Source organism: Miscanthus floridulus, chromosome 1, assembly GCF_019320115.1.
Source record: "Miscanthus floridulus cultivar M001 chromosome 1, ASM1932011v1, whole genome shotgun sequence".
Lineage (NCBI taxonomy): Eukaryota > Viridiplantae > Streptophyta > Magnoliopsida > Poales > Poaceae > Miscanthus > Miscanthus floridulus.
This window is the reverse complement of record NC_089580.1, coordinates 147,967,022-148,039,110: the sequence shown is the minus strand read 5'-3', so window position 1 is coordinate 148,039,110 and position 72,089 is coordinate 147,967,022. Positions and strand designations below refer to the sequence as shown.

General features: G+C 44.7%; 2 protein-coding genes and 3 pseudogenes across 3 annotated transcripts; 1 reads left to right on the top strand and 4 right to left on the bottom strand.

Annotated features, from left to right (window-relative positions):
• Positions 1-15,735: 15,735 nt before the first annotated feature.
• LOC136497423 (dimethylnonatriene synthase-like) lies at positions 15,736-18,333 on the bottom strand. Of its 2 annotated transcripts, XM_066493226.1 has the most exons (3): positions 17,614-18,333; positions 17,328-17,544; positions 15,736-16,584 (listed from the first exon to the last, which is right to left on the bottom strand). In XM_066493226.1, the coding sequence occupies exons 1-3, from the start codon at positions 18,276-18,278 to the stop codon at positions 15,952-15,954; spliced, it is 1,515 nt and encodes a 504-aa protein (XP_066349323.1). In that variant the 5' UTR covers positions 18,279-18,333; the 3' UTR covers positions 15,736-15,951. The 2 variants fall into 2 exon arrangements, with proteins under 2 accessions (XP_066349323.1, XP_066349314.1); XM_066493217.1 differs by having other exon boundaries at positions 17,328-18,333.
• Positions 18,334-24,170: 5,837 nt separating this feature from the next.
• LOC136543597 (protein SEEDLING LETHAL 1, chloroplastic-like) lies at positions 24,171-30,213 on the bottom strand (annotated as a pseudogene).
• LOC136465037 (ATP-dependent Clp protease proteolytic subunit-related protein 2, chloroplastic-like) lies at positions 24,415-25,192 on the bottom strand. The gene is made up of 4 exons (XM_066463939.1): positions 25,088-25,192; positions 24,920-24,988; positions 24,749-24,844; positions 24,415-24,564 (listed from the first exon to the last, which is right to left on the bottom strand). Exons 1-4 carry the CDS (start codon positions 25,190-25,192, stop codon positions 24,415-24,417), a joined length of 420 nt encoding a protein of 139 aa, XP_066320036.1.
• A 15,865-nt stretch (positions 30,214-46,078) lies between the features above and the next one.
• Positions 46,079-47,783, top strand: LOC136497415 (uncharacterized; annotated as a pseudogene).
• A 1,857-nt stretch (positions 47,784-49,640) lies between these two features.
• Positions 49,641-59,602, bottom strand: LOC136497405 (trimethyltridecatetraene synthase-like; annotated as a pseudogene).
• Positions 59,603-72,089: the final 12,487 nt, after the last annotated feature.

The following is a 72,089-nucleotide window of genomic DNA, read 5'->3' as shown; positions in this document are numbered from 1 at the left end:
GGCAAGCTTCTTGATTGCTTTGTGTGTAGCTTCTTCATTACCTACAATCTCAACATTGACTTGCTCCTTTTGAGAGCCGTCGGTTTCATCAAAAGTCACGTCTACCGCGATTTCAATCAAACCGGTGGTTTTATTGAAAATACGATATCCATGTTCATTAGTACCATAACCAAGCATAAAACCTTCATCAACATTTGGTGCAAACTTCGAGCTTTTGGATTTCTTATTAAGTACTAAACACTTAGATCCAAAAACTCTAAAGTAGTGCACCTTAGGCTTTTTACCGGTTAGAAGTTCGTAGGCGGTCTTTTCTCTTTTCTTGTGAAGATATAAGCAGTTGATGGCATGGCATGCCGTGTTGACCGCTTCCGCCCAATAGTTGGTTGGAGTCTTGTACTCATCCAACATTGCTCTTATGACTTCTATGAGCGTTCGGTTCTTCCTCTCCACAACACCATTTTGTTGTGGAGTGTATGGAACCAAAAACCCATGCTTGATTCCTTCTTCATTAAGAAAGTATTCAATGTTGGTGTTGCTGAACTCCGTCCCATTGTCACTTCTAACTCTCTTGATTTTAACATCAAACTCATTTTGGGATCTTCTTGCAAACTTCTTGAAGATACCTTAGACTTCACTCTTTTCACGTAAAAAGAATACCCAAGTGAAACGAGAATAATCATCAACAATTATAAAACCATATTTGTTACCACCAATGCTTATATAAGCGACGGGTCCAAATATGTCCATGTGAAGCAACTCTAATGGCCTTTCAGTTGTCACAACATTCTTGATGGGATGTTTAGCTCCAACTTGTTTTCCTGCTTGGCATGCGCTACAAATCCTATCTTTCTCAAAAGAAACATTTCTTAGTCCAAGGATGTGTTCGCCTTTTTAAAGTTTGGCCAAGTTCCTCATCCCAACATGGACAAGTCGGCGATGCCATAACTAACCTATGCTAGATTTTGCCATTAAACAAGTCTCAAAATTTACTCTATTTGATGTGAAATCAACTAGATAGAGTTTCCCTTTTAAATGACCCGTAAATGCAATAGAGGAATCCTCCCTTCTATAGACTTCCACACCCTTATCCGTAAAGAGACAATTGTAACCCATCTCACAAAGTAAAACATTTGAAATAGAATTATCATTTGATATAGCAATTTTACCTAAACCGAGGCCTTCTCCTTTTCCATTGTCACCAAACATAATATTTCCACTTTGATCGTGACTTGGTTGGAATGATGTGAACATGTCCTTCTCTCCGGTCATATGATTGGTGCATCCACTATCCAACACCCAACTTATTCCACCGGAGGAATATTCCTACAAAGATAAATCAAGCTTTCGTTTTAGGTACCCAAAAATATTTGGGTCCTAGGGGGTTAGTCACATAAAACTTAGGCACCCAAACACTCCTCATAATTTTCTTTCTCTTTTGGGCACCAACATACTTGACCACAATCTTGCCATCCTTGCCCCAACAACACATATAGTCACTAGCATATCACTATGGAAGTGGTGCTTGTGGCTTGGGGGCTCAGATTGCTTCGTCTTGATTGTCTTATCACTTGTAGGTTGGATCTTTGGAATGTAGACCTTGTTGTTGGCCTTGCATATAAGCTCATCAAGAGCAACGCCCTTGTTGAACTTCACACAAGGCACACCATTGACCATGTTTCTTCCATTGGCCTTTCCATCATACCTATTGTAGCTAATGCCTTCCTTGATTGATGGGTGCCTTGATGACTTGTATATAGTCTTGTTGGATTGCTCTTGACACTTGCACCCATTCTTCAAGATCATCTTCAACCTATGAATCTCCTTGTCTTTCTTCTCTAACTCAACAAGGTTAGTTGTATATGCATTCACATTAATTTTATAGCATCTTTTACAACCATTACTAGTGGAGACATTAGAGTCTTTGGTTGCCTTAGGAGAAGTTGGAGTGCTAGCCCAAAGAGTACTATAGTTTAGCTCAAGATTTTGGTATTTTTCTTCCAAGCTTGTGAGGCTTTCTTGAGCTATACTCTTCTCATTCTTGAGGCTAGCTACTTGATCATTAACCGATGAATGTTCCTTAGTCAATTTCCCAATTGAGTCATTGGCTAAAGGTAATTCAATGGTTAACTTCTCAACCTTCATCTTTTCCTCGGCGATAGATGCTTCAAGACCAAGGTTTCTCTCTCTCTCTCTCTCTTGAGTGATTATATCTCCTTGCATCTCTAAGCATCTATCCCTCTTCTCTAATTTTTCATTAGTGTTTTTATTTTAGTGAAGGCCTTTTAACCAAATTTCTTTATCATGGTTGCTTCAATTTCTTCTATGTTATCATCACAACTATCATACTCATCACTAGAGGGATTGGGTGTAGTATGTACCTTCTCTCCTTTTGCCATGAGACAAGTTGGGGTGTAGTAGTTGTTGTCGATGAGGTTAGAGAAGAGCTTCGGTGGTGAAGATAGGTTGGAAAAGAGTTTTGGTGGTAAAGTTGAGTCGGGAAAGATCATGGTCGATGAAGAAAAGTGGTGGATGGAGATGTTTGCGGCTCCCTTCTTCTTCGTCTCATCATCACTTGAGTCACTATCACTTGATTCCCATTCTTCCCCAAGATGAGCTTCACCTCTCTTCTTGCCTTTGTTCTTCTTGTCTTTATCCTTGTCATGCTTGTGTTTCTTCTTCTCATTAGGACAATCGGCTATGAAGTGACCGGTTTGACCACATCCATAGCAAAACCTCTTTTTGAATCTTCTTTTTCATCACCATAGGTCTTGCGGTTGATTTTCTTCTTCATAAACTTTCTAAGATTTCTAATCACAAATGCAACCTCCGCATCAGAATCTTCTTCTCCACTTGAGGATTCATCCTTCACTTTCTTCTTCTTCTCTTGACTTAAACCTTGACCTTCATGTTGTTGAGTTGCTTTAAGGGCTGCACTCTTGTTGTATCCCATTGCATTAGGATTTTGATTGTGAGCATTGATTGTATCTTCATCTAGACACTCATGATGCTTGAGTTTTGAAAGACCTTCTTGGGGTGTCATCTCATCATAACCGGGCCTTTCCATGATCATGGACGCTAGCATGTTGTTCTTGGCTCTATAGGTTCTCAACATCTTTATAGCAACCTTGTTGTCATCCCATTCAGTGCTTCCAAGAGCTCTTATGTGGTTGATCAATGCCATGAGCCTATCAAACATGGATTGTGTTGTTTCATTTTGCAAGAACACAAATCTTTCCAATTCACCATGAAGTAACTCAATGTTGCCTTTTCTCACACTTCTATCTCCTTCAAATGACACTTTCAAAGTATCCCAAATTTGTTTTGCACTTTCCATTTCATTCATTTTTCTAAACTCATCCGAAGCTAGGCTTGACACAAGCAATGCTATGGCTTGTGCATTTTGATAGAGGTTGTGCACTTCTTCTGGAGTTATCTCTCTATCTTCATCGGTAGGAATCATCACACCAACATCCACAACTTCCCAAAGTCTTGTGGCAATGAGATGCATCTTCATCTTGTAAGACCAATCGGTGTATCTTATTCCATCAAAGTGAGGTGGCTTGCCAATGTTGATGGACGGAGTATGTAGTGTTGAACCTTTTATGAGTTGTCCATAGTCAAAACTCATGTTTGAATATATTCCCTTTCCATGAGCATGCTCACCGGCTCCAATATCACTAGCGGCTTCTTTGTCTGCTTCATTCTTGTCACTTGTATCATTCTTGCCACTTATTGCATCATCAACCTTCTTGCTCAATTCTTCCTTCATCTTGCTCATCTCATCTTGCATCTTTTTTATTTCATCTTGAAAGATCTTGACTTGAGCACTCATCAACTCTTTAGCTATTTTCTTAGCCATTTCGGCGGCAACGACTTGCATCTTGTCGGACTTCGACATTGTTTCTTCTTACGCGGTAAAGTGCTAAAAGAAGACCTTGCTCTAATACCAATTGAAAGGATCTAACAATGTCTAGAGGGGGTGAATAGGCGTATCTAAAAATTAACTGCAAATGTTAAGTTTAAATTTATCAGTCAATGTTGAAAGTCCTGACGTTTGGGTCAGAACTCCCGACGTCGTCAGAAGTTCTGGCACAAACGTTAGCAGTTCCAATGCCTATGTGAACTACAAAAGCAGTGCCAAATTTAACTTTGCGGATAAATAATCTTACAACCCCACTTCCTAGTAGTTTGGTGAAGATGTTGGGTCACTCCCTTGATGCCGTAATGCCTTCAAACCATAGATCGAGTCCAAACCCTAAAATGAAGTTCAAGAGAGAGAGACAAACAAATCCAAGTAGTTTCTAGCAATCACAACAACAAGCACATGGGACACAAAGATTTATCCCGAGGTTCAGCAACCCCACAAAGGAGCTTCTACGTCCTTGTTGTTGAGGTGACCACAAAGGTCGGAGTCTATTCCACCTCCTTGCCTCTATCAAAGCGACCACAAAGGTCACTTGAGCTTTCCACTAAGAAATCAAAGGGTAATACAAACTTTCCAAGGCTCTTCCACAAGATGGAAGCTCTTGGGCAATGCCTACCCAGCTAGGGGCAAAGCCCCAAGAGTAATAGAAGCAAAATCAACTGGCTTGATGAAGAAATCAAGTGCTCAAGCTTGCCAAAGTGATTCTCTCACTTAATCCACTCTCCTTTCACTCAAAAACCCTAAGGGAATCGAAGATTGGAGCAAAGGAGGGAGGAGAGGGGTGCCTTTCTTGCTTAGGAGTTGTTGGGACGAAGTTAGGTCAGCTGTGAATGAGTCCTTAACGGTTAGAAGTGAAGAGATGGGTATTTATACTCTTAGTAGAAATCTAACAATTCAGATCTACGTTGAAGTTCTGACGCAGATCTCAAGACTTCTGACATTAACAGAAACCACTATTCACACAGGGTTAGAAGTCCACGCGTGCAAGTCAATGTCGAAACTCCTAGCAAACGTTGGGACTTCCGATGGTCGGAACTTCCAATGTGCATAGTTAGACAACTAGCCAGCACCGCTTCAGGTGTCGGGACTCCCGACATGGGTCAGGACTTCCTATGGTCGGAAGTTCTGACGAACATCGAGACTTCCGACGGGCGCAGACAACCGGCCAGCAGAACCACAAGTGTCGGGAGTTCCGACTTGGGTCGGGACTTCTGACTATCAGGAATTCTGACTCACATCGGGACTTCCGACGCCCACAGTCACCATGTAGGCTAAGTGACTTGGCACCAGGACTTCCGGCATGAGTCATGACTTTCGACGGTCGGGAGTTTTGACTTACGTTGGGACTTCCGACACCGACAGTAACAGAAAATAATCTACGTGCTCGTGGAGTGCTAGAGTGTCTCTCTTTTGATTTTATTTTTATGCTTGAGCACTCTATCTTCCTCAGACCAACTAAGTTTGCATCCCTCTTTATAGTGCGGCAGATCCTAAACTCAAAAACAAAAATAAAACATTTAGAGAGTGTTTTGAGTTCGTCCGTCTTTACAACTTCAAGAACTGAGGGATACCATTTCTTCTTTATCAACTCTTTGAATCTTTCATGGGAGTAATAACTGCGACATATCTCATTAAAATCACATTAGTCCCTAATTTGGATGTCATCAATACACCAAAACCCACATAAGGGCAAATGCACTTTCACCATGCCTCTGTGCGGCACTAATCGTGGTGTGTTTATAACCTCTATCGATTGCGCTGGTGATGAAGAGTGTCACGGTGGTGATGTTTGCCGCTGAGGAGGTCCGTGCTCGTCGGCGCTTGGCCGGAGATGCCGCGGCCTCTAATAAGTTCCGGCCAGGGACTTTGAAACGGGAATTCAAAGTAAGTCGGGGGGGGGGGGGGGTTAGTGAGAGCGTTAGAGAGAGAGGGAAATAGTAGAAAGGACTGTGGGTCCATTTGGTTGAGAGCCGAGGGCTCTTTTGCATAAGCGTCGGCCTGCGCGCGGGTCTCCCCTCCATGGGCCACTGTCACGCTTGGGGCGAGCTACGTGGGCCACACCGATGTGCTGTGCGTGCGCACGCACAATGCGCGGGAGTGGGCCACGCCACTCGCTCACAGGCCACGCGGTGGATTTCGGTTTTTCATTTTCCAGTGAATTAGTAAATGTTTATTCAATTTAGTTTTGAGCTGAACTTTGAAAAATTATAGTAAATTCTGTAGATGTCTAAAAATAGTGAAACAAAATTTGTTAGGTTCACAAAAATATTATCTAGCTATTGGTGTAGTTAGTTTACAGTTATCTATGATAATGATAAATTCATTAATTCATTTAGGAGAGCTTAGTATTATTTATCTTAATATTTTTAGGAATTTTTGTGGCAAATTGGTGATAGCTTTAGTCATGAAATTTTTACAGTAGGTTCATTAGATTATTATGTGCTCACTGTAATTTTTGTAGCCCTTAAGTAGGTTGATAAATAGAGTAGCTAGTACTCCTTGTTTTAGTAAACATATAATAAATCGGTATTAAGAGTAAGAATGCCTTTAGTTGCTAAGATAGTACATGCCATGTTTCATACTTGTTAGTGATAGCAATAGGTAACTTAGCACCTTAGTCGGTAGAACTAGCTAGTAGCTTGATAGGTGTGTTCATATTTTAAGAGTTGTTGTTGACATATTACTAAGTGTTGAATCATCATTTCATGCATGTAGATAACGAGTTGGTAGAGTTCGTGCCTGCGGACGAACAGGAGTTTGAGGAGATCATTAAAGAGTACGAGGAGGAGATTCTCATTCAAGAGACAGCCCTGGAGGCATCAGTTGCTGACTTTATTGACACACCGCCTGCCCAAGGCAAGCCTTGGTGCATAACCCTTATTTTGATTGATCACTAAACATATATGATGTGCATTTACGTTATAGGCATTTTATGGAAACTACATGCATAAATATATCTACCTATGAGTCCTACTAGTATAGGTTGAGTAGCTGCTATGCTCAAGATGTCGGTAGCGTGAGTAACTTGTTACTCACAATAGGTGATTATTATCACTCATGAGAAAATGGTGGAAAGGAAAATGGAGACCAGGTAGGGATATGGTTTGGGTATTGGTGGGTGTAAGAGGTTGTGTCCTATGGCCAACAGGGCATAGCTTGGTTACACTTTCTCCCAATCTATGTCGGTTAAGGACCGACCGTTGCAATGGACGCTAGGCAAGTCACAGATTTATAATCCCGAGCACATACTTGGGTATGGGCGCAGAGAAAGCTTATTACTCTCTTGTCATGGGTTCCGGCTCTTTTCGGACCGACTGATTGGAGGCAGGGATGGTGGAGGTCTAAGCACCGCACTGAGTCCGGGACTTAGGAGCGAGGGCTTGGAGTCTAAGTTTGGACGAGGACCTAGACCCCTTGACAGGAGAGTGGTGGGTTGGTCCTGCTTGTGCCTAGGGTACAAGCGAGGCGTGTGTTTCGGGGTACCTAGCTGGGCACATTAATTTGCGATTCACCATCATGTCGGTATGACTTGTCTAAACTCTAGCACCATAGTAAGAATTGAAAGATGAAAGGTAAAGAAATAGAATTGTTGTTCAACTCTTGCTTGAAAGTAGAACAGGTGCTTACATATAATGGCTAGATAATGAATTAGTCATGATTGCTAATAATAACATAAATATCACTATTAGTATTGCTTTCTACAAAAAGGAAACTAGCAAACCATAAAGCTTTTCATATCCCTTGGAGTCGGGAAATTATTCCCACTAGTCAGATAAGTCTTGTGAGTACATTGTGTACTGAGGGTTTATTTACCCCTGTTGTAGGTACTGCTTGAGATGTAGCCGTTGTGTGAAGGGTTCTTCTAGTGGGCATAGATGGATCCTTGCTTATTATCGATAGATGTTTACTTGATGTTTATTTTTATTCCACTATTTAATATTCTGCACTCTTACTTTGGTAATGTAATAATATAATTTTTTAGAACTCTGAATATATGAAATGGACTAAGTTTGTAACTCGTTCTCATTATTGGATCCTTGGGAAAAAATATGGATCTTTTGGGCTCTCTCTTGGGGTGTGCCTGATGGAACCCGCCTGATGTAGCTCGCTCTCGGGGTGCTTAGTGTCAGTGGAAGACAAGCGCCTCTGTAAGTGCGTTATTTCGGGCAGTGAAAGCTCTAGTTTGGTTTTGATGAATTGATAAAACCCTAAGTGCTAACCTAGTTTATCAAAATGATTATGAGATAGGTGGCACTACTCCAAGTGATGAAGCAATTGTAAGATCATGATGATGGTGATGCCATGGTGATGATCAAGCGCTTGGACTTGAAAAGAAGAAAGAGAAAAATAAAAGGCTCAAGGCAAAGGTATAAATTATAGAAGCCATTTTGTTTTGGTGATCGAGACACTTAGTGAGCGTGATCACATTTAGGATCGATAGCTGTACTATTAAGAGGGGTGAAACTCGTATTAAAATGCGATTATCAAAGTGCCACTAGATGCTCTAACTCATTGCATATGCATTTAGGATCTAGTGGAGTGCTAACACCCTTGAAAATGTTTACGAAAATATGCTAACACATATGCACAATGTGATACGCTTGGTGGTTGGCACATTTGAGCAATGGTTAGGAACTTCACCGACGGAGTGTCCGCCCATAGAGTGCGGACAGTCCGACGGTGCCACCAGCGCCCTATACAGAAAAGACGGAGGTCACTGTAAGTGACCAGACGCTGGTCTCGGAAGGACCGGCGCATCCGGTCAGTAGAAGCACTAAAGACGCTAGCGTCGGTCTCTAACCAGACGCTGGGTCACTTAGTGACCGGACACTGGAGGGTTGTGTCCGGTCTCACTGATGTGGTAGTGCACAGAGGAGACGCCGAGTGATCGGATGCTTGGTGAGTCCGGTCGAGCATGACCAGATGCGTCTGGTCGTGATTTCTTGTTTCTGGATGCTTACTGGAAACGACCAGACGCTGGGGTTCAGCGTCCGGTCACTTTGAGCTGCTACGTCCAGTCATCACTTGACTATTGAGATCGGGCGATCAACATCTGAAGAGAAGGGACACGTGGCACGCATCGCATGACCGGACACTGAGGTCCAGCGTCCGGTCGATATGACCGGAGCATCTAGTCACCCCATGTTGTGCCTAGTGAAGGGGTACAACGGCTCTATCTCGTGAGGGCTTCTATTTAAGCCTCATAGCTAGCTCAAGCTCACTTTCTTGGCCATTTGCATTGACATAGCAACCTTATGAGCTTAGCCAAAGCCCTCCCACTCATCTCCATCATTGATTCATCATCTTTGTGAGATTAGGAGAGAATCTAAGTGCATTGCTTGAGTGTTTGCATCTAGAGGCACTTGGTGTTCGTGTTTCGTTGTGGGATTCGCTTGTTACTCTTGATGGTTGCCACCACCTAGATGGCTTGGAGTAGTGAGGATCGTCGAGCGAAGGGTGGTGATTATCTCTGGCTCCGATTGTGGTGATTATGAGGGGTTCTTGACCTTTCCCCGGTAGAGAGCCAAAAGGTACTCTAGTGAATTACTCATGGCTTGTGTGATCCTTATCTTGTGTTGGTTGTGCAGCACCCTATTGAGGGTTTGGCGTGTGATGCCAATTAGTGCGTGAACCTCCAAGTGAGTGAATCGCCACAACGAGGAGTAGCTTGTCGGCAAGCAAGTGAACCTCGGTAAAAAATCATTGTGTTCATCATTTGATTCCGAGGTGATTGGTCTTCATTGTTATTCATTCTTGTGATTGATTGGCTCCTTCCTTGATACGGTGGTATAACCTTCTTGCTCACTCTCTTTACTTTACTGTAAACTAGTTGTCAAGCTCTTTAGTGTAGCTAGTTGTGAGAGCTTGTTAGTTTAGTTAGTATGGCTCTTTAGTTAGCTTTTGAGACCACACTAACTTAGTGTAGTGTCATAGCTATTGTGTGGATAACAACTATATAAACTAGAATTGTGATAGGTGGCTTGCTTTTTAGTAGGCTAGCGTAACACTTGCTTCGTCTCTTAATTGTCTAACCGATTTGTTAAGTGTTGTTGTAGAAATTTTTAATAGGCTATTCACCCCCCTCTAGCCATTAGGACCTTTCACGCGGTTCTGCCACATTCCACAAGAAAAGAAGAAACATTGAAGAACCCCAGGGTGCCTGAGCATTCAAGATCCATCAACACTAGAACTCTGCCATCTCATAGGTTTGTATAGACATATATATATATTCTCTAACTAGGTGTATATTGGAGAAAAAGGTCGTCGTCATAAGAATTCAAATCACATCTCAAGTGACGAATACAGATGCTGCACTACTCACAAATTCCATCATGTGAGTCATGGTAAGTATGATCAAGAAAGGTGAGGTAGTCTTGCTCATGGACTTGAAATTTAATGAGTAGTTATCTTTTAAACCTTTTGTGTTCCATTGTATGTTTACTTTGAATAATCCATGCATCCACTCTGATTAGTTTAAATTTTCCCATATCAAATCCATAATATGTTTAGTTTCATTCATATATTCATCACACTTGCATATTTATTAAATAAAGAGAAAAAAATATATGGACACATGAAGGTCTAAGTATAAAAAAAGAAAAAAAATGAGCACATGAGGGCTCATGCTTGGTAAAAAAATCTCTCACCATGATCATGCACTTTTATCTCTATTCGAATAAATCTCTATAATGCTTCCATGCTACCTTTGTTTGCTATAGTATGCTTAAGGTTTTGAAGTATCCTCATACACCTTTTAAATTAGGCATGGTGCTTAGTTTAAACTATTTTCTTAAATCAAATTAGACAAGGTGTTTAGTTTGATTTTCGAACCAAGAGGTGTGTTGATCTTACTTTCAAAGGCTTTTAAAATTAAGCATGGTGCTTAGATTAAAATACCTTCCTAAATCAAATTAGACGTGGTGTCTATATTCATTTTTTAGCCGATAGTATGCTTTAGTAGATACTAGATATTTTGTTGGACTGACCCCTACAGGGAACTTTCAAATTCAATCTGGGTAAGTCAAGAGATGAATTCACATTGAAGATGAATCAAGGCAAGCGATGAACTCCAATAACTTTGCACAAAGAAGACCCAGCTCATTCTTCATGGAAGGAAGAACTGTGAGTATCAAGGTTTATTCACTTATCTTTTGTTGCAAGTTATCTTTGCCTTGAACCATGCTAGAATGCAGCAAACACATAAAACATGATAAACAAAATCCATACTAAACAATCCTAAAACCATCCTTCCATTAGCATAGAGAAAAAATGGACAGCAAAACCCGTGTTTTAAATTTGTTATATTCCCTCGAGTATATGTCCAATAACAATTTGCAGGAGGAATCAATAGAAGTAATTAATATTCATGGTTTGGTATGAACCTGCAAACCCAAACCAAACCGCCACTTCAGTAATGGCACAAAAAGAAAGAAGACGAGTGCCATAAAAACACTCACACATAGGAAGTGGACTAGAAAAATCGACGGACTATGAGTAACATCGAAGACAATTTAGCTTTGAGCCTTCCCAAGACTCAAGCTAGGATGCTGATGAGAAGTAAGGATGCAACTCACCTTTTATTAGCCGAAATATGCCTGCTTCCATCATCTTCAAAGACACCAATTTGCACGTCGACAATGAGGACTATGACGAATGCCACTACCTCATGACATGCATCCTCATATCAATAGACGTCAGTAATCAAGGGTGGTCTACCGATGGTGTTTCATGGAATCATGAACAACCATGGGCACAAGAAGACATCCCTAAGCCATTGAAGATGAAGCTTCTATGCGAGTACCAATGAGATTCCTTCCTTGACCATCAAGACAACTGGCGTATCACTAGCAAACAAAGAAGGACAACTCTCTACCACGTCGTTAGAAGACAAAGACAATCAAGGAGGAACTTAAGGTTGCATCTCCAATGAACCCTAGCTTGTCAACCAAGAATCAATGAAAATCAATAAGGGTTGACAAGAGCTGAATAAGCAACAGTCCGAATGGTACAAAGAAAAGGAAAGATCCTGCTCAATAGACTACAAGCCCTTACTGATAGGTAAATTAGATAAGCTTCCTTGAGGAATACAACAATAAGAGGAGCAGAAGGTCCAAACAGATTGCTGAGATTCACAAAAGGAAAGGACAAAAGGATGGCATAATAAAAGGATGAGAAAGGAGTGAGATATAGGAGACAAGATGCTCATAAACAACTCAAGCAAGAAAAGCTTCAAGTAGGAAGAAAATACCACTACAAGTCATCTACCCTCCATCACATGGTGTCATCATGCTCTAATGATGAAGGTAACTTCTTAAGGTAAGTAGTCATTATTTAAAAAGCTTTCCTTTGATCTTGCTATTTACACAAATAAAGAAAGAAACATGTTTCAGTTACAATTTTGCTTGATCCAACCTGATTAAGTCAACATGTCTTCTTCTTTAAGTTTGTGCACCACTTTCTTGGTCTCAATCTTAACCGAATGAGCTAAAATGCTGCATATCTTATCCTTGGAAGATAGTCATAGTCATGTAAAGTTTGTTTCATTATGTAAAGATGGATAGTTCTTCCATAGGTTAAGCAATTCAACTCTTTTTGACAAATATATTCAAAATGTCACATTCATACTCAGCCTTTTAATCTTATCACCCATGTTGTAAGAATGAACAATGCACATAACATCAACCTTATCATAATTCAGTATGCCTAAGGTTAGAGAAGAATAAATAAAGTTTTAGTTCTATTGGTGTTTTTCCACCAACAGAGCCCATGCACTTGATCTCTACCTTGTCTTTATGAGCAGAACACACTTTGAACAAAGTGTGGGGGAGTCGACCCCCTAAACGGCAATAATGGTACACATAAGATGTCGCCAATTTCTACTACTGATGATTGATTTTGAAATGCTGACCAGAGAGGATGAACAAGTCAAGAAGGATGGACCTGTCAAACCAAAATCAAATTCAAAACCAAGACGGGTTTGGCAGAAGAAGGTGGCACCACCATTGAAAGCGCCACTATTGGAGGCACCACCACAAGAATCCCCATTCATTTTGGTGCCACCTTCTAATTCTATTGGATTTTTCTTTCTATTCTTTGCAGGTCTCCCTACCTTCTTGTCATATATAGGTGGCTGGACATCAACCCCATTCATTTTCTCCCAGTGTATTTTGTCTCTCACAGGCCATATGTTATAACTATATGACTGCATATATGTTTCAATCGAATAGCATTCATGCACCATTGTTTCTGGACTGATTTCATCATGACTGAAACATGCAATGGCATGGCAGCATGGTGTCCCCATTAGCTGCCACCACCTACAATCACATGACCTCACATTTATGTCCACTATGTTGGACCCATATTTGTCATTGACCGAAAAGAATCCCTCCTCCTATAGGATATATCATACAAGATGCTGCAACATCTATATGTCTATCAAGCTTCGTCTTCACCTTAGGATATATAGTGCCTGTCCACTTATCTCTAGCTTCCTGCTGCTTTGTATAGATCATATTCATGATTTGGCACCTTATTTTCTCAAGCATTGAGAGTACAGGCATCTCCCTAGCATCTAATATATACCTAATGGGATATGGAAAAGATGTCACTGCAAGTTATGAGGGAAAAAAGACACAGCACGTAATGACATATGATTTAGAGGTAACTTACTTGTTAAAAACCTCACAATTGTTGTTCAATCGCAAGTCACATTTTGAAAATTTACTGAAGAACGCCCTTACCCATGTATTGGGTGCTAGTTGTTCAACCCAAGCAAAGGCTTCTGGACAGTGGCGGATGCACGATGCGGGATAAGGGGGGGCTAAAACAATGGAGATGTTGATTTGCATGAAGATTTAATGGTGAAATTAAGCTTTGCTACAGTGATTAGGCTTGAAATCAAGACATTAGGGGGGGCTGGAGCCCCCCCAGCCCCCCCTTTGGATCCGCCACTGCTTCTGGACTATCCTTCTTCATTTGCTCCATGTTCTTCTCCAAGGGACATTGCTAGATGTAGCTATGCCCATAGATCATTCTTCAATGTTTCCCCCTTGTGAACTGAGTGGAAGTTTTGATACAAGTGCCTTACACAAAACCTATGCTCGGCATCTGGGAAAATTGACTTCACAGCATTTATCAGTCCCTGTTTATGCACACAAAAAATAAATGAGACAACCATCAAATAAACATAGAGGAGTTGTGAGAAAGTCTTGTGATGTACCTTCCGTTTGTCACTCATAATGGTATAAGGACCTGTATTGATGATGATATTTAGGTCATTCTATAGAGTTGCCAAGAACCACTTCCACGTCCTAGTTGATTCCACCTCAACTACACCCATTGCAATAGGATATATGCATTCGTTTGGATCAATCCCCACTGCAGCTAATAGTTGGCCGCCATGCTTTGTTTTAATATGCATCCATCAGGCCTGCATCCTTTGAGAAAACCTCTCTTACATGCATCTAGTGAGTAGTATAGTGTACTAAAATGCTCCATGACCATTCCTGTCTTAGGATGCTGTAGTGCCTTCAATGTGAGGAAGAATGTACTACCGGGATTTGTTTTTCTTAGCTCTTGACCATAGTCCCAAAGTTGATTATATTGCTTTTCTTCATCACCATGAATAATCTGCAAAGCTTCCTTCCTTGCCCTCCCTAACTTGTGCCTAGATGAGATCATGTTGTACTCTTTTGTACTGTAGCTGCAACAGCCTTTAGGCTCATTTTCTCATCATCCCTAAACATTTTAATGTATTTCCTTGACCGAAAAACATCGGTTAAAGCCTTGATTTTCCAAAATTTGTTGCAAGTGTGGGTGTCAACATACTCTTTGATGAGCATGCTCTTGCTCCTGTTGTCAACAACAGCCTTAAGCTTCCATTGACAATCACCATTGCAGTATACTTCTAGTATGTCTTTCTCATTTCTCTTTTTCCAGATTTGTCTCCTTTCCCTAATGCTGTATGCATCAATTGCCTTCCTTAACTCCTCCACATTTGCAAACACCGTGCCCAACTTAAAAATAGGTGTTGTCATGTCAACATCTGCCCTGAAAGTTCTAAATTAAAATTCACTGTTTCTGCATTAGTATCTGTTGTAGGCAAATTGAGATGTGTACTCCCCACAACATATTCGCCATTGTCTTCCTCTAACTCTTCTTGAATGCACAAGTCCTTCCCTTTAGTGTTAGCCTCTTCATTAATTAACATGCCATCCACATTTTGAGCAAATAAGTCATCGTCATCAATATCAAACTCGTAGTCATTGTCAACAAAATCAGAATCGACATCAGAATCTACACCCAATTCCCTCTCACCACCATCTTCTATCTCAATGCCTTCTTGGTAACTTGTGCTTGTCCCCTCAACAAAAGTAGACTACCTCTCTTGGCTACTAGTGGCTACATGAGCAACTTGTGCAATATCCCTATTCTACCTATCAAGAAAAAAATTCTATCTTTCAAGAAAATTTGAATGGTCGACGTACATCAAGATGTTCTTGCAAGTAGCACTCTCATTTTATCATTGCAATGATATCAGCATCACACCTCAAAGTTCTCAGTCCATCAACCACTGTCTTTTTCTGGCTCACACCAATAACTCTTACAAATGCAACATTCCTGCATTTCAGATTCTCCAAAAATTCCTAGACATACAAGAGGGACCAAGTATCACTGTTGCAAAAATCAAACCAATCTATCTTGTTGTCCATATATGTCCTTTTTGTTGCCAAGTCTTGTGTTAAAAGGCATATGACGAAATCAGTGATTTTGCTGTGGTATAGGGAGAGAATTGCCCATTTCTGGATTAAGCAAAAAGTTCATGGAGAGTTCCTTTAGGATACATAAATTTGAGTCACTATAAGTGAAACTAAACACAAACAACCACAGAAAAATATGAGCGTATGATCACGTCTCTTCTTTATTATTGTGGGCACAATATAGAGCACATGCATGCATGTCGACATCGTATCCGGAGCTATGTATATGTAGGCAGCAATAGCAAGATAGGCTTGCTGCATGGATCACGGGCCTGCATATAGGCGAGCTTGGAGCTTGGGCTCAGCGAGGGCCTCGAGCGGGACCAAGCGCGGCACGGTGAGCCCGAACGTTTCCTCCATGCTCAGCTCCTCGGCCGCCACACCGTCGGGGAGCCTCCACGCGAAGGCGTGCAGCAGGTTGGCCAAGATCATAGGCACCATCCTGAGGGCGAGGCCCATGCCAGGGCACATCCGGCGGCCGGACCCGAACGGCAGCAGCTCGAAGTGCTGCCCCTTCACGTCCACTCTGTTCCCGACGAAGCGCTCCGGCCGGAACTCCATGGGAGCTTCCCACACCGCCGGGTCGCGGCCGATGGCCCAGGCGTTGATGAAGACGCGCGTGCCTGCCGGGATGTCGTAGCTGCCCACGGACACGTCCTCCCGAGCCAGCCGCGGCGTAAGGAGTGGCGCGACTGGGTGCAGGCGCAGGGTCTCCTTCACGATGGCCTCCATGTATGGGAGGTTTGGAATGTCCCCCTCTGCCACAAGACGGTCCCGGCCAATGACACGGTCTAGCTCCTCAGTGGCCTTGGCAAGGACCTCTGGATTCCTTAGGAGCTCTGACATGGCCCACTCTACAGTGACCGACGTGGTATCGGTGCCGCCGCCCATCAGGTCCTGGGTGCAGAACCACTCATTAGTCTAGTTTTGTGCTCAGCCAAAGTTAATTTTAACCAAATATGTTAACATTTACTCATTGGAAATGCTGTCCAAATTATAAGATATTTTGCTTTTAGTAGGTGTAGTATACCTAAATACATAAAAAAGAGTTATGTATCTAGAAAAATCAAAATGTCATATACTTTTGAATAGACGAAGAGTTACATAATTTACTACCACATCAAAATATACTTCATCATTTCATGGTGTATTAATAATCGATGCCATAGATATTTACATTTTTAATAAACTTGACCAAACCTAAATAAGTTTAACTTACAATAAAACTAAAACAACCTACAATTTAGAATGGGTGGACTTGGGTGCATTTGGTAGAGCCGTGGCTCTAGCAAAACTGTTCTGGCTCCAGTTCGTCTAGCGGAACTGCTTTCTTTTGCTCTGGACAGCTCATGTAAAAGAATTGTTCATAGTATTCTTATCTCTTTTTTTTCTTTCTCTTTTCTTCCATTATTTTTCCTCTCTCCTATTTCTCCCTTCTTCCCCTTCTCTCCCTTAACAGCTCACATTGCCTCCCTCCGACTTGCCTCGCCCGCCCTACATCCATTCCACCTCGGCGCCTCTGTCTGCCCCGCGCCTCGCCCGCGTGAAGGTGGCTATTTTGGGTAGGGTCGCACGTCCAGATAACAAATCATCCGATGCCTAAAAAACAATTATGCATGATGTGGATTAGTAACGCTTACTAGAGTGAACGCCTTCACATTATCCTGCTTGATTGGAACCTCGAGGTTGGGGTCGTCAGCGAGCTCCAAAAGAACGTCCATCATGTCCATGGCAACGCAATCCTTGCCTTCTCGCCGCCGTCGCTGGTTGTGCTCATCCAGCACGTGCTCCAGGAACCGGTCCAACATCTTGGCCAACCTCTTCATCCTCTTGATGTACCCCTGCGGGTCCAGGCAGCTGAGCCACGGGATCATGTCAGCGATGTTGAGCACGCCGTTGAGAAAGAAATGCTCGTCGATCAACCACCTGAACTCCTCAGGTGTCGCCGGCGAGCCAGACCCGTCGACGATGTACTTCTTGCCTAGCAACATGCGCGAGATGACGTTGAGGTTCACCATGTAGAGGTGCTCCTTGAGCGCCACCACGTGGCCACCAGAAGAACCGGCCACCGCCGACGGCGACGCCGCCGCGGCGTGCAGATCTCTCAGCATGGCGCGCACCTCCTCGCTGCGGACGTGCTCGAGCGACATGAGCCGCCTCGCATTGAAGAGCTCGGTCTGGCAGAGCCTGCGCCCCTGACGCCAGTACGCGCCGTAGGGCTGGTAGAACAGGCCACCACAGTTGTAGGTAGTGTACTTGCCGGCCGCCGTCTGAGGACGGTCGATGAACGCCAGGTCGTGGGTCTTGAGGAAGAACCTAGCCATGTCTACCGACGACCCGACGACGACGGGGAAGGAGCCGAGCCGCAGGGACATCAGCGGGCCATACCTCTTGGAGAGCTCGTGGATGGAGTGGTGAGGCAGCGAGCCGATCAGGTTCAGGTTGCCGATCACCGGCCATGGCCGGGGGCCCGGTGGGAGCCTGTACTTGCGCGTGGAGCGCGGGCGGAGCCGGAGAATGGTTACGACAAAGAGAGCGGCGCCAGCCACTACGACGGCGAGGAAGGACGCCCACGACGGTGCTAGCTCCATGAGGACTTAGGACGTAGGGGTCAGCCTTTTTTTTTTCTTCACCCGGCCCTCTGGACACTGGAGCCAACAGCCGAGTGATTATTGGCGATGGGCATGTGTGAGCTGTATACGGATCTATCAGAGATTCAGAGCAGTGCTATCGCTGTTAATCCTGGTAGGTATCTGTGCACGTCCATCTTAAATCTACAGCTATCGAGGTGGATTGGAGAAATACAGATAGATAGAGGTGTTAAGACCATGGTTTCCTTTTTCGGTCGAAGTCTCCGATATTTTTGATATATCTTTCTTATCCGTAGGTGCCGATAAGAGAAATATCTATCTTTTTCGTACAAATTTTATTTAAATTTACTTAAATTCAAATTAAATTTTATTTGAATTTGGTCCGATATATCCTGTTTATCCTCTTTATCTGTGACCCCCGATAAATTTTAATTTTCGAAAATGAAAACCTTGGTTAAGACTATCTCCAGTAACAACATCCAAAATATAAAACCCATTTGATCTTTGGGTAACTCTACGTTCAAAGGGTTCAATAACTTTTTGGCATTTTCTCCAACAACATAACTCCAAAGAGAATATTTTCTACAAATGGGTTTCCAGAAGAGGGGATGTTCATATTTGAGTTGTGTCTATCAAACAACCCAAAATAGGTCTCTCGTATAGATAATCTGTTGGAGGCTGATTTTAGATCTCTTACCCAGTTTAGGTTCGGGTGTCTATATAAATCTCTTTTTGAGACCGTCTTAGTGATACAGACTACAGCCAAACAAGATCTACCGTGAAGCAACTGCAGCTGGCCGACAAGATGGTATATTAGTCAAGGACTACACACAATCATTCAAGGACAAATTATCAGGAAGGAACATGAAACACGAGCACATGCATGCATCGCGCATGCCTTGTGTGCAGAGATGGAGACAGGCAGACAGCAAAACAGAGACGGATGCATCATCAGGGACCCTCGCGTAGAGGTGTGCTTTCTGAAACCTCTAGATGGAGACAGGCAGACAGCAAAACAGAGACGGATGCATCATCAGGGACCCTCGCGTAGAGGTGTGCTTTCTGAAACCTCTCATCTAAGTATAGTTGTAGTATTTGTTCATACACATACACACACCCACGCTACGCACGCACACCACACACCACACGCACTACTAGACCTACAACTACACGCAGATAACAACCGCGTTCTTCTTAAGATCACGGGACCACCAGGACCATCCATGGCTCCATAGACGACGGATACGTCGCAATTCCTTTGTGGCTCTACGCGAGAGAGGCTGTAGAGTGCAGACACATATTATAGGGGAAAACCCGCTTCGAGCAGGGTTCAAACGCGTGTCGGTGGCCTCTGCACCGGGAGCCCTCGCCAACCAAGCTACGGCTCGATCCCCATCTTCAGCACGTTTCGTAGGCACGAGAATGCATCGGGTTGACCTTAGAGCCGTACCAAAAAAAAACAAGAAAGCTATCGTTTGGCCGTGTGATTTGTTCCTCTCCGTCACAGGTTTTTTGGCCGTCGAATCTGACCCAGGAGCTATCTGCGCCGTTCTTCACGTGCAGCATCCATGCGTCCCGTGTTATGTTTCGACGCCTGCCGTTCATTGGACTTTTTTTTTCTTCTGGGCTAGCTCTAGTCTAGTCTACGTTGTTTGTTCTCCTGCAGTGGTGTTTGGTTGATGGGATAGAGTGGGTGGGAAAGGGATATCATAACCCATGTTTGGTTTTCTGGATAGGGATATTCAGTAGGTTTGGGTTTGGACAACTAGAGCCTCTTGTCCCACCAAAGCTATCCCAATGGGGAGGGTGGGTTAGCAACGGGAAACATCACACGTGTCGTCTTCCTTCGTTGGCAGTCGGAGAAGGAGGCCCCGTCGCCGCGTCGGCACCACCGCCTGCGGCATCCGACTCCACCCGCCACTGAGGAGTGTGTGGTGCCAGTTAGGCGCAAGGCTGGAGGCTGAGGAGTGCCCCTTTTGTGGCCGCTGCGAGGGGGCCCAAGCACGAGAGCCTCGCCGCCTGACGCGCAGAGCAGGAGCCGCTGCCGCCACCACGGAGAGGGACGCCGTGGCACTGTCGATCTGCTCGCCGGAGGTCGATTGGGGGTGCTGGTGGCTGGTTCGCAGCTGCCTGGATGTGCGCCGTCGACCCCGACCCGGCCGCCCGCGAGAAGCTGTGGCCGGAGAGGCACTGCAGGCTGCCGCCGTGGGTCGAAGCCTCCTGGGTCCTGTCATGGCAAACATCTCATTTCCTCAACCCAAACCCAGCAGCTATCCAAATGCCACCTGCAGGAATACTACTACTCTACCAGCATCTGAACTAATAACAACCTGCAACGCACTTTTCTCCTGCAGGTGAGTGGCCTCGCCGGACGGCGGACGATCCTCCCGGTGCTACCACCTCGGCCGGCGGACCATCCTCAAATTGCTTGTTACATTAGAGTTCAATTGCACTTACAGTTTTTTATCAGGTGTAATCCATAGATATAATTGTTGTAACTAGTTTTTTTTGTAAAAAAAATTAGCTAGCCTTGGCAAGCATTTTTATTGTACTGTCTTTGCTATGTTGTAATTTTTTGTTTTTTTGGTATGTTTTTCTGCATCAACCCCCTCAAAAATATTTGTGATTTTGCAATTCATAGAAATTTTATGCTTTTTTTATTTTGTAGTTTGCTTCTATTTGATTTGTTTGGTCATCTAATGGCCTCAGAAAGTTTTTGGTTTTTGCATTCCATAGATTTTTTTTTTGTTTTCTGTAATTTGTTCATTTTCTTTGCTTTCCTTGGTTCTTGCAAATGCCTGATAATTTTGTTTTTAGTTATCTGTGATACTGCTGTACTCCTAAATATTGGCTTCCTGGTTGTAAGTAACTTTGGTTTTAATATCTTGTTGCTATGGATTAATTTTATAGTTACAGTAGAGTTCAATTGCACTTACAGTTGTTGATCAGGTGTAACTCATTGGTATCATTTATGTTACTAGCTTTGTTTAAAAACAAGCTAGATTTGGCAAGTATTTTTAAATGAACTATCTTTGCTATGCTCTTTTTTAATGTTATTCTGCAACAATGGCCTAAAAAATATTTGTTTTTTTTTGCAATTCATAGGAATTTTTAGCTTTTAGTTATTGTTTTTTTTTGCTTCTATTTGATTTGTTTGGTTTATCTAATGGCCTCAGAAAGTTTTTGGTTTTTGCATTCCATAGACAATTTTTTATTTCTGTATTTTTTTCATTATATTTGTTTTTCTTGGTTCTTACAATGGCCTGAGAATTTTGTTTTTTAGTTATTTTTGTTTGTTTTGTTTTTTATGATTGTTTTGGTGACCATTAGGCTCCAATTAATGGTGGTGCTTTGATGGTACACGGTGGTGTTGGATAATCAGAGTGAAATTATAGTTAGTTTCACTCATTTTTTCACAGTTTTATTCGTGTGTTCTGTGATGTTTGATTACTCGTGTGACCATTATGCTTGAATCACACGAATTTTGTTATTTGTCTCCATTGTGTAATTTGTCCCCTCAAATTGCTTGAGTGTTTAAATGGGTCAGATCACTCAAGTTCCAAATAGACAGATAAAAAAAAGGCACAAAATGAGGCTCTACTTTAGGAAAACGCAAATAACCAAAGTATAGAACGGCATGTTTCTTTTGTAATATCAAGAAATGCAACAAGCCGTCATATAAAAGGAGCCTCCAAAGAAGGACTTTTGACAAGATCATCATATATTTCCTGTGGAATATTTGAAAAGAGAGGAGCCGAAGGACCTTCCACAAGAAAAGTTTGCAGCCAAGACAAATAGCGCTCTTATGCGAAGAAGATATTCATCAATTTCAATTAGCGATGGTTTTTGCGGCTGATAAGCCGGCTGATGATGTTTTGTTGTGACAAAAAAACATTGTACCATGGTTGATAAGTTCAAACGAACATGACGAAGTTAGTGGTTTTCTAGCCGGTGTATTTCCTTTATTTGCTTTTTAGTCGGTCTTTTTCTAGTTGTTTATTTTTTCAGGGTCCACCCGAGCTCCCGTAACCGCCCTCCTTGTTGCTAGTCAAGTTGCAAGTAGTTGTAGTTGTGAGGTGCCGGGAGGGGTTGTGAGTGGGCGAGGCTTGTAAATACCTTGTTTTTCCTTTTTTCGTATAATATATTTCGTGGTAAAACTTTTACCGTCCTTTCTAAAAAAAGGTGTCTCCAAAACTTTTGCAAAACTGTTCCGATCCTCGCCTTACCACTTGATAGTGATTAGTAGTCACTGCCGGCTCCAGCACATCTGATAGTGATGCTCTGGTAGTGATTGTGTGTTCTGGTGTAGTGTCTAGTGGCCTCATCGGAGCTTACCACTAGAGCTCTCTCAACGACCATGACTCATGTCAGAAACTAGCCATGTTAGTGATCGAAGCTCCAGTGCCTCTTCTTTGGTGACCATTGGAGGGTTCCGGTAAGCTCTATCTCCATGCGCGCACAGAAAACACCTTCTCTGGAATAAAACTTGACCACTCCGATGCCATTACCGGAGGCTTCGGGCAGCTAAAACCACCACCCGACGGTGATATATTTCTGCCGAGTCAAGCCACTACCTGGCATTGACATTTGCATATTATTGTTGGTTATCATTCTGACCCTCCAGTATTCTTACTGGTCATTGGATCTATATAACTATCACATAATTGATTCTCCACCGTTGATCGTGCCTATCACCATTTGAACCCACCTACCACTGTTGCTTCTTGTTATAAAACCTCTACCACCCTTGTCGGCCAATTCAGTATACGCAACAGACCAACTTATTTACATATATATCTATATGTGCTCTCTATGGAGAAAGCTCTCCGCATACACTTTTGGTAGTCTGTAGTCAACATGAGGCCCTAAAAATACTGGAAGAATCTTTGTGAAGTTAGACCGACGTCGAAGCCAGAGTGCGCTTGTTCATTTATGTCACGGCAATAGTGCATTTGTTGATTTAGGCCACAAGCAAAGAAGGCGGTGCATTTGTTCATTTATGTCACGGCAAATTGTGCTCTGGCGGTTGGTGCTGTGGCGAGGATGAGGTGGAGTGTGGATAGTGCTGATTTGAAGGGGGAGAGTGATTGGGCTAGGTGTGATCGTCCCGGATTCTTTGCTGGGAGGTGGGGACGCTGGGCAGCGAGGCCGGTGCAGCCGTGAAGGGGCCAGGGGAGGGATGCGATCGTACGATGCAGAGGCACGTGTTTTTTTTTCTTCTTCTTCTATTTCCTTTGGCTGGTGAGAACTGGAAAATTGGGAAGGAAAATTCATGTCCACAAAGAGGGCTCTTGACTGAACTCAAGGCTCTGGGAGGAGGATGAGATAATGATATTTTTTTCTCAATCACGCAAAAAGTTTATGCGTCTCGTATTAAGATAGAGAAAAAAATTAATATAAAGCAAGTATGGCCAATGCCTTTACTCACTTTATGTGACGGCCACGATGGTAGCAATTGTAGAACCAACTAGATTCATTCATGATGGCTATCAGACTTACAAGCAGCCAATGCCAATCGTTATGGATACTAGCCATTGCTGCCCGCGCTTCGCTGCGGGTGATATGCTTGGTATAGAAAAATTATTGGGAAATATGGCTCATATGTCTAATATATTTTCTCATTGCGTTGCTATGAAAGGGTGTATTTGGTACATTAAATAGAAAAATATGAGAAGGAAAGGTAACCTGACTTTTTTCATTACAATGTTGTAAACGAACATAAATGCTGGTTGCATGTTAGTGGAAAGAAGTATTTGATGGAGCTGGGCACGAGACGCGTAGAGGCTAATGCCCTCTGGTCTTTTTCTTTGCTGTTTTCATCAACAAACCCAGCAATATAATACTGACAGTTAGCAAAAGCATACTAAACACTGCACACCAACAAAATACGTATGCATAAAGCTTCGGACAGTTACATTGCTCTCCAACAAGGACATTGTCGCATCAAAGTACCATGTGCTGCATTTGTCGATACATATGATGCAATGGAAGGAAGAGCTGCTACATCCTACTTCAGCCAGCCTTCCTGCTTATCTCTTGTTATCTACTATTAAGTCCTTGAGTCTGAAACCGCAAGTTGAAGTTTGGAGTAGCCCAGTCCAGCACACAAAAATCTGATACAATAGGATAGCATCTATTAGCCAAGTCCTAGGTTTCGCATATCTCTCCTTTGGGCAGTGGAGCCCTCTTTCTTGATCCTAGAAGGCCTGATAATACGGTCAATAATCCCATATTCAAGAGCCCCTCCAGCATCGAAACGCTTCACCCTAGAGAGGTCCTCATGGATCTGCAAAGAAGTAAATGTTTAAGAAAGGGATGCTTGAACTGGAGTTACGAAAGACAAGTGGGAAAATTATAATACATGATCCTCTATGGGACTTCATCATGAGATACCACAGGCTAGAGCAAACCAAACCACCATTTACCACCAATGGGATGAGAAAGAAGATCATGTAATCAGACTTTCCTACCTTCTCGACAGAATGACCTGTGTGGTCTGCGAGTTTGCCATAGAGATAGTTCTTGATACGAATAAGCTCGTTTGCTTCATTTTCTATATCATCAGCCTACAGATAAAGGTCCAATAAATCAAGACTGTAAAATGTAGGCATTTCCCATATTGAACAGTTAAGTTTACAAACCTGCCCTCGAGCTGCTCCAGCAGGAGACTGAAGTGAAATCCGGCATAGAGGCATACCAGTACGTGAACCCTTAATAACAATACATACAGAACAACAGAAATAGGCATTATACTTGAGCATATTAAAGCCACATATGGTCAATAGAAAGACAATACTAAGTAGTAATACCTTTTCACCAGCTGCAAGAATAAATCCTGCCAGGCTGAAAGCAAAGCTCAAGCAGTGCGTACCAATTGGACTTTTTAGACTTAGCATGGTATCATATAGCGCCATACACGGAGTAAGCTGCAACACCAGGGTAAGTTTGGATTCGAATGTAACATGAGTATCGTAGGGCAATCTGATTTTCATGGACTTCTTTTTATTATTTATATGAATATTTTAAAAGCATCAAAACAAGATATCTGTAATATGCAAATTCAACTATTCACAATTTATGCCTTGATGATTGATAGTGTAGTAGGTAGAAGGTCAGAGAATCACGGGCTCACCTAAAAAAAAGGAAATGGAAAGTGTAACAGTAAAATAAATGGGGACCAACACAAGTACAATAATAGTATTCTGAGGTCCTTACATCTCCACCTGGTCCATTAATGTATAACATTATCTTTTTGGAATTATCAATGCTGTCAAGATACAGCATGCTTGCTAACACTTGGATGCTGAATTCTTCATCTATATTGTCCCCGATGAAGATAATCCGCTAACGGTACTGCACATTGACAATTCAAATTACTTATCCATGCACAGCAAAAAAATATAGTTACATCAGCCCAAGGAAGCATATAGTCAGTGTTATTGGGTTTACCAGAGCATTCCATATGTCAAGCCACTGCCAGGTTCCTTCACCAGGTGTTCTGTAAGGCACCCATGGAGTACCAATAGGCATCATTGAAATGCGGGCTCTGGTCGCCTTCTTGTCTGACAACCTATCAAGGGTATATTCGCATAATACTGAGATGAGAAATGTGCCCAACAAACCACTTCAGGATCATTCTGTGTTTTTTGGCTACTCAAATGCTATATTGCTATCTAAAATATCCACTACTGTTAGAAGAGGCATAACAAGTAATTTCTCCAATTGTTAACTGACAATCTGATAGAAGGGTTCATGATGTCATCTTAGTTTGGAAACAAAACTCATCTGTTTCAGTATCCATCGTCAACAATACCACCACCACCCATATAATGCAGTGAGCGAGCTCATCACAGCTCAGCCAGCATCCATGTAAGTGTCAAATCCCATGAGCCTAAGATTAAGATGGTGTAACATCCAAATCGGATAGAAAAGTGACCGAAGGAAATCAAATAATACATTGCGTATAGATTATTTGGCTCATCTCCCATACGGCCAGGACTCAAGTTTCAACTTTGGAATTGCATTAGGATGTCAACACATAGGAATGACTGGTAGATCATACAAAAAATAACAACAGATAAAAGCATATACTTATTCTTGTGGCTGCTGGGTTATATGCGATCACTAACCAAGGTGCATCCGATTAGTTTGGCAAATAAGGGAAAAAGTTACTATAGGTTTACCTTTGAAACAGGTGACAAAAGAATTTCATGGATAAGGAAGCTGGCATCCTTGCTGCCAAGTTACTCCCACTCTGGATGAACTAAGAAAATATCTTGACTATCAATTAATCATTGCACCAGGTATGTAAGTTTTGGTATTCAACATCAGAAGAAGTATTCTCGGTACTTTATCTCCCTGCAGGCATTCAAGAAACGTGAATGTGACAATTTAAATTAAAACACATGAGTACATGATGGCTGAGCAAGTGTGAAATTGGGAAACGTAGTGGTCTATAAAGCAAACAAATGTACTACAAATCTCATCTGTATCACCGAAGCATACTCTGTATCACAAAGAAATGCTAAAATTGTAATCCGTGAATGAAGGTCAAATATTAACACAAAACAATAATTCGCCACATGCGAGACAGCATATCACATTCCACTCTTTTATTTCGGAAAACAATCAGATAAATAATTTTCCATCAAGGTATCAATGGAACCTTAGCAACATAAGAGAGATCTACAAAATTAGAGGTGCATATAGAAACATAAAGGCATAATTTTAGAGTTCATCAGCCAGCTTTGTTGTCATGCAGCAAAAAGTCGCAAAGAAATATAAACAATATGGAAACTAAACCATATAGACCATGTATCATGTATTGAGGTTTATAATCATACAGTAGGAAAATTGTGAATGACATGAAAGGGAACAAATTTGGATATACAAATGGATGAAGAACAAAAACCTGTGAATAAATAAAACTGACAGAAATACTAAGTGCCATGTGACATGTCTGCATTTAAGCTGTAGGAAATCCAACATCTACAAGGCAATTGATAGGTCACTTTCCATCTGGAAAAACAAATCAGTTAGGATATTAGGAGGCACTTAAATATTTAAATATGCAGAGATAGATAGGCAGTGGATTCATGTCCATACGTTCAGCAGGTCGAAGGCATTAAATAGAGATGCTTCTCATATAGCCAAGAATAGACGGTGCCGATGAATCCATGAACCATCTCTTATTTTTCAGAGATAACTATCACAAGCATGTAAGAGCTCAATTTGTTTACAAATTGATACAGTAGATGTACTGCTTAAAAAACAAAACAAATATAACCTGAAGGAAGGCTTGTGGGAATTAATACTGGGTTCCCAGAGCGCTTAGTTAATAAGATTGTTTTTGTAATCGGTTTGAGCAACCTATATCTGCAAATATGAACAAATAGATGAGAGGACAAACGATCATTAGTGGTAGACCTGTGCTGACCTTCATCAGTGACGACAATGTGGATCCTCGGCGGCGTTCCCAGCAAGCTGCAGGGCCTTAGGAAAAGCAAACACAGAGATGTCAGTCAAAACCTAACCAAATCGAGAAGGCCGCAACAACCCCATCGAGATTGAACCCCAGATCCAGACTGAGAAGAAGGGGACACGAACCTGGATGGCGTCGATCTACTCGAAGACAGCGGCGAGGTAGACCTTGGGGAGTACCAAGCTTGGGCAGATGAAGATGAGGGAAACGCTTGCAGCCGAGGCCGGTCGTGACCCAAGCGCCGTTGCTGCCGGCAAAGGCCACCGGTCCGCGCAGCTGCCACATCTAGACCCGTAGCTGCCGGGGGGAGGAAGAGGACACAACGCGATTTGTCCACGCAGCAAGGTGGCCATGTTCCGCGCGGCCGACCCACACCCACGTCGAGGCCCCGGATGGAGTCCTTGAGCGCCTGCACGCCGTCCGCGAGCCCCTAGGTAGAAACAGAAGACGCAGCGCGGTCCGGCGGGATGGACGCGGTCGCGCCATCGCGGGGTAGTGGTCGCACCGTCGGGAGATGGAGGGGTAGGGGAGGGGGAGGCAAGCGGGGGAGGGGTGGCCGCCGACGCCGGAGAGACGACCACCGGCTGCAGCGGTGACAGGGTCATCGAGTTCGTCGGGGCTAGGGTTGCAGGGGGAAGGAGGGAGGAGCAGAGGAGGGGGAGGCCGGCGGGGGGGGGGGGGGGGGGGGAGAGAGAGAGAGATGCGCGCCGCCGGTCCACCCCGCGTGGAGAGAGAGAGGCAAAGAGAGAGGAGGTCGAGAGCAGGGTGAGAGAGGGACGAAGGCCTCGGAGGGGTAAAACTCACCCGCGGAAGTGTCAGCAGCGTACCGCACACGCAAACAGATAGGTCCCAGCAGCATGCACGCACGCGTTCGCATGCGTGCCGACCACCATGTTAGGCACCGACCATGTCATAGAATCCACCGTCCCTGCTATCTGTCCACTGCCGAATGCACGGAGGAAGGCCGGTTGTGACGCATCTCATCTGAGCCGTGGAATTTCGATCTAACGCACAAACTAAAAAAGACTTACGTGGACAGCCTAGAAGGCCGCCGATTCGGCGTGCCTTCGTATCTTTAATATATTACACCACCAAGAGGCAAGAAGAGCCTCTCGCTCGCTACCAATGCGCACGTCACACTCACACCATCGTCTCCTTGGCCGCCGCCGTGGCGTCGTCGTCCACCCACGTGGCGTGCCACAGCGGCGACCGCCTCCGGGGCAGCATCGACCCGACGCAGCTGGCGAGCGTGGCGCGGAACTTGGCGTCCCCGGGGCGGAGCATGACGGGCAGCGGCATCCTGACCCCGCAGGCGGCGCACGCCTCGTGGCGCGGCACGATGCGCGCGGCCAGCGCGTAGGAGAAGTACTCGGGGAAGTCGACCAGCTCGTCGGCGCGGCGGGCCATGGCGCCCAGCAGGTACTCCGCCTTGGGCCGCATGTTCCCGTCCACGCCGTAGGCGAAGAGCGCCGGGAAGCGGCGCGCCATGGAGCGCGCAGCGCGGGCCGGCAGGCCCAGCGACTCGAGGAACTCGATCCGGGGCAGCAGCTTGTCCTCCACGGAGAAGGACAGCAGGTCGGCGCGGCGGTGCAGGTCGGGCACGCCCAGCGCGCGCAGGAAGTAGAGCGTGGGCCGGAGCCGCGCCGCGACGGGGGACACGAGCAGGCGCGGGCGCCGCCGGAGCACGCGCGGGAGGTCGGACGCCGGGACGCCCGCCTCCTCCGTCAGGAACCGGAGCGCGGCCTCGACGACCTCCGCGGGCACGGACAGCAGCTCCGGGCACATCCCCGCCGCGCGCCGGAGGTCCGCGGGCGGCACGCCGGCCTCGAGAAGCACCGCCGCGGCGCCTGCGGCCACAGGCGGCGACGGCATCAACACGGGCTCCGGCGCCGGCGCCGGGGGCGGGGGGTCCGGGACCGTGAGTCTGGTGGTGGGCCTGGTCCGCAGCGCGACGGCGACGACGCGTAGCCTGCTGCGGCGCGGCGCCACTACCGGCCTGGGACCAGAATCCAAGCCCTCGTGCCCTAACAGGGCCAGGGCGGTGCGGGTGCCGGCCATAGTCACCATCGCTCGCAAGCTTTTCCCTCCTTTTTTTGCATGTACGTTGATGAGGCGTCGTGCGATCGAGGAAGAGGATAAGGCTGTGAGATGGGTCGGGTAGAACCACCACACCCACACGCGTAGGGAGCTCGAGAAATGTCTAAAGCTGCATTGCATGGACCCATTATGAACCGAACCGATAGTGTTCAGGATTTCGGGTCCTCACGTGGCGCAACCCGGTTGGCCGGCGGGATGGTGCTTTAGCCTTTACCCATGATGTAGTCACGACACGACAATAAGGACAAAACACAAACAAACAATGTAAACGGGACATGAATGAAAACCCGTCGTCATCGTTGCCCTTGCCCAGGCACTCCATTTCTTCTGAAATAAACATCCATTCGATTACTTATAATGGTGGCATATCAACAGGTGTCCATTTACACAATTGGTTTGCTCTGTTGCGTTGTAAATCAGCTATGCCTAAGGGGTACTTGAATGTTGAATCAAATTGGGCTTTCACACCAGGGCTTGAGGTTGTACAACGTGTTTGGACGGAGGGGTCAACTGGGTTGGAGCAAGTTCAACCCAGATTCTGAGGTGTTTGGATGGGAGGTCAGCGAATATTCGCTGGAGATGCGGGTTCCATCGATTCCTTAGAAACTTAGGAATAAGGGCGACCCACTTTGCTCGTCAGGCGTTTTGCTCTAGGCGTGCGGGCTAGACCGGCGGGCGGTGGTGGCCTCCTGCCTGTGCGGGCGGCGCGGCCTCCTTGGGGCGGTGGTGGCGGCGGATCTCTTGCGAGCGGTGGTGGCGGAGCACGGCGGCGCGGGACGGCCCGAGGACCCTCTACGCGCGGCGGCGTTGGGTGGGCCAGAGGAGCCAGTGCGGGACGCGTGGCCTCCTTGACACGTTGGTCGCGGATCTCCTGCGGGTGGTGGTGGAGGAGCACAACGACGCGGGATAGCCCGAGGACCCTCTGCATGGCGGCGCCAGATGGTCCGAGGGAGCTTCTACGCGTGACGGTGAAAGGATCAAGATGCCCAAGAGCGAGGGTGAATTGGGCTAATTCTAATTTTTTTGCAATAATTAAATCCAACGGTTAGCCCAATTAACCCCTTGTGCCTAGAAAGTGTTTCTAATGTTCTACAGCACAAAAAGTTTTGCAACCTAAATTCTAATCCTACTCTAACATGACAATTCTATGAATATAAAGACAAGTATTGAATTGCTCAAAGTAAATGCTCAAAGTAAAGAGAAAAGGAGGAACGCGGCAATGTTTTGCCGAGGTATCGTAGAATCGCCACTCTCCACTAGTCCTCGTTGGAGCACCCGCGCAAGGGTGTAGCTCCCCTTCATCCGCGCAAGGATCAAGTGCTCTCTACAGGTTTATTCTTTGACACTCCGTCGCGGTGAATCACCCACAACCACTCACAACTTGAGTTGGGTCATCCACAAGCTCCGCCGGATGATCACCAAGCTCCCAATCACCACCAAGTCGTCTAGGTGATGGCGATCACCAAGAGTAACAAGCACGAACTCTCACTTGACCACAACAAGCCTAATGAGAAGGGTGGATGCACACTTTGCTACTCTTGATCTCACTAATGAGGGCTCTCTTTGGAATTCTCAAATCTCAATCACCTCACTAGGACATTGCTCTTCTTGGCACTCTCAAAGGTGTTTCTCAGCTGTTGAAATGAGCAAAAGTACCCCCACACACGAAAGGAGGAAGTATTTATAACATAGACTGAAAAACAAACCGTTATGTGCCTCTGCGGGGTGACCGGACGCTCCGGTCATGTTGATCGGACGCGCCGGTCCGTCCACCCCGAATTCTAGTGATCAAATGGTGACCGGACGCGTCCGATCATGATTTTCCCTCTTTGGAACCTTACTGGAGTCGACCGGACGCTGGCCCTCAGCGTCCGGTCACTTCACGTCTCAGCGCCCGGTCACTTCCAGACGACTTCACCTTGATCAAATGAACTGACCGGACTCTGCACCAGCTTCTGGTCACACCAAAGCCAGCGTCCGATCAGTATTTGACCATCCATTTACTTCCAACTTTCGAAGGCACGCGAATGAAGTTTGCTCCAATAGATCTAAGGGCTTTTTAGGAGCTACCTAGTGCTAGGTTTAGCAAGTGTGCACCACACCTAACCCACTAGACTCACCTAGGTCAAGCTACCCATCCATACCCCCCTTAATAGTACGGCCAAAGGAAAAACAAAGTCCTAAACTACTCTAAGTGTCTCTTCAACACCAAACGACACTTAGAACTAGTCCATCCTTAACCTTGTCGTCCATCCTTTGAAAGCCGAAACAATTTCCATCGTAGGGGCATGACCACCATGATAGCCCAATCGATCTCTATTACCATGACCTAACTTAATTGCCTCTGCAAAACACACGTTAGTCATAGTAATCACGTATTGTCATTAATCACTGAAACCCAACTAGGGGCCTAGATGCTTTCAATCTGCCCCTTTTTGGTGATTGATGACAATACTACCTCAAGTATGTGAAAGAGTTAAGGTTTTTAACATGCTTGGTCCATATAAGCTTTTGACAATAAGAACAAAAGAGTTAGGCAAGCTTATATGACCCAAGCCAACATGATGTACTCAAAAGATATGAAAATAAGTATGAGTACAAGTAATAAAGCTCTTTTGCATCAAAGTAAAACGCGGAAGCAAAGCAAATGAGCATAGCACAAATGATATGACATATAAATAATTCAAAGTAGAGAGCACACATGTCATATATCACAATCACGTAGATATCACTATCACATAAATATAGTTTGATACATAAAAGTAAACATACGAATGCATAATAGTGTATCACACATAAAACTCCAAATGTAATAGATAATCTAATAGATAAACTAAGCTCCCCCTAGATATGTCGCTCCCCCTAAGACTAACATACTTGATCCCTCTCCTCTTTGGCATCAAACACCAAAACCTAAGGGTCAGTCGGTGGGGCTGCAACGGACGAGTCGGGCGCTGAGGTACGAGGAGCAAGCTGGAACTAAGTGCCATCATCATATGAACTAGAGCTCTGAGTAGTCTGACCCTCTGTAGCTGGAAGCGACGCTGAAGCAATCTGGGTTAGATCAACAACTGGAGCTGCTGTAGACTGTGCAGGTATGACTGGAGCAGCCGGCTCTGATGATGCCACCGAGGAAGGGAGCGTCTTTGTAGTCCCGGTAATAGGTGCAACTATAGACGGACCTAGGACATGCAAATATGGCAGAGTAGGCTGCCCTGTAAACTCACTAAAAGTCGCTCCAAGACTCCTGGAGACTGAAGTATCTAGCACTAATAGCGAGGATGTCTGAGCCGGTATGAAGCCCATCTGGAGAGGTGTGAACTGCGGGGCTAACATGGGCGAAGCAAACCACCAGGACACCTGCTCTATAGGTGAAGCAAACTGTGCTGGTGGCTATCCCTGACTCTGAAGCCCACTAGGTTGTAAAGCTGGAGTCATAGAAGTGGTGGCAGGCTGACCAAGCTGGGGTGAAGGTTGTGGCGGTGGAACCCCAATAGCTGTCACTACATGCTGCATAAATCCAAGGAGCTGCTGCTGCATGAGGAGCTACTGCTGATGCATGGCCTACTGCCGCTGCTACCGCTGAAACTCATCCTGCCGAGTCTGAAACTGTGCAAAAGTGGCAGCGGTCTCCTAAGCCTGGCGAGCCTTATCCTGCCTCATCCACTCAAGTATGGCAAGCAGAGCGGGGTCTATCTACGGTGCAGGTGGAGCTGAATTGGAACTACTGGCCTCATGGTCATGTCGACGTGAAGGCATCTGAGGAATGTCTCAGTAGTCCTCATCTGAGCTATCACTAGGGTCGCTCTCGACCATCCCCTCCTGCTGAGCATCAAGCTGCTCCTCCTCTATAGCTGCTATGCTCTTGATAGTCTCATCTTGCTGAGCTATAGTCTCTGGCACCTCTGGACGTCGGCTCGGCTGGCTAGGTGTCCTCACTACACTATGTCGGATCATCTGAGTCATATTATATGCAGAGAACTCTGTAGTAGCATCACTGTACTCTGTCAGCATCTCTGGAGGCCTCACAGTAACTGCCCTGTGGATCAAGAATGTAATCCAGTGAGCATACGATAGCTGCCTGTGACCCCTGAACCCCTCTGCAATAGTATCCTCCATCTCTGATAGAAGGAGATCCTAGATATCAAACACTGCCTGCTACATCAGAGAGTTTAGTAACCGTAACTATATGCGAGTCAAGCCCTCACGATACCCCATCCTCGGAAGTAGTGTTCTCCTCATAATGGCATCAAGCACTCTAGCAGTGGGAGTGAGATCACTGGGTGTCCTGCTAGACCCCTCGCCGAATGGCTCTATGAAGCAGTGGTGGACTAGATCTGTAGGGGGCACCATACCACCATGAGGGCATCTGGGGGGCGTTGTCTGTCCATAGCAAACCTCATGTAGCCAGACGGGCTGCACCTGAAGCCTGAGTATCTCTCTGACCCTAGTGCTCGTCAGCTTGTAATCTCTGCCACTAAATGCAAAGTGTATAAATCTGTGCTGTGGGTCAATCCAGAGAGAAGCATAGAACTGATGGACCTAAGATGGAACATATAAGCCTGTCCATCCAAGTAAATCTGTCAGCCCTGGCAGGTAAGATAGGTAGGGGCGAATGTGCTCTCTAGCTGCTGCAACAATGGTCTCAATGTTACACACCCTCTGAGATCTGAATACAGCCCCACTGTTAAGATATGCATTATAAAAATCTTCCTGCAGAGGTGTGTAGAAACCCTTTGAAGCACGCTCATCCCACCTTGGTGGAAACCACTGCTCAAAGTCCACAAATCTAAGCTGCTGAACCTGCTTGGCTGTGGCGGTCCTCAAATCCAAGTGGGTCACTAGGGGCGAACCCTATGGTCTAGGCGCTGGACATGAACCCCTCCACTGGGCCTATGACCTCGGAGTGACTGGCACATGGGTACGACCAGAGCGGTGAAGTTGTGGCTGAGGTGCCTGCTCTGTCTCCATGGCTTGCTCTCCCTCCTGAGTTTGCGCTGCTGGCTATGGCTCCTGCTGTGACCCCCCTTGAGGCTAACTCTCATCCAAGAGAACTCGCCGTCCTGCAACCATGACAGTCCCAGCCGGACCACCATGACAGCGCTCAACCTGCTCTAGTGCAGCTCTCATAGATGAAGAGAGCTGATCTGCGATCTGGACTCCACTCCTAGCACCTCCTACCTCTGCATGCTCAGCTGCTACTGCAACTATGGCTGCTCTAGCTATATCTGCATCTAGATACTTTTGCTTCTTTGTTGCAAGCTTCTTCGTCGCCTTGCCTTTTAGATCTGTAGGCAAGCGAGGCGGGGGCCTCGGATCCTCATCACCGGGACCACCTCTAACATTCTTGACATGAGCCATCTGATGGATCTGAAAAGAACAACTACCGCCGACAAAGATCAACTGCCAACTGTCACTTCTGAGGCTTGGCCTTGATCCGTACTCATGAGCTTGGCCCCAAGTTAACTGACAACTGCAAATAGGACCACAATGGCACTGACTCGCTACACGATAGAATAGAGGGTATACAAATAATTTTAATTATTCATCTAGAGATATGAAACCCTAGAAAAGCAAGCAATTAGATGCGAAATTAGAACCGAGGGCTTGCTACCTGATGAACCGGTGAAACAACGAGAAGAGGAACGGATCGGGGGACCACCGGGTCGGCAACTGGTGATTAGGGTTTGTAGTGGCATGGATCGGCGACAGAGGATGCAGGGCACTGCAATGTGGCTCAGGCACATGAAGTAGAGACACGAGCGTGGGCTAGGGCAAGAGCTCAACGGCTCTAGAACAAGGGCTCGGTGGCGTTGGTGCTCGAGCAGGGCACGACAGTGCTGGCGCACAGGCAGGGCACGGTGGCTGAGCGGGAGCGGTGGCACGGGCGCAGTGCAGCGTGGGCAGCGGTAGAACGCGGGCAATGGCGGCGGTGGCGCATGGCATGGAGCAGCGCGGGCAGCGGTGGAGCGCGGGCAACGGTGGCGGTGGTGCACGGCGCAGAGCTAGCGGCGGCGCAAAGGACAGGCGCGACGGATTGGATTGGGAACGACGATGACTGCGTGGGATTGGGGCCTTAGGTCGCGGCAATAGTTATATGGGGTCCGCAACGAGACAGAAAAGAAAATAGAGAAAAGAAACCTGAACCCGCATGTTCCCTATTGACCGGACGCTCCGATGGCAGCGACCGGACGCTGCCACCCAGCGTCCGGTCGATTCCAGAGAGGTCCAAAACCCCTGGAATCGTGATCGGACGTGTCCGGTGAACCCCGACCGGACGCAGCCAGAGTCCGGTGCAAGCTGCCTTCATCGTCTTCGATCGACCGGACGCTAGATCGCCATCCGACCGGATGCTGGGAGAACACTGTTTCAGTGTCCGGTCACTCCTTAGCAGCAGTTCACCTCCTGTGAACTGACCGGACGCTGGACATCAAAGTCCGGTGCAGCGTCTGGTCACCCTTTTTCTAGCAAATCTTCAAAGTCCTTCGTGCTGCCTGTTCCCAATCAAGTCCCAACTCTAATAAGATCCAAATAAACACCAATTGGGACCAATGTGAGTGACCTCTCTCAAACCCTCAAGTTTTTCAAAAATATTTTGCCTTAGGCTATAATTCTTTTTAAGAAAATAGACAATAAGAGGGCAATTGAAGATAAACGACAAAGCAACAGTCATGCATATGCAATGCAATACTTGAAAATAAATCTAGTTGCTTGTCAAGTTTGATCCAAGGTTAAGCTTCTTCACACGCTTTATGACTGTTATCTTAACCATGTTAGACAAGCCCTATATGCATTACCAAAAATTAAACATGTTATATATTACAATGCAATGCAAGGGACAACACAAGCTCAATTTTTAGTGAAGTTACTAAAATCAAGAACATTGAGCTCATTCCGCAATCGACAAAAAGTCGCCTCATCTAGCGGTTTAGTGAAGATATCCGCCAATTGATCCTCGGTCCTTACACCTTCTAATGATATATCATTTTTAGCAACATGATCTCTAAGAAAGTGATGGCAGATATCTATGTGCTTGATGCGAGAGTGTTGAACCAGATTATTTGCAAGTTTTACCGCACTTTCATTGTCGCACAAAAGAGGTACTTTCCTAGAACTACACCATAGTCTAGCAAAGTTTGCTTTATGTAAAGTATTTATTCACAACAAGCACCCGTGGTAATGTATTATGCTTCGGCGGTGGATAAGGCCACACTATTTTGTTTCTTGGAGGACCAAGACACAAGTAATCTACCAAGCAAATGGCACCCTCCAGATGTGCTTTTTCTATCAACTTTGCAACCGGCATAATCCGAATCGGAATAGCCAACTAATTCAAATATAGCTTCTTTGGGATACCAAAGGCCAATGCTTGGTGTGTGCTTAAGATACATAAGGATTCTTTTTATGGCAATTAAGTGAGTTTCCTTAGGATTAGCTTGAAATCTTGCATATATACACACACTAAATATGATGTCGGGCCTAGATGCGGTTAAATATAACAAGCTACCTATCATAGGGCGGTAGATAGTTTGATCAACCATGTTACCTCCCTCATCTAGGTCGAGATGTCCATTAGTTGGCATTGGTGTCTTGATTGGCTTACATTCATCCATCTTGAATCTCTTGAGAAGATCATTTGTATATTTCTCTTGAGAGATGAAAATCCCGTCTCTCATTTGCTTGACTTGAAAACCAAGAAAGAATGTAAGCTCTCCAATCATTGACATCTCGAACTCCTTTGACATCAATTCACCAAACTCTTTGCAAGAATCTTCATTTGTTAATCCAAAGATGATATCATCAACATACACTTGACAAATGAAGATGTGCCCATCAAGCTTCTTGGTGAATAGTATGGTGTCGACCTTCCCAATGGTGAAGCCCTTCTCAATGAGGAAGTCCCGAAGGCGCTCATACCAAGCTCTTGGAGCTTGCTTAAGCCCATATAATGCCTTGGACAACCTATAAACATGATTAAGATATCTTGGGTCTTCAAACCCGGGAGGTTGATCAACATAGACTAGTTCATTAATAAAGTCATTTAAAAATGCACTTTTCACATCCATTTAATATAATTTCATTTCATGATGTGATGTATATGCAAGGAGGATATGAATGGCTTCTAGTCTTACAACCAGTGCAAAGGTCTCTCCAAAATCCAATCCTTCAACTTGAGAGAACCCCTTTGTAACTAGTCTTGCCTTGTTCCTCACAACTACGCCTTGATCATCTTGCTTGTTGCGGAACACCCACTTTGTTCCAATGACTCTTGCACCTTTTGGCTGCTCTTCAAGAGTCCAAACTTCATTGCGGGTGAAGTTGCTCAACTCTTCATGCATGGCATTTATCCAATCCGGATCTTAAAGAGCTTCTTCTACCTTGGTAGGTTCATAGCAAGAGGCAAAAGAGTGATGAGCAATAAATGAAGTAAGTTTTTGTGAGCGAGTCATTACACCCTTTGATGGACTCCCTATGATGAGATCTTATGGATGATCTTGTAGTAGAGGTGTATTTCTTCTATTGACCACTTGAGGAGGAGGTTGTGGAGCATCAACATCTTATGCTTGTACCACCATTTGATCATGGGAGACATGAATATCTTCATTTTCTACTCTCCCATCTTTATCACAATCTTGTGGCACACTTGATGAAGAAGGTGGATCAATCACATGTACATCATCTTTATCATCTTTAGGCTTGATGTCTCCAACTGAAATGTTCTTCATAGCCTCCCTCAATGGTTCATCACCTACATCATCAAGATTTTCATGTGCTCCTTGAGAGCCGTTAGATTCATCAAATTCCACATCATATGTTTCTTCAACCAAGCCGGTGGCATGATTAAATACTCTATATGCTTTGGACTTTGATGAGTAACCAACAAGAAAACCAATATCACAACATCTTTGAAACTTCCCTAGGTGTTGCCGCTTCTTGTAGATGTAACATTTGCAACCAAACACCCTAAAGAAAGAGACGTCCGGCTTCTTTCCATTAAGCAACTCATAAGGTGTCTTATCAAGGAACTTTTGAAGAAATAGGTGGTTGGATGCATAGCATGCGGTGTTGATAGCTTCCGCCCATAGAGCTTCGGGGGTGTTGTACTCATCTAGCATTATTCTTGCAAGAGTGATCAATGTCCAGTTCTTTCTCTCAAGTACACCATTTTGTTAAGGAGTATATGTTGCGGAGACCTCATGCTTGATTCCAACTTCATCACAATAGGCTTCTATGTTTGTGTTGTCAAATTTCTTCCCATTGTCACTTCTAATCTTCTTGAGTTTCACTTCAAATTCATTTTGTGCTCTCTTGGCAAACTTCTTGAAGCAAGATGCAACTTCGGATTTGTTATGAAGGAAGAATACCCAAGTGTATCTTGAATAGTCATCAACAATCACAAGACAATAAAGATTTCCTCCCAAACTCTTGTATGTTGTTGGTCCAAATAAATCCATATGAAGGAGTTCTGGCACTCTTATGGTTGACATGAAAGCTTTGGTTGGATGAGTATTTGCAATTTGCTTGCCGGCTTGGCATGCACTATAAAGCTTGTCCTTCTCAAACTTCACATCCTTCAACCCTCTCACCAAACAATTCTTCATTAGCTTCTTGGGTGAGCTCATCCCAACATAAGCAAGTCTTCTATGCCATAGCCACCCAAGTGTTATTTTGGTGAATAGGCGAGTCTTCAAATTTGCATCTTTGGAGGTGAAATCCACTAGATATAGATTGTTGTATCTAAATCATTTGAATATCACTTGATCATCATCCTACTTAGATACAACAACTTCCTTCTTGGTGAACAAGCATTGGAAGTCAAGATCACACAATTGTCTAACGGATAGCAAGTTGAAGCTCAATGAAGCAACATATAATACATTTAAGATAGAATGATCATTTGATAATGCCACTTTGCCCAATCCTTTAACCTTGCCCTTTGAATTATCTCCAAATGTAATTCTTTCTTGTCCATCTACTTCTTCATCTAGTGAGGTGAACATACGAGGACCACCGGTCATATGTTGTGTGCAACCATTATCAATAACCCAATGACTTCCACCGGTCTTGTAGTTCACCTACACATAAGAGATCAAGCTTTAGGAACCCAAACTTGTTGAGGGCCCTTCACCTTCTCAACAAGTGACTTTGCAACCCAAATTTTCTTAGGCCTATTCTTGTTAGGAGGTCCTAAGAACATGACTTTCATTTTTCCACTAGAATCCTTTCTAAGAATATAATGAGCATTGAAGGCAAAAGGTCTAGCATGCTTGGGCAAGGGTTGTGGTGGTGGAGTTTGGCACTCATGGGCAAAGTGACCTTCTTGTCCACACTCAAAACATCTCTTTGGCTTTGGCTTTGACTTGTGTTGTTGTTGAGCTTGACCCTTCTTCTCTTGGTTTGCTAAATACCCAATGCCACTTCTATCCATCTTCATGACGGTGTTCATAAGTAGCTCACTTTGTAGATACTTGCCTCTTGTGAACTTGCTCAATCCAATCTTGAGATGCTCTTTCTCTAATTTGAGCTTCTTGTTTTCTTCCTTGAGAGCATCATTGTTTTTCTCTTCCTTGAGCTTCTTGTTCTCTTCTTTGAGCTTCTCATTCTCAAGGATCAAGTCATCATCACGATCAAGAGTTTTTTGCACACTAGTGTTGTGGCTTTTGATCTCTTCAAGATCTTTCTTGAGCTTTTCATTGTCATTCTTGAGCTTGACAAACTCATCATAATCATCGGCCTCAACCACTTGCTTGCCCTTGCTACTAGAACTTTGCTCAATGATCTCAATGATCAAATCATCACATGATGTAGCTATATCAATCTTAACAACATCGTTAGCAGCATCATGTGGCTCATTAAATAAGAATTCTTGAGCAATAACAAGATTATCATGATTAATCTTTAGAGTTGTATATTCTTGTTTTAGCTTGTTATGGCTAGTGATGATCTTATTGTGTATCCTCTCAAGTTTATCATGTTTATCTCTAAGCTCTTTCTTAGAAGATTTGAGCTCCTTGAGTTTGGATGATATAGCATCATTTGCTTCTCTAAGCTCAATACTAGCCTTTTCTACCATATCACATTTTGCTAAAAGTGAATCATTCTTAGCTTCTAGCTTTTCATTCTTAGCTCTAGTCTTTATAATGATCTTAGTGTATTGTTTTAGCAATCTAGCAAGATCATCATAAGAAGGTGATTCATATTCATCATCATCACTATCGCTATCATCATTACTAGCATATTCATCACCACTACTATCATCATCATTTGATACCTTGCGTTCACCCTTGGCCATAAGGCATAGGTGTGTAGAGGATGATGGCGGTGATGGCGGTGAAGATGATGAAGAGTCAATAACAATTACGGTCACCTTCTCGTTGTCACTATCATCATCGGATGAGCCACTGGATGAATCAATGTCCATAAGCCAATCACCGATGATGTATGCCTTTCCACTCTTCTTCTTCTTGTGGAAGTCTTTCTTCTTGCCATCTCTCTTGTATGGCTTGTTTTTCTTCTTCTCATCATCTTCTTCATTACTTGAGTCATCTTTCTTGCCCTTGTACTTGTTCTTGAACTTGTCTTTCTTGGGCTTGGTGCATTGGTATGCTAGATGACCAAGTTCTCCACAATTGTAACAATCCATCTCAGAGACTTGATTCCTTCTATAGCTAGTGAAGAACTTCTTCTTCTTGCCATTGAACTTGATGCCACTCTTGTTGAGCTTCTTTAGCATCTTGGCGGTTTTTCTCACCATGAGAGCAAGACTTGCATCATCAACTTCATCATCACTTGAGCTCTCATACTCAAGTCTTGCTTTGCCCTTCTCTTGGTTAGCTTTGAGTGCTAAGTCCTTTTCTTTCTTCTTTGTAGAGGATGAGCCATCTTGAGGTGTGATGTGCATGTATATCTCATGAGCATTGATCTTTCCCAAGATTTGTGTCGGTGTAGCAGTGGAAAGATCACCTTGATGAAGCACGGTCATAATATACCCATATTTGTCAATGGGGAGGACACTCAAGATCTTTCTTACAACATCAGATGGTTGCATTTAAGTGAGTCCAAGCCTATTGACTTCCTCTACAAAAATATTCAAGCGTGAATACATTTCATTAGCACATTCTTTAGGAAGCATCTCAAAGGAGTTAAGCTTTTTCATGACAAGATGATAGCATTCCTCATGCTCACTCTTCATTCCCTCATGGAGCGCACAAACATCCGACCATAGTGCATGGGCGTCTTTGTGATTCCTCACCCGGTTAAACACATATTTGCAAAGGCCTCTAAAGATGGTGTTTCGAGCCTTTGCATTCTATTTCTCATAATTCACCTCACCGCCTTGTAGGTTAGTAGCATCCTGAGGTTTTGGGAAGCCTTGTGAGGTGGCTCTAAGTATTCCAACATCTAGAGCTTCTAAGTACGTCTCCATACGAATTTTCCAATATAGAAAATCACCCCCCTCAAAGATAGGAGAAGGTCCATCTCCGTGAGACATCTTTCTCTAGGCGGTTAAGCCTAAATACGTGAGCATGAGGCTTCGATGCCAATTGAAAAGATCAAGATGCCCAAGAGGAGGGTGAATTGGGCTAATTCTAAGTTTCTTTGCAATAATTATATCCAACGGTTAGCCCAATTAACCCCGTGTGCCTAGAAAGTGTTTCTAATGTTCTACCGCACAAAAAGTCTTACAACCTAAGTTCCAATCCTACTCTAGCATGACAATTCTATGAATATAAAGACAAGTATTGAATTGCTCAAAGTAAATACTCAAAGTAAATGCTCAAAGTAAAGAGAGAAGGAGGAACGTGGTGATGTTTTGCCGAGGTTTCGGAGAGTCATCACTCCCCACTAGTCCTCGTTGGAGCACCCGCGCAAGGGTATAGCTCTCCCTTGATCCGTGCAAGGATCAAGGGCTCTCTACGGGTTAATTCTTTGACACTCCATCGCGGTGAATCACCCACAACCGCTCACAACTTGAGTTGGGTCATCCACAAGCTCCGCCGGATGATCACCAAGCTCCCAATCACCACCAAGCCATCTAGGTGATGGCGATCACCAAGAGTAACAAGCACGAACTCTCACTTGACCACAACAAGCCTAATAAGAAGGGTGGAAGCACACTTTGCTACTCTTGATCTCACTAATGAGGGCTCTCTTTGGAATTCTCAAATCTCAATCACCTTACTAGGACCTTGCTCTTCTTAGCACTCTCAAAAGCATTTTTCAGCTGTTGAAATGAGTAAAAGTACCCCCACACACGAAAGGAGGAAGTATTTATAACATGGGCTGAAAAATGAACCGTTATGTGCCTCTGCGGGGTGACCGGATGCTCTGGTCATGTTGACCGGACGTGTCGGTCCGTCCACCCTGAATTCTAGTGATCAAATGGTGACCGGACGCGTCTGGTCGTGATTTTCCCTCTTTGGAACCTTACTGGAGTCGACCGGACGCTGGCCCTCAGCGTCCGGTCACTTCACGTCTGAACGTCCGGTCACTTCCAGACGACTTCACCTGGATCAAATGAACTGACTGGACTTTGCGCCAGCGTCTGGTCACACCGAATCCAACGTCCAGTCAGTATTTGACCCTCCATTCACTTTCAACTTTCGAATGTACGTGAATGAAGTTTGCTCCAATGGATCTAAGAGCTTTTTAGGAGCTACCTAGTGTTAGGTTTAGCAAGTGTGCACCACACCTAACCCACTAGACTCACCTAGGTCAAGCTACCCGTCCATACCCCCCTTAATAGTACGACCAAAGGAAAAACAAAGTCCTAAACTACTCTAAGTCTCTCTTCAACACCAAACGACACTTAGAACTAGTCCATCCTTAACCTTGTCGTCCATCCTTTGAAAACCAAAACAATTTCCATCGTAGGGGCATGACCACCATGATAGCCCAATCAATCTCTATTACCATGACCTAACTTAATTGCCTTTGCAAAACACACGTTAGTCATAGTAATCACATATTGTCATTAATCACCAAAACCTAACTAGGGGCCTAGATGTTTTCAGGCGACATTGGGTGGGCTCGAGTTGTGCTGAGCCAGCACGCGAGGGGCAGGATGGGCGGCCGAGCAGTGCGTGGCCAAGCCGAGCTACGCAAGTTAATTGAGCCCATGGTAGAAGAAGGGGAGTGAGAGGTTGCTTGACATATGGACTCCACAAGTCAGTATCTCAACCCACTCCTACAAACACACCAAACCAAACAAAAAAACAGAATGAACCCAACCTTCTCAACCAAACATGAGACGGGTCCAACCCAACACAAAAAAACTAGGTCAGGTTCAACCTATCCTGTTTTGTCCTAGAACCAAACACACGCAAAGAGACATGAAATGGGACATGATGTAGTTTGCATCACGCTTGAGGTGGTACAATAAAGGAGAACACGATCAGAGGCGATGGCATAGTGTGACGCTTATAAAAATATGAAAACAGTTATTATTATAGCTAAAATTTTCTCATATAATGTAATACTAATTATTATGAGACAGATGTATGCACCTACATAATGTTAAAAAAGGCGACGCCTTGGCTCAGCCTAGGCACAATTAGTCGCTAGTCGACAGGTTCCCGCCTGACCTATGGGGGTAGGCGGACCTGTAGGCGCTAGGCGGCACCAGGCACGATTAGGCGGTGAGGAGGCGACGCAGAGGCTGACGCACACAAAATTGCCACACCGCGGGCGAGCGGGCGCGATCGTGAGAAGATTTCCCGCCTAGAATTTGCGAGCGTGCGGAAGGATAAGAGCGACATGCGATTTCCCACCTACCATTTCCCCTCCCCGCCTGAGGCACTCCTCCCACCACCCTTGCTCCTCCCTGCCGGCCTTGCTCCTCCCCGCAGTTCCCGTCGGTCGTGCTCGTCCCCACGTAGAAGTTCGTCCCCACCGACGCACCCTTCCCACGGTCCCACCTGGAAGGTCATCACCATCGGCTAGCTGCTCCCCTCCCCTGCTCCTCTCCCCTCCCCCGCCGGCTGCTCCCCTCCCCTACTCCTCTCCCCTCCCCCACTGGCTGCTCCCCTCCCCTGCTCGAAGCTCCCCTCCCCTGCTCCTCTCCCCTGCTGTCAGCAATACTACTGAAGTATTCTGTTATGTGAATCTATGATTGCTTGAATGTTAGAGTGTTAGTTGCCTGAATTTGTGATCTGCTCCTCTCCTCTATTGTTAATCGTGTTTTGCTCTAAATGCCTACTCTGAATGCATGAATGCCTGGATGTTACTCCGAATGCCTGAATGTAGGATGTGACTTTATGTTTTAGCTGATTTGCTACATGTATGTATTGGTATTGCTTGAATGTTCACTGAACTATGATCCGTGAATGTATGCTCACTGACTTGAATGTAGGATGTCAACAACATAAGCTTTACCTGCACCAGAAACTAAAACTAAGGAAGCGAATGTCCTAAAAAGGAATTCGGATGATGTCAGATGGGAATATGGGGTTCTTGTTGATCCTGCCAACAAGGACAAGATGAAGTGCAAACTCTGTGACAAGGTGATGCAAGGAGGGATTTATCGGTTGAAGCAGCATGTGGCCCATGAAGGAAAGAATGCAAGGCCAGAACACCTGAGGCTCTAGAGGCTAAAGAGAAGTGCAAGAAAGCACTAAATGATGCAAAAAGAAAGAGGGAGGAGAAGACTGTTCGTGAGCTAGAACTTAGAGAGGAAGTGAATGTTTCTCGGGTTGGAGGTGGAGAGTCAGAGGAAGTCACTTGGATTAGAAGTTCCGAGCCTCACAAATTAGGACCCATTGACAAATGGACACGTGCTATTGATCCTAAAGCAACCAAATCTAAATCTTTGACTCAACAGAAGCTGAATAAGGAACTTTGGAAAGAAAGAGCACATGAGGTGCATAAATATATTGCAAGATGGGTCTATACACATGGTAATTTCCTATTCTATGTTTATATTTCAGAATGCATTAGATGTTATTATGGCTATACTGAACACTAATTAACCTTCTTTTTTGTAACATTGGCAGCAATACCATTCAATGCATGTGACAATGATGAGTTCAAGCAAATGTGTGAAGCAATTGGACAATTTGGGGCAGGACTTGAACCTCCAACTCAGTATGATCTACGAGAGAGATTGCTAGAAGAAGAATATACAAGAACCAAGAGTTTGCTGCAAAAATGTGAAGCCGAGAAGATGAAGAATGGGTGCTCTATTATGACTGATGCTTGGTCAGCTAGGAAGAGGAGAAGCATAATGAACCTATGCACTAATTGTGCTGATGGAACCAATTTTATCAGCTCAAAAGAGATGTCAGATGTGTTACACACAAGTGAAGTAATCTTTGAACTTGTGGACAAAGCAATTGAAGACATTGGTCCAGATAATGTGGTGCAAGTAGTGACAGACAATGCCTCTAACAACATAGGAGCAAAGAAGCTATTGCTTCAGAAGAGACCACAGATATTTTAGACCTCTTGTGCAACTCACACAATCAACTTGATGCTTCAAGGAATTGGCAACATGGCTCAGTTCAAGAAGGTGATTGACCAAGCAAAGGCATTCACCATATTTGTCTATGGGCACACAAGAACATTGGAATGCATGAGATACTTCACAGAGGGGAAAGAGATAATAAGGCCAGGAGTGACTAGGTTTTCTTCAACCTTTCTCACTTTGAACAGTATACAAGAGAAGAAGGACCAGCTAAGAAAGATGGTGGTTCATAGTAGGTGGGACTCATTGAAGGATGTGAAATCAAAGAAAGGAAAAGATGCCACATCAATTATATTGAATCCAACCTTTTGGAAGGATGTCAAGCTAACATTAACTGTTTTTGAGTCATTGGTCAAAGTTCTCTATTTGGTTGATGGCGATGTGAAGCCATCCATGGGTTTCATTTATGGAGAACTACTAAAGGCAAAGAGAGAGATCAAGGAGGCCTTTGTCAATAAAGAGTCCCGTTTCAAGGAGATAATTGATGTTATTGACAAGAAGATAAAAGGAAGACTTGATTCTCCATTGCATTTGACAACTTATTTGCTGAATCCACACTATAGTTATGCTAACCCATCAATCTTTGATGAGTCCACAATAACAAAAGGATTTATTAGTTGTGTGGAGATTTTTTATTATCATGATGAGGATAAGCATGATCAGGCTGCCAACATTGAACTGAACAAGTTTTAGAATAGAGAAGGACCATTTAACAAGAAGCTTGCAAGGACTTTTGAAAACTTTGATTACAACCCAGGTAGAGGTACTTGTTATTACATGATTGTTTGTTGTTTTCATCTAACAATAAATTTGTTGTAACTACTAACTAATAGAGGTGTTTTCATTTATTTCAGCATCATGGTGGTGGCTGTATGGAACTGAAACATCAGCTTTACAGAAGATGGCTACAAGGATCCTATCTTTGACATCAAGCTCTTCTGGTTGTGAAAGAAATTGGAGCGGGTTTGAAGGGGTTAGTACCTATCTAGTGTCAATATTTCAGCAGCATTTCAATTAAATTGTAGACCTGAAAATGCTCTTATTTTTAATTTATAGATACACAATAAGAAGAGAAATAGGCTTACTACAACCCGCCTCAACAAATTGGGCTATATTCAATTCAACTCCGAGCTGATTAATAAGAAAGAAAAGATCAAGTCAAAGAAGATTAGTGATGTTCTCTTATCTAATGATACAACTGAAGCTCAAGATTTTCTGCATGAAAATAGAGATGACTGTACATTAGTTGTCTATAGTGATGAGCAAGAGGAGATGGAAGGTACATGGATACCTTGGTCTGTTATTGGAGATGCAGTGGGAGAGGAAGAACAACTTGAGCTGCGTAGAAGTGAAAGAGTGAGACAACTTTATGAAAGAGAAGAATTTGAGTCCGAAGAAGAAGAGTTTGATGAAGATAAGGATAATTATGTGGAACCCTATTGAAGAAGAAAGATGATATGGTAGTGGGGTCTTTTTATCATGTCATGGTTTATCTTTTATGATACATTTATGTATGTCTTAAACCTATGAACCGCTGCTGTGTGACTGTGTTTTTCTTCTTTTGTGAGAACTATGTGCTCTCTGAACAAGACCTTTATTTATGAATTGTGTTGTGCAATTATATTGCTGTCCTGCCCACTTGTTTGTGCTTCAAAATTTGTAATTACCGGCTGTTGACATCGTCTGTTCATGGATGGGAGATGGCTGAAATCATTCAGATAAGTGTCTACTTGCTATTTTCTATTTTTTGATGAACTGCTTGCTGTCTATTGAGTATTTACAAGCTGTCAATCCTTGCTGTAGGAACTAGGAACAAGCTGTCTATTGATTATTGAGTTTAAGCCAGTAAGCAACTAAGGCATGCCTACTGTCCTCTCTTTTATATACTATATTCAGCTACTCTATGCTTCTATTTAACTAATTTACTCAGCATATATATATATATATATATATATATATATATATATATATATATATATATATATATATATATATATATATATATATAGAACTACTACCCTATAACTGGCTATAAAATAACTTATTCTGTAGACACTTTGAGTTACGATAATTACTATGTTAATTTATGAGATTATAGTAACTCCTTACTAAGTGGTTTACTATAATATTATGGTAAATATCCCATGTGTTATAGTAACCCAACTATCATAAATATGTATTGACATTAATGCCATGTTTGGATTGTAGGATTTTCAAAAGAAAAGTACAGGAATCAAGATTCCTCTATTTTATGTACTGTTCATGTGTTTGGAACACATGATTTGAGCAATCCTTTCCTATGGAAAGTTTCCTTCACCCATGCATTTTGAAGGAAAGAAAACATCCGGTCTAGGCCATTGGAAATTTTCCTGTGACATGATATGCATCTGCCTAAGCTACCGAACACTATTGCCATGCATCAATGAGGAAAAGGACAAGACACAAGAGCCGAGGAAACATTTTTTATCTATTCACGTCGCTTGTGTTCTCGCCATGCACCAACTCCAGAACTTTGATCTACGATCTACGTTTCAGTGCTCCATTCTTGAGTTAATGACCTACCAAACCTAATCTCAAGCTACCAAGTTTAGCAAAACAAGCACATCATTAGTCCAAATATAATGAGATTCTTCTACTACCTCATTCCTGCATTCCAAACGCTCATTCATATAAATTTCCTATGTTTTTCCATTCCTCTGTTTTACCACCACATTCCTTTCATATTCCTATATTTTCTACCATTCCTACATTTTTTATTCCTCTATTCCAAACAGGCCCTAAATGGAGGTGGCTATAGAATAACTTATTTTGTAGCTAATATATATATATATATATATATATATATATATATATATATATATATATATATATATATATATATATATATAGTAGTTATATATATAGGGAGAGTATATTCAGTAGCCAGCTATAAAATAAGTTATTCCGTAGCCACCTCCATTTACGATAATTTTATATACTAATTTACGATAATGTCAATACATATTTACGATAGTTGGGTTACTATAACACATGGAGATATTTACCATAATGTTATAGTAAACCATTTAGTATGAAGTTACTATAATCTTGTAAATTAACATAGTAATTATCGTAACTAAAAGTGGCTACAGAATAAGTTATTTTATAGCCAGCTACAGGACAGTAGTTATATATATATATATATATATATATATATATATATATATATATATATATATATATATATATATATATATATATATATATATATATATATATATATAATGTGCTAAATTAGTAAAACGCATAGAAAAACGATTTGAAATGCCTAGACTGACCTAGGCTAGAGGTTAGCGTCTAGAAAGCGACTGGCGCCTTCTTCAACTTTCACCTACAAGATAAACATACCCCTCGTTAGTTTGGTCTAGCTTCCCTACAAGCACGAGTGCACAACGGCAGACATCCATCACGGAATCAGGGCCCGGCGTAGAGGTGTGCAGGCAGCCTGGGCACGGCGACGGCCTCGGGAGGGACCAAGCGGGGAACGGCGAGTCCGAACTTCTCCTGCATGCTCAGCTTCTCCGCCGCCACGCCATCCGGCAGCCGCCACGCGAAGGCGTGCAGCAGGTTCGCCAGGGTCACCTGCACCATCTTCAGCCCGAGGACGTAACCCGGGCACATCCGGCGGCCGGACCCGAACGGGAGCAGCTCCAGGTCCTGCCCCTTCACGTCCACGCCGCTGCCGACGAACCTCTCCGGGCGGAACACCTCCGCGTCGTCGCCCCACACGGCGGGGTCGCGGCCGATGGCCCAGACGTTGACGAACACGAGCGTGCCCGCCGGGATGTCGTAGCCGCTGCCCGTGGACGCGTCCTCGCGAGACAGCCGCGGCGCCAGCAGCGGCGTCACGGGGTGCAGGCGCATGGTCTCCTTCACGATGGCCTCCAGGTACGGCAGGTTCGGAATGTCCTGCTCGGTGACAAGACGGCCATGGCCGATGACGCTGTCCAGCTCCTCGGTGGCCTTGGCGAGGACCTCAGGCTTCCGCAGGAGCTCCGACATGGCCCATTCGATTGTCACCGCTGAGGAGTCCGTGCCGCCAGCGATGAGGTCCTGCACGCGTACTCATCACATTAGAGGATCTTTATTTTTTATAAAAAATAAAAAAGGGCAAAGTATATTATCTCTTTTAACCTTCAAGTTATACACAAGTCTGATTCTCAACCCAACTACAATGCCAATAGATAACAGGCACCTTCTAACTGTCGAAATTGGCCACATGTTTGGTCTCTGTTTCATATACGACGGTTTGATCTCTTAAAATTTATATATAATTTATTTTCTAAATTAGAAAAGTATGCAACTAGTGTATTATTTTTTCTAGAAAAATTTATCTAATTGTTTATGATCTTTATACAAGTTATTTGGAACTTGTTTCTTTCTGTTTCTGTTGTTTTATTGCTTGTAGTCGGGCTATCATTTATTCAGAACAGAATAAGATCCAAATAACTCTAAATAGAGCATCAGTTGATGGATAATATTTCTAAAAGAAAACTGTAGCAAGTTTCATTTTTTAGTTTAAAATAAATTTATTTTGATCTTCTAGAGATCAAATTAGATTTTTAATAAATATCTATCTTTCAACAAATTGGCCGTACCAATCTATATAATATCCACATAAACTTTTTCATACAAAACTAAAGAAATTTACAATGTCTTTGAGCCGGATATATCACAATGTCACCCCATGACCTAAATAGAACCATCTTTTCAAACTAGAACTGCCCTACACAACTCGATTTTTTGTGTTTATTTACCATGTGATGAATATCTATTGGTTTATTACACATAGTGTGGTCTATCGTTATTTTGCTTTCAGATTGTTAGTGATGTTGTGAACATCGTACTGACCGATAGTGAATGTATCTATCATGTTGACTAGGGGTTGCAAAAAGAACTTTGCAATTTCTACGAGCCGGAAATATAGCAATGCCATCCCATGACCTAAATAGAACCATCTTTTCAAACTAGAACCCCCCTACGCAACTTGATTTTTTGTGTTTATTTACCATGTGATGAATAACTATTGGTTTATTACACATAGTGTGGTCCTTTGTTATTTTGCTTTCAGAATTGTTAGTGATGTTGCGAACATGGTACTAACTGGTAGTGAATGTATCTATCATGGTTGACTAGGGGTTGCAAACAGAAATTTGCAATTTCTTTGAGTTGGAAATATCACAATGCCACCCATGACCTAAATAAACCATCATTTTGAAATTTATTGTGTTCGTTTACCATGTGACGAATAACTATTAGTTATTACACATAGTGTGGTCCTTTGTTATTTTGGTTTCATAGTTTTTTTATGCAGTATTTTGGTTTCATAGTTGTTAGTGGTGTTGTAAAAATCGTACTAACCGGTAGTGAAAGTATCTATCATGTTGACTAGGGATCGCAAAATGAGATTTACAATTTCGTTGAGTTGCAAATATCACAATGGCATCTCATGACCTACATAAACCATCTTATCGAACTAGAATGACTCTACAAACTCAATTTATCTATACCTAATATTAAAGAGCTAAAAATTTTGCCTCTAAATTTTCTTCCAGCCCAATCATCGAGTGGCTAGGCCACCCACTCAGGAAGTTTGCCCATGCCTATTTTTCTCTCGTCGGATGGAACTATGACTTTTCTGGGGAAAACGTTCCTGTCCGTATCCTTTTTAGAGTTTGTTTTTCATTTTCTTCGTTTCCCTTTTCCCCACGTTCCTTTCCATGACTTTTTTTGTTTTATTTATGCTTTCTTTGTCGCCCATTTTTTTCTTATAAGATGAAAAATAAACAATAAATGTAGTATTATGGATTTTTGAACCCTTATCCTCCATAATAAACAAACATTTTTATCATTAGGTTGTTGATATAATTTTAATTAGGAATGAAACTTATTACTCATAAACCCTCCATCTGCCTCCAACTAATCAAACCATGGACCCAAATCTCGAGCAATTTGTCATCCAATTTAATAAATATAAATATATCCTCATGTTATACACGTCTACCAGTGCAATGCTTGATGGGCATTGCTATGTGGAAATCGAGAGATGTCTTCATCATAATCATCAATAGACAGACGAATCTTCACAAGATGGCAACTAACCAACTAACTCATTACCAAGTTTAACCATATTTATATATTAGAATTATGTGTCCTCAAAAGAAGTCATGGAACTCGATATCTAGCTCATTAACACATAGATAGTATGAAAATGTTATGATATGTTTACGAGTAAATATTTTTGTTGATTATAACATAATAAAAACTATATTAAGGTTGTATTTCGTTTTGACATAAATTGAATATGTCATTGTCATATTATTGTTAATATTAACTTATGTAAAGGATGCAGGGTTATCATAAAAAATAAATTATAGATTTTAAATTTATATAGAAATAGAACAAAATAAATAGACACTCCCCACCATCCCAAAATAAGTGGTTTTATCATATTTCAAGAAGTTTAACAGTCTCAAGTTCAACCATATATATATATATATATATATATATATATGTATATATGTATATATATATATGTATATATACATATATATATATAGTAATATTTATAACACCAAATAAATATCGTTTGTTTTATTACGCCATATTTTCATAATAAACTCATTTAAAGATATAAATATTGATATTATTTTCTATAAACATAGTCAACTTAAACATAGTTGACTTTTCAAAATATTAAATGAGCATTTACTTTGAGACGGAGAGGAGTACGTGTAGGTAACATTCTCATTCTCATTTCACATGTTAAAGATTGATATTTTTTTCTTTTATTGCAACGTACATGCATATGTGCTAGTTATGTTTTATTTGCCATGTGACGGATAACTATCAGTTATTACACATAGTTTGGTCCTTTGTTATTTTGCTTTTAGAATTTTGAGTGATGTTGTGAACGAATAACAATCCTCACGTGTCGCTTGTTATATTAAGTTTAATTAATCTAGTATCGAAGGTGTGAATTATTAGTAAGCCTCCACGGCTCCAGTCTTACCAGAGCGAATCCCTTGACGCCATCCCGTTTGATGGGGACCTCGAGTCGTCGGCGAGCTCCAGCAGCAGGTCCACCATGTCTACGGCGACGAACTTGTCGCCCTCCCGCCGACATCGCTGGCTGTGCTCGTCCACCACACGCCGTTGAGGAGAAACAGTTCGTCGACTATCCACCTGAACTCAGCCGGCGAGATCGGCGAGCCTGCGGTGCCCTCGCCGACGTACTTGCCGCCCAGCGCCATGCGTGAGATCACGTTAAGGCTCAGCATGAGCAGGTGCTCCTTGAGCGCGACGACTCCCGCGGCGGACAAGGAGCGCAGGTGGCGCAGGAGCACGCGCAGCTCCTCGCTGCGGACGTGCTCCTGCGACCTGAGGTGCCGGTCGCTGAAGAGATGGGCCTTCCACAGCTTGCGCGCCTGGCGCCAGTACGCGCCGTAGGGCGACCAGACGATGTCGGAGTAGTCGTAGGCGGTGTGCTTCCCGGACGCCATCTTGGGGCGGTCGATGAAGGAGTTAGTGTAAGCATGATGTGTTCCCAGGTGGTAGACACGCTGTGGTGTAACTGGTTAGGGAGAAGCTGCAGCATAATTTGAACTACGGCGTTGGCGGGAATAGTTACTGGACAGGGTGGAGCGGGGTGGCCGCGCCCACGACATGTGTCTGTGTCTGACAGTTTGTTTTAGCCAACATGTATCAGTGTGTAATTTGAATTTGCGTGTTGTAAGTGTGCTCATTAGCTACTGGTATAAGTAGCAGTGAGTTAGAAGTGTGAGTCAGAGCTTTGGAACACTTGTATCTGTGTTTGTACTCTATTTAATAGAAGGTGAAAAGAGGCACCGTCACCCTGGTGGTTGCCGTGTGTGTTCATCTCATGTTCATCCGATTTCATCTCTGATCTAGCGTGATCTTGTGTCTAGGCTTAGCCACCGTGTGTACACGCTTGTGATTGATGATCTATTGCCAACATTTGGTATCAGAGCCGCAATCACTAAGCATTTCCACCGAGAGTTCATCCATGTCCTTGACGGTTGCTGATGGAGGTCGTGGGAGCGGCGACGGCGGCGGGTACCGGCAGGTGTTCCCGACGCTGACGGCGACGAACTTCACCAGCTGGAGTATCCGGGTGCAGACGATCATGGAGGAGCAGGGTTGGTGGGAGGTTGTGGAACCACCGGAGGGCAGTTCGACGAGAGCACTGACGGAGGCGGCGGCGGGGAAGGACAAGAAGGTGCGGGCGCACCTGTTCCAGTGCCTGACCGATGAGCTGTTGATGCAAGTTGCCAAGAAGACAGGGAAGGAAGTTTGGGACTCGTTGAAGGCAAGGTTTGTGGGGGCAGAGCGTGTCAGAGATGCGCGGCTGCAGACCTTGAAGGCAGAGTTTGATGCTCTCAGGATGAAGGAAGAAGAATCCATCGATGAGTTTGCCGGAAGATTGACGGCGATGTCAGTCAGATACAACAATCTTGGAGGATCGTTGGAGGATTCAGCCATGGTGAAGAAGTTGCTTGACACTGTGCCCGATCAATTCATCCAAATCATGGCTGGGATCGAGCAATTCTGTGATTTGAAGACCTTGGCGTTTGATGAAGCCATTGGCCGGCTCAGAACATTTGAGGAGCGCACCAGGCGGGGAGCTGGTGGTGTGCGCTCTGAGAATGGACAGGCTCTCCTCACTCAAGCAGAGTGGGAGGCGAGGCAGAAGAAGTCGGGTGGCGAGAGCTCTGGTGGTGGGAGATCCTAGAGCAGTGGCGGTCGAGGAAGAGGCCGTGGCTATGGAGGCGGCCACAATGGCCACGGTGGGCGCGGTGATGCAGGGAGAGAAGGCACAGAGAAATGTGACAAGAGTCACATCAAGTGCTTCAAATGCCATGACTATGGGCATTATGCTAATCGCTGTTCGGGACAGAAGAAGGAAGAGGAGGCGCATCATGCAAGGGCAGAGATGGAGCCATCAGTGCTGTACGCGGAGTTGGAATTGTCTGATCCACTATAATTCTCACCACAGAAGATTCAGAAGAAGCAGTGTCTGAGTGGTGGCCCAATGCAGCCGGAGCTTCACTTCACCGACAATGGAGAGCCCACTAGAGAGATCTGGTACCTCGACAACGGTGCCAGTAACCACATGACTAGAGACAGGAACAAGTTCAAGGAGATTGATCCATCATTCACTGGTAAGGTGCGTTTTGGTGATGGTTCTGTAGTTAAAATTCAGGGGATAGGGTCCATTGTGTTTCAGGGTAAAACTAGGGATCAGTGGGTGCTAAGAAATGTTTATTTCATACCAAAGCTTAGAGCAAATCTGATAAGTCTTGGGCAGTTAACTGAAATTGGTCATAGAGTCGTGATGGATGATGATGAGATTACTGTTTCTGAGAAAAATCCACCTAGGTTGATCATGTGTGTTCAGAGAACTGCAAATAGGCTGTATAAGATAGAGCTCAATACTGTTGAACCTACTTGTTTGTTGACAAGTTTGGGAGATCAGGGATGGTTGTGGCATGGGAGATTGGGGCATGTCAATTTTAATTCTCTGAAATAGCTAGCAGATAAGGAAATGGCAGGGGGTATTCCACTGATTCAGAAACCTAATCAAGTTTGTCAGTCCTATTTGGTTGCAAAACAAACTAGGACACCTTTTCCTCATTCAACACATTGGAGGGCAGATGAGCCACTTGAGCTAGTTCATGTGGACTTGTGTGGTCCTATCACACCTTCCACACTAAGTGGGAACAAATACTTCATGTTGGTTGTTGATGACTGCACTAGGTGGTGTACTGTGTATATGCTGAAATCCAAGGATGAGGCAGTGTTAGCCTTTGCAAAGTTCAAAGCTCAGGTTGAGAATAACTGTGGGAACAACATCAAGGTATTGAGATTTGATAGAGGAGGTGAGTTTCTGAATGGTGTGTTCCAAGGAATTTGTGATGAGTCAGGCATCACAAGGCAATTCACAGCTCCATATACACCTCAGCAGAATGGTGTAGTGGAGAGAAAGAATAGAATAGTTATGGAGATGACAAGGGCTTTGATGAAGAGCATGAAGGTACCTGGCAGGTTTTGGGCAGAGGCAGTGAGATATTCTGTCTACTTGCTGAATAGGTTACCAACAAAGGCTATGGGGTACAGGACACCATATGAGGCATGGAATGGCAAGAGACCACATCTAGGGCACTTGAGGATATTTGGGTGCAAGGGTCATGTCAGATCAGCAATGCCACACTTGAAGAAATTGGATGATAGGAGTGTGACAATGGTATACTTTGGCATAGAGGAAGGCAGCAAGGCTCACAGGATGTTTAATCCTCAAACCAACAGAATTGTGGTTAGTAGGGATGTAGTTTTTGAAGAGACAGTGATGTGGGACTGGGATGCTATAGATACTGAAGGTTTTTCAGTTGAGATGGAGAGTGGATAGTGGTACTCTCAGAAAAATGCTGGTGTTGAGATTGGAGATAATGCAGGAGCTCAAGATGATCATCCAGCTGATCAGAGTGCAGAAGACAGTGGTGGACAGCATTCAGTTGTAGAGGGAGGCATGGAGTCAGCAGATACTGAAGGTAATTTAGAATCTGTTCAAAATCCGACAACAGGGATGCAGACAGAGTCACCACAGCAGTCAGTTCAGAGTTTAGGCTGGGATCAGGAAATGATGGAGGCCATGGACAGTGATGATTATGATGAAACACCAAAGAGGTTCAGAAGCATGAATGAGGTGTATCAACACTCTCATGTAGTAACTCTTGAACCAGAAGAAGATGATTAGGAAGATGTAGGCTCAGATGAGCAGGGAGATGCAGTGGAGGTAGCTGCATTGCTCACAGTTATGGAGGAACCATCATGTTTCAGTGAAGCAGTTGATGATCCAAATTGGGTTCAGGCTATGGACAGTGAGATGCAATCAATCTGCAAAAATGGAACATGGGAACTTGCCACTTTGCCACCTGGGCAGAAAACAATTGGGCTGAAATGGGTATTTAAGCTCAAGAAAAATGCAGATGGTGAAGTTGTGAAACATAAGGCTAGGCTGGTAGCAAAGGGCTATGTGCAGCAGCAAGGTGTAGACTTTGATGAAGTGTTTACTCTAGTTGCAAGATTGGATACTATCAGAATAATTCTAGCATTGGCAGCAAATAGAGGATGGCAAGTTCATCACCTTTGATGTGAAAACAACATTTCTAAATGGAGAATTGGAAGAGGAAGTGTGTGTTGCACAGCCTGAAGGTTATGTTGAGAAAGGCAAGGAGAAAATGGTTCTCAAATTGAGCAAGGCATTGTATGGGCTCAGACAGGCTCCAAGAGCCTGGAATGTTAAGCTTGACAAGTCATTGAAGATGCTGGGTTTCAGTAAATGTGCTAGTGAACCTGCTGTTTACAAAAGGGGAATTGGGAAGAATGCAGTGATACTTGGTGTATATGTCGATGATCTAATTGTGACTGGTGAAGATGTTTCAGAGATAGACAGATTCAAGAAGCAGATGACCTCACAGTTTGAGATAAGTGACTTGGGTTTATTGTCATTTTATCTTGGGATTGAGGTGGAGCAACTTGAGGATCACATCACAATTAGACAGAGCAGCTATGCAAAGAAGATTTTGTCACAGTTTGGGATGGCAGATTGCAACCCAACCAAAGTCCCAATGGATCCTGGAGTCAAACTTGATGCAGATAAGCAGGGTGAGAGAGTGGATGCTACTGAATATAGGAGAATTGTTGGTTGTTTGAGGTACTTGCTGCACACAAGACCTGACCTCTCTTACTTTGTTGGCATAGCTAGTAGGTTCATGGAAAAGCCAACTCTGAAGCATAGAAATGCAGTCAAGCAGATAATAAGGTATCTCAAAGGTACCTTGGAGTTTGGGTTGGTGTATACTCAGACCAAGTCAGAAGAAGTACTGGTGGGGTACTCTGACAGTGATGTGGGAGGAGATCTGGTTGGAAGAAGAAGCACTGGAGGCATGTCATTCTATCTGAATGAGGGTCTAGTTACTTGGAATTCCCACAAAGAAAAGACAGTAGCTTTGTCATCGTGTGAGGCTGAATTCATGGCAGCAACAGAGGCAGCAAAGCAAGCTTTATGGCTGAGAACACTGCTGGGAGAGTTGACTACAAAGAAGCCAATGAAGGTGACATTGTTTGTGGATAACAATTCTGCTATTGCCTTGATGAAGAACCCAGTTTTTCATGGCCGTAGCAAGCACATTGATATTAAGTATCATTTCATTCGTGAATGTGTTGAGCGTGGACAGATCTTGGTGAAGAGAGTCTGTACCAATGAACAGAAAGCAGATGCCCTGACCAAGCCATTGGCTGCAGTGAAGCTAGCAGTGATGAGGCATTTGTTGGGAGTTCGTGAACTGAGTCCACATCAAGCTTAAGGGGGAGAATGTTAGTGTAAGCATGATGTGTTCCCAGGTGGTAGACGTGCTGTGGTGTAACCGGTTAGGGAGAAGCTGCAACATAATTTGAACTACGACATTGGCGGGAACAGTTACTGGACAGGGTGGAGCGGGGTGGCCGCGCCCACGACATGTGTCTGTGTCTGACAGTTTGTTTTAGCCAACATGTATCAGTATGTAATTTGAATTTGCGTGTTGTAAGTGTGCTCATTAGCTACTGGTATAAGTAGCAGGGAGTTAGAAGTGTGAGTCAGAGCTTTGGAACACTTGTATCTGTGTTTGTACTCTGTTTAATAGAAGGTGAAAAGGGGCACCGTCACCCTGGCGGTTGCCGTGTGTGTTCATCTCATGTTCATCCGATTTCATCTATGATCTAGCGTGATCTTGTGTCTAGGCTTAGCCACCGTGTGTACACGCTTGTGATTGACGATCTATTGCCAACAGCATCGTTGGTCCTGAGGAAGAACCTGGCCGCGTCCACGGACGAGCCGCCGCCGCCGGGGACGGAGCGGAAGTGGAGGGACATGAACGGGCTGTACCGCGCCGAGAGCGCGTGGATGGAGAGGTGCGGGAGCGTGCCGATTAGGTTGAGGTTGCCGATCACCGGCCACGGGCGAGGACCGTGTGGGAGCCTGTACTCGCGGGTGGAGCTGGAGCTGCGCTTGCGGCGGAGGGCGGTGACGACGAGAAGAGCGGCGGCGAGCACGACGCCGCCCAGGAAAGAGAGTAGTTCCGTCTCCATCGGAACGTAGTAAAGAACACGTACGTAGCTGGGACGTGCCTATTCTTTTCTTCTCTTGTGTGCATACAAGAACGTACGTAGCTGGGATGTGCCTATTCTTTTCTTCTCTTGTGTGGATACAAGAACGGGCGCACCGCGGTCCCAAGTGCAGTTTCCACAATTTATAGGGACGGGACGGAACGGGACGGGTACTGTACTAATGGTGGCCAGAGCACCATTGGTGATCATCGTTTCATGGACGGGCACTAGCTGATGCTGGACGGAGACCCACAGCTGAACCTGAACGTGGCGTCCTTTGTGAGCACATGGTTGGAGATGGAGCACGTGCGATATGCTAAGGTCCCATTTGGTAGAGCTCCTACCGGTTCTAGTTTCTCTGACACACTTACTCTTCACGCATTGTTCGCAGTAGCTCTTTTTTTCTCTCATCTCTCCTTCTCTCACACAGCTGACAGAGACAGGGGAGAAAAAAATTTGACTCCACCGGCTCTGTGAGAAGGACGGAGAGGAGAGAAAAAGAGCTCCAGTGAATAATGAATGAACAGTCGTGTGTCAGAGAAGCTGGAGCCTGTAAGAGCCGGTAAGAGCTGTATCGCCTAAATACAAAGGCAGTATAAACAATGAAGTGGAGGAATAGGAAGGACAGAGATATAATTTTTCACATGTTCATATATAATTGTTCACATGTTTTGAAAACTTGTCCTCTCCTCACCATACAATACAATTCCCTCGCATTCGCCAGCTCAGTCTCAGTGCACATAGTAGCGTCACTTTGGTCGGGGGCACTCGGAAGTGCGAGAACGGATCGAGTGGTACGCTGCTTGTCTCTGTCAGCAAGAACCACGTTGAAATGGACGTGTACCCCGTCACCACCGAGCTGCAGGTACCCTACTGGCTACTCTCGCTCGGAAGCCCTGAGCGGCTGAGCCGACTGCAGATTTCGAGTCACTGTGACAACCTGTTAATCTATATATATTCATTCTGTACATAATTTGGAATATACCTTCTTTAAACTATATATATTCATTCTGTATCAAAATAGTTGGAACTTACAAAAAAAGTGTCAACTATTTTGGAATATAGAGTACATATAAATAAAGTGGCCACGGATTTTTAATCTCAACTTTGTCCGAGGGTTCTTTGCTCTGGCTGACAGTTTTCAGCCTTCTTTAGAATTTTCTCCGTAGCTGAGGGTACGGTTTCCCAAGGGTTAATAATTAATGGGCGGCGGTTTATGTGATTGGAAAATGTTGGTCGCGGTTCTTGGTTGGAGATTTATCTATTTTTGGGCCCTGTTCGGTTAGTCTGGATTCTCTCAGGAATAATTTCAGACGATGAAAACTTATATAAATTTGAGAAGCAATCCGGCTGGTATTTGTTCCATAGAGGAGATCCATGATAACCGAACATGGCCTTAGGGCCTTAGGGGTTGCTTGAATTAGACTAGAAAGCCCTCGGAGGCTGGGGCACTGAGAAAAAAAACATTGAAAATAATAATAACTCTTGGCCATTCAAGTAAAACACTCCAAAAATATAAATTAATTTATTAGTATAGCAACCTAGGTACATTAGGTACAAAATTACAATATATAACCATCTAAAATATTAATATTTACTATGCAAAGATTTATATAAGTTACTAGGCCATATAGAGGCATGTGCTGATATGATAGTAGTAACGATTTAAGGTTTAATTGATTTTTTAAGAAATAAGAGGTCAGGAGCAAGCTGGGACCAAACACCCTCTACGATAGATGATTTTTCTTATGTATACATACCATTTGCTATGAAATCTAAAAAAATTGATTTTGCCTCCCTCCTAATAATTTATATTTTAGAACACTCTCCCCTCTATAATTTCTGATGCTGCGCTTGCATGAGGTTATTTTGGTGCCTATATTTCGGATTGGTGGCCTCCAAATAATCTTGAAACATTCTTTGGTGGCCGCCTTCTATGGATGGCAACGGGTACAAATTATCCATGTGCCCGCGGGTAAAAACCCGTTAGGGTGAGGATACGGGTACCATTTTGTACTGATGGGCACGGGTACGGGTTTGATTTTATGTCCGCGGGTAAAAAATTTACGGGTATGAAAATGCCTTACCCGTACCCGCAAATCCGCCTGACATGTGGGCCTGCTGCTGTGAACTGTTATTTGTGAATTGTTGTTTATGAACTTGTGCTGTTGTGCATTGGATCTGTGATCTGTATAGGTTGTGATTGTGAACTGTGAAATCGTGATCTGGCTGGCGGGCACGGGTGTGCCCGCGGGTGATGGGTGCAGGTTCAATTTCGTGCCCGTGAGGGGTCGCGAGCGCGGGTGCAGGTTTGTAAACCCTCTACCCGCGGGTACTGTGTCCGTTGCCATCCATACCGTCTTCTCTATCTCAATAAATAAGTCACTATGACTTCTTGGACTAATTGAATACATATGCGCAATTCCTAATGATTTTGGATCGTTGCATCGAACTCCGAAGAAGAAAAGAGGAAGAACGGTGGTCCCGTCACCGGCTCAGCTGGCTCGCCCAGTCGGCCAAGTCGGCTCTCCTGCACCGCGCCACGGCCTTCTGGCTGGCCCTCGACAAAACCGGCTTAGCTGGCTCAGGACCCGGCTAAGCCGGCTCCCCTGTTGCATCGGCTGGCCACCCTCTCAGGCCTCGACGAAACCGGCTTAGCCGGCTTGGAATTCGGCTAAGCCGGGTCTGCTACAGCTGCTCAACCGAGCGCCCCAGCTGGCCTGACACGACAAAGCCAGCTTGGGGCCGCATAAGCCGGTTTTCCTGTTAAGTCCGAACCGATTACTTTCCAAATTGGTTTTTAGATCTATTTTCGCGTAGGAAATGTGAAGATTATGGTTAGAACTTGTTTTCTACTGGGATAAAACCACCCCTCTATATATATCAGAGGATCACGACCGATTGAAGGATCCAACACTTAATTTTTTTTTGCATCTTGTCGGATATATGGGACCGAGGTACCTCACCTCTTGTATTTCAGCCCATGCCTGGTTACTGGGCCGAAGACAATGAGGAATGAGGCTCATGTGCACCGGCCACATCAGCAGATGTGAAGATCAAGTTATCAAGTGTACAAAGCCGGCATCCTAATATCTACGAGATAGGATCGAATCACCCTGTTATGCTTTGCATGTAACAAACTAGGAAACACATCTGTTAACAGACCAGATCTACTATAACCCTACCCCCTAGGATATATAAGGAGGGGTAAGGACCCTCCGGTCAGGATTCAATTCTTTACATTCTATCGCATAACTACAATCAGCAACCCCTATAACCAAGCATACGAATACAGAGAGATACACCTCAAACTGGATGTAGGGTACCACGTACCTCAACCAGTATAATTCATGTGTCTTGTGTGCTACCTATCTGATTCCTTGTATGTAAACACATTGATCGGTATTGCTAGAGGCTCCAACCTGACGGGTCCTCTCGGGAGGCGTTCCTAGGCTTTTGCAGCGAAGGATGGGCTCTAGATTGATCTAGTCGATCTCTAGATCGGTTTGGTCGATCCCAGAGTTGTTTGCTATGTGTGATAGGTTGATTGCAACCTAGGGTATGCTAGCTCTTGTTGGTGTGTGATTCGGGATCCAATCCGACATCAACAGCGATGAAGGTACAATATGACTCCTCATAAAATAAAACATATAAAAACAATTATTATATCTACATTCTACACCCTCCATTCTAAACTATAAGTCGCTTTGATTTTTTAATATAGATTTTGCTATGTGTTGGTATTTCTTAACGTATAGAAATAGTCCGCAAGGGCATGGATATAGCATTATAGCATTTCACCCGAAAGTATTTAGGGTATCATGATTTATATTTTCTCAAGGGAAGGCTTAGGTGTAAAAGTCTTTATTAGGTACATGAATAACATAACATGTTGTATAATATACCAAAGTTCATATATAGAAGGGGTAAGCCATGATAAAATAAAGATAGTGTGACACACATACAAACCAATCTCAAGGATAAAATAAAGAATATAACCTAAACAAGAGTAGGCATACAAGTATCCTAGTGTTGCCATGCAAAGATTAGCAAATGATCATATAAATACATGATTAGGACTTAGTTCTAAGCACCCAAGCACCCGGGGAGATCAAATGAGCACTGGTCTGTCATCAAGCGCGTAAGGCAATTTAGACTCCTACATTGTACCCGAACGTGGGGGATTACAAGGGACGAACAAGACTGTCACCACCTATCTCCTACCCACTCTTCCGTGGAGTACGGTCATATTTGAAGGTAACCTATAGCTCAGACACCACGTCTACGCTATCGATTAGGTAACCTATAGGTCAGACACCACATCTACGATATCGATTACTACTCTAGCGTTGGCTAGAAACTTCCGTCTTTATCAGCAGTCCTCTACTAGAGCATCCGTTACAAGAACAGACGACGTACAGCCACCATTGCTTAAATCGACTGGCCTAACCACATATGTTGCATAACTGATTGAGCATAGGGTTTCATACAGTAAACTAGTAGCATATGAACTTAGCTCTAAATCATAAGCATAACAACAATGAGAAGTTGAGAGCAAAGCCATAAAGAAGTTGTTGATATTTCTCATACCGAAACAACTTATAGATGTCCGGGCTCTCCAAATAGTTCTAGCCTAGCTCCAAATACTACAAAGGAAAAAAAATACAAAGTGTAGAGAGGGAGAGAGGCTCCAAGAGTGGTGTGTGTTGAGGGGGAGCCTCTCCCTCTATTTTATACTAGTCCTAGGGTCGGTTTGCATGGATATTCAGGGAATCTTCAAGCGCCACCGTCTTAGTGCATTGAATAGGAGGGCCCATGTAACACCCTCGGTGTTACAGCCTAAATGATTTACTAAAATATGTCATAAGCATCATATTTATGTATTAATACATGTGATAGAATGTGTAGATAAATTTCTTGTAACTTAAAAAGATCAATAAAAATGTTAAACGAAAGTTGATTCGATAGTTCATGTATATCAGGTAGGGTTTAAAACTATTTTTTATTAAGCAAAAATACTATAGAACATGTGTGAGAAACTTAAATAAAGTTTGAAGTACAAACTTTGTAGATGACAGTGAAATACTTTCTGTCAAAAAATGATATTACTAGCTAATATTTCCACTAGCTTAGAAATTGCAAATTGAAATCAAATTCAGTTCAAAACTTAAAAAAATTTCTAAGTTGTCAACAGCTAGACATTGCTATGTTTAACAAATTATTTTGAGAGATTGGGTTAAAGAGTGGTGCAGTGTTATAGCTCGATTTGGTAGTCTCATATGCCATCTTGAGCATGGTGAAGATGGTTTAGGTCCAGAAGCAACTGTTTAGTTTTATAGACGCTTTAAAATTCGTGCACGATACGGTTTGGGACTGGTAGGCCGCGTGGGCACGATCACCTCGCTCGGGCGTTCGATGTCGCCAAACTAACTGTCCCGCTTGCACGCACGCTGCCGCGCGTGGCCGGCCATGGTTGTTCTAGCCTGGGCTGTAGCCTGGACGCTGCTGACTCCTAGCGCGCGGAACCGCTGCCACTGCTTGCGTTGCTGGGCGGTGCTGCCACCGGCCCCGCCGCGCTGCCGCACTATGACTTGCCCCACGCCATAGCCGCTGCCGGTGCCATCGCCTCGCCGTCATGTCTGTGCCTCACTCTGCATCTCTGCGCTGCTGCCGGCCCAGTGCGTTGCCGCCTCTACCGCACGCACGTGGTCGGGCTCGCCGTCGCCTTCTCATTAATGGCACTACAGCGCGCAGGCCACGCCGTCGCGAACGCGCGCGACTGGCTGCTAGCGCTTGCACGTGGGCCTCCACGATCACATTGATCACGTCCCGCCAAGGCGAGAACGAGCCGAGCCCACCTGTCGCGCCTGTCTCTCTCTTTCCTCTTTTTCCCACTGTTGCCGTAGTCGAGCCGTGCCATCAATTACCCTACGAACGATCACCTCCATTCAATTTGTCGCATCCACAGCTTCACCATCATGTCCTCTCACTGGCCGACCCTACCCAGCCTTGAAGCGCGCACGACCAAGCTCCAATTTTTTAGTTTCCCCGTGGCCATGCCGATAAGGCCGCGTCCAACCGTGGATGTGGGCAGCCCTCCTATCGTCCCTCCCGAACCAATTCACTTGCACCACCAGCTTCACTTCGCCTCCCTCTCCACCTTATGCACGTCAGCGGAACCGCTACCGCCTTCCCGTTGTCGCTGATGCGACTGTGCCACTACGGTGCGCCACCGCATGGCTCGGCCGCACGTGGCCAGCCCTCCTCCATCATCCTCCACCCCAACTGTCACCTCGGCCTAGTCTAGGGTATCCTCCTAATGCTCGCGCGCTAACCAATTAGGCATGTAGCTACTCTAGCCCACCAGAACAGTGGCGCCACCGTCGTGGATGACCATGCACCGCTGAAGCCTTCCACAGCAAGTCGTGTCACCTCTCACCGCTGCTTAGCGTTGCCGCTCGGGTCGGAGATGGTGATTTACCCAATAGGTGGGCCCGCGTAGGTCCCAGGTGGCCGGCGTAAACGCTCAGTGTCGCTGCTCGCCGCGCCGCCATGCACTGAGTCGTCGGGGGTGCGCGCGGGTGAATTAGGAAAAGCCCAAGGGATTAAGTGAGAAGGTTTGAGAGAGGAGGAAATAGTGTTAGTACTTAGTTATAATTAGGGAGAAGTTTGAGGTCTCTTTTGCAAAATCGCCAGCGCACGCGAGATTCCCCATCGCGGGCCGTCTCGCACTACAGGCCGACCTCGCGTGGGCCGCACCACGGGCCACCACGCGCTCGCGTGCACGCTATGTCGCGTGGGGCCGCACGTGTGGGCCGCGTGGGAGAATTCATTTTTCTTTTCCTAAGGAATTAAAAATAGTTTTCTAATTTAATTTTGAGCTGATCTTTGGTAAATCATATAAAATCAAGTAGGTGTCTAAAAAATTGTGAAACAAATTTTGTTAGATTCCTAAAATTTTGCTCTATCTGTTAGTGTGGGGGTATGGCCCCTGGTATCCACAAGACAAGATATGGGTCGCACCATCAGAGGTGGTCCAGCCCACAAGATCAAGGCGTGCATGACGCTGCTCGTCGTGCACCACAAGCTATTGTATAGTACCAAATAGGATACTTTCCTTGTAAGCCTACCCCTCTAGAGTATATAAGGAGAGGCAGGAGTCCCCTAGTGGACAGATCGATACATCTCATATTCAATACAATACACCAAAGACACAGGACGTAGGGTATTACGTCGATCAGACGGCCTGAACCTCTCTAAATCGATGTCTCTACGCCTTGTGTCACCATCCGGTTCCAGATTACGCTCACCCCACCGACAAATCTACCATCGTGGGATACCCCTCGGTGGACTGATCGCGTCGACATCCTTTGACAACCACGGCGCATGTCTTCATATGCGGATTGACACCGCCAAGCTTCGACTACGTCCGTCCTACTCCAACACAAGATCAACTTTGTTCCAGCCATCAAGCGAGTCGCTAAGCGAGCTGCCGCGTTGCCGATCAGATAACGCCATACGCCGTCGACCAGACGTTCTGTCTAAAGCTAAGTCGTGCTTTAATATCTTTCTAAATATTCTCCAATCTTCGTATATCGCCATAATATTTCTCCGAGCTGTTTTCTCCATGTTTGCTCTCCAAACGATTTTCTGAACCCCCGAACAGACATGTTGATGCTCGGATGTTCCCAGAGACGGCCCTATCTCTGGCTCCTCCCTACGCGAGCACGAGCGTCTGCCCTCTGCGTTATGGGTGGTCGGCAGTGGCTCCTTAGTGACGCTTTGTTCTTCTTACACGCACACGAGCTCTGCGCTCCGTATTATGGTTAACAGGCTAGCTAGGGCTAGAGACTCAGCTACATACTAACTAGTTGGGTGGTTTATATTAAATATAAATACATCTTGACACCAACTGATCGTCGAGCTGCATACGCTATTTCATCGCCATTGCTGATTTTTCTCCGGAGTTCATATATTTTTACATTATGTACTACCCGTTCTATATATTTGTATTGTAGGATCATCGTCTAGGTGATCGAACCACCTGGTGCTCGGACTTTTCCATCGATCAACTGGTCGGACCGCTAGGTTCATGGACTTCATCGCCGACCAGTTGATCGGACTATTCGTCGGTCGCTTCTACTCAATGTTCACTTCATCGCCGACCAGTTGAACAGATTGTTCATCGCTCGTACTTCATCGCCAACTACGCCGGGGGCTCCTCGATGCTCGGACATCGCTAGATACGCTAGGGACTCCTCGGTGCTTGGACATCACCAGCTACATCGGTTACTCCTCGACGCTCAGATTCTTCGTGCTCGGGGACTAAGTGGGCACACTTCACCCCACTTCACCTTGCGGACATCGCCAGTTACGCCGAAGACTCCTCGGTGCTCGGACATTGCCAGCTACGCCACGGACTCCTCGGTGCGCGGACGTCGCCAGCTACGCCGGGGACTCCTCGGTGCTCGGACATCGCCAGCTACGTCGGGGACTCCTCGGTGCTTGGACATCGCCAGCTACGCCGGGGACTCCTCGGTGCTCGGACGTCGCTAGCTACGCCGGGACCTCCTCGGTGCTCGAACATCGCCAGCTACGTCGGGGACTCCTCGGTGCTCGGACATTGCCAGCTACGCCGGGGGGGGGGGGCTCCCTTGATGGTCGGATCTTGCTACGTCTCATCGGTGCGCTATCAAGCTGCTCCATGCTGTTTGGATTAGGGTGCTGATCTTGGGCTGCACATCTAGGGTCTTGATACGCCCATGTCAGACGACGTCGGCAAGCTTTCAGACTTCTTTTTCTTTGACCCTGCTACAAGATTCATTCTTCATCTTCCAGCAGGCTCAGAGACTAATTGGGCACACTTCACCTTATGGTGAATGTGCACTTTTTAATTCAGGACTCCGCCCGTGGACTGGTTGCCTGCTCGGCCAGTCTTCTGCTTTTCTTCTACTTTCTGACCCTGGCACCACGTAACTACGTTACCTACTGTCAGGCTCGGGGACTAGCTGTGGGGGTATGGCCCCCGGTATCCACAAGACAATACATGGGCCACACCATCAGAGGTGGCTCAGCCCACAAGGTCAAGGCGTGCACGGCGCTGCTCGACGTGCACCGTAGGCTATTGTATAGTACCAAATAGGATACTTTTCTTGTAACCCTACCCCTCTAGAGTATATAAGGAGAGGCAGGGGTCCCCAAGTGGACCAATCGATACATCTTATATTCAATACAATACACCAAAGACATAGGACGTAGGGTATTACGTCGATCAAACGGCCCGAACCTGTCTAAATCGTTGTCTCTACGCCTTGTGTCACCATCCGGTTCCAGATTACGCGCACCCCCACCGACAAATCTACCATCACGGGATACCCCTCGGTGGATTGCCGACGATATTCTATCGACAATTAGTGTATTTAGTTCATATATATACTTGTTGATACCAGGAGCTATTAAATCATTTGAGAGGGCTTAATATTATTAGGTTAAATATTATAGTAATTTTTGTGGTAAATTGGTGATAGATTTAGTCCTGAAAATTTTATAGTAGCTTCAGGGTATTATTATGTGTTCATTGTAATTTTTGTAGCTTTAGAATAGACTAAATATTAGGGTAGTTAAATGTTCTTTGTTTCAAATATACATTAAATCATTAGTAGAAATAAAGATATATTCTTTATTTGTAAAGCTAGGTGTTTGTTAATTGAATCCAACACCTTGCTTGATGAAGATGATAGTTAGCTTGGTACCTTAGTCATTAGAGTTAGCTTAGTAGCTCAGTATGCGTATTCTTATGTTAAGAGTTGTTGTTGTATAAATGCTAAGTGTTGCATCATCATCGCATACATGTAGAGAACGAGTTGGCGGAGATCGTGACCACTAACGATCATGAGTTCGAGGAGGTTGTCAAGGAGTATGAGGAGGAGATTCTCGTGTAGGAGGAGGTCCCAGAGCCACCATTGACTGACTCAGCTGACACCGTGTCTGCCCAAGGCAAGTCCCGGTGCATAACCCTTATTTTTTATAATCACCAAATATATATATGTGATGTGCATTTATGTTATAGAAGTTTTATGAAAACCACATGCATAGATATAACTGTCATATGAGTCCTAGTACAGGATCGAGTAGCTGCTATGCTTAGTGTCGACGAAATATGGTCGGCAGTCTACCTAGGGGTATGCCCAAGGTAGTAGATTGTTGGCAGACAGATGCGCAAGCCACAAACAAGACGGTGACGCAAGACAGACGCGAGGTTTTATCCAGGTTCGGCCACCAAGAAGGCGTAATACCTACGTCCTGCGTCTGATTTGTATTGTTGTATATCAATGAGAGATGTTTTTTAGAGGGATCCCCTGCCCGCCTTATATAGTCCAGAGGGCAGGGTTACAGATCTGGAAACCAATCCTAGTCAGTTACAATTGCCATATGTGGCCGGTTAAGGATTCCTATTCTAACCGACCAGAATCCTGCTTGATCGCCAAATCTGCCTTGACTCCTTGTGCGGGACTCCGATCAGGTTGGCTGGGCCGCACGTCGTCTTTCGGGTGGACTGGACCCATCGATCTAGGCCGGCCCAAGCTTAGCCGTAAGGGTATAGGGGTTAATACCCCCACAGCTAGTCCCCGAGCACCATGTATTATGCTGAGACACGCCATTTTAACCTTCTCCGACAAGTAAGGCTTGAGTTCTTGACATTTCTGACCACCGTCATCGCCGGAGAAGTAAGTTGTCCAAAGAATGTATGGTGCTCTTAAGAAAAAAGAAAAAGATTTCCGTCCTGAGAAGTGTGCCCACTTGTATTTCTAGAAAGAAATGTAAGTGGTCTTGAAGCATAGCGTCCTTGAATCGTCAGAGGTGTAGGGGTCGAAAAAACCAACACATTCACCGCAAGGTGAAGTGTGCCCACTTAGTCCCTCGAGCCTGGTAGTAGGTGACATAGGCACATGGTGCCAGGGTCTAAAAAGAATTCCCAGTTAAGTTGAGAACCCAATTGTCGTACAAACAAAAACGAGATGCACCGGCAGGTGCATCGTACCGACGTAGTCCCCGAGCTTGCTGGAAGGCGATGTATGAACCTTGTAGCAAGGTCTAAATAAATGTCTCTCAACTGTATGTGAGTACAACTCACATGTAGCCGAGGAGAACCATTCTCCGAGCAGTGGTCGGGACAGTCCCCGAGCACATTGATAATCCTTACAATCATTCAAAGCACAGGGGTCAATTAAAACACATTCACCGCAAGGTGAAGTGTGCCCACTTAGTCCCCGAGCCTGGTAGTAGGTGACGCAGGCACGTGGTGCCAGGGTCTAAAAAAGAATTTCCACCGAAGTTAAAAATCCAATCGTTGTACAGGCGATACAAGATGCACCGGCAGGTGCATCGTACCGACGTAGTCCCCGAGCTTGCTGAAAGGCGAAATATGAGCCTTGTAGCAAGGTCTAAATAAATGTCTCTCAACTGTATGTGAGTACAAATCACATGTAGCCGAGGAGAACCATTCTCCGAGCAGTGGTCGGGACAGTCCTCGAGCACATCAGTTGTCGGAGCAGTCCCCGAGCATGATAGTGGTCGGAGTAGTCCCCAAGCACGTCAGTGGTCGGAGCAATCCCCAAGCACGGTAGTGGTCGGAGCAGTCCCCGAGCACGTCAGTGGTCTGGGCAGTCCCCGAGCACGGGAGTGGTCTGAGCAGTCCCCGAGCACGGCAGTGGTCTAGGCGGTCCCCGAGCATTGTAGGAGTCTGATCCATCCTTGAGCACAAAACAAGCATCGAAAATACGAACGCCATTGATGTATTTATTTGGTGTATTTATTTATCTCCTTTCTCTGCTAAGTCCAGTCTGACACGCCTGGTCAAAAAAGCAGATGGGTATAGTACGTCATTCTGTCTTCTTTCTCTTTTCTGGCAAACAGTCGCTTGGCACCTGTATGGAGGTGCGTCAGTGTGGGCCCTCTTTCACTATGAAGAGGCGTGTACACTGGTAACGAAGGGGTGCGTTTATTGGTGTAGATCTCGAGGTTGTGTGAACAAACCGTCTACGGCGCGTGCGCACGTCTCCCAATAATCTCGAGCGGACAAAACAATGGAGCTCTTTGTTATTTATAATGTAGATCTGGTAAGTTACTCATACCGTTCCCCATTGTCATTCGCCGCTGCAACCTTCTTCTTCCTCTTGCCGAACCCTATTCCTCCGAAAATCATCGCCAACCCCCTCGCCACCAGCATCCACCCCCTTAGTAAGGACAGACTAATGGTGAAGAGAGACGCCCAGAAGAAAGGCGGAGTCATGCCGAAGGAGTGGTGGAAGTCGCGGAGCAATGAGCAGACCATCGAAGACCTCGTCGCCATGGGAGTGCTCCACAACAAGGCACTCGCGGGATGGCGTGCGCCAGAAGGAGAAAGCTTCCCCGATCCACAACCAGGTGAGATTGTGGTGTTCGAGGATTTCTTCAAACGGGGTTTTGGGGTTCCAGTGCACCCTTTCCTTCAGGGTCTCTGCTTGTACTACGAGATTGGGATTTGCAATCTGCATCCCAACTCGATTCTTCTTGTCTCCACCTT

What these genes read in the sequence shown, in the direction of transcription:
- LOC136497423 (XM_066493217.1), bottom strand. Translation starts at nt 18,278, where the DNA reads ATGGAGCTAGCACCGTCGTGGGCGTCCTTCCTCGCCGTCGTAGTGGCT. An exon ending in ATGTGAAGGCGTTCACTCTA is followed by an intron (nt 16,585 to 17,327) that starts GTAAGCGTTACT and finishes TTCTGCACCCAG; the next exon opens with GACCTGATGGGCGGCGGCAC.
- LOC136465037 (XM_066463939.1), bottom strand. Translation starts at nt 25,192, where the DNA reads ATGGCGCTATATGATACCATGCTAAGTCTAAAAAGTCCAATTGGTACG. An exon ending in TTCTTGCAGCTGGTGAAAAG is followed by an intron (nt 24,989 to 25,087) that starts GTATTACTACTT and finishes ATTGTTATTAAG; the next exon opens with GGTTCACGTACTGGTATGCC. An exon ending in CAGGTCATTCTGTCGAGAAG is followed by an intron (nt 24,565 to 24,748) that starts GTAGGAAAGTCT and finishes ACTTCTTTGCAG; the next exon opens with ATCCATGAGGACCTCTCTAG.